Genomic DNA, 71,051 nt, shown 5'->3' on the forward strand with positions numbered 1-71,051 from the left:
GTATTGGATGATAATAGGGTGTGCGCACGGGTGAGTGTGACCTCAATAAAAACCGTCTAATCCATGCTCTTGTAGCATTGTAGTGGCGGTGGTGGTGATGTGCATGTATTTGTAAGAAAGAATGGACAGGAGGGAGAGAGAGAAAGAGAGAAGATGATGATGTTTTTTGGTGGTTCCCCTCCGTCTTTTTAGGATGTGAGTAGTCAAAGATGCCACATGACCATAATTGTCTTTTTCTCTCAAATATTTTAGGAAAGGATGTATATATATAATAATAATAATATTATTATTATTATTATTATTATTATTATGTAAAATTAGTGACATTTGGTTTCCCCTTACTCTCCTAAGTCAACATTATTATTATTATTTTTTCCGGTGATTTAGTGTGTTTGTTAACACTTTTGATGTTGAATGGAAGTGATCCATCTTTAAAATTCAAATTTTAAAAATTTTATTTTTATTCATTTCGTTTCAGATTTCAAACTTCAAAAGTGAAATTCAAAAATTTTAAACTAACAATTGGGAATATTAGATGAAATTTCTAAAGTTTGATTCTAATTTTCGGACTTCAGGTTTTAAAAGTGTTATTAAATATAGTTTTAACTATGAAATTTTGATTTTGTAATTTAAGTATTTAAAGAATATTTAAAAAAAAAAAAAAATTCATGGTTAAATCATCAAGAAAATGCAACCTAGACTTACAATCTAAGGGGTAAATCTAATTTTGTATTTTGCAAGGGGTAAATCTAATATCATTAAATTTACAAGGAGTGTTTCTAAAATACCTTATTATTATTATTATTATTATTATTATTATTAAGGAGGAGAGGAAATAAGCTAGGTACGTCTGCATGTAATTGTCTTGTTTCAATCGCCTAGAAATAAAAAAAAAAACAAAAAAGACTGTAAATTACGGAGGTGGAAGTGGAACACTTGGATGAATATAACTCACCCATTAGGGATGCAAATCAATCAATCCCTTTCAGTCTGGATTCTGGATTCTGGAATGGCAATCCAGGCGAATAAGAAAGGTACAAATCTTGAATATTTTTCTTGCGTTCCGCATCCCATTCTCTCATCCATGACAACTATGCATAAAATCGATGGGGATCCGTATAAAATAATAAAAAAAATTTCTTTGACAAGTGGATTTTTTAATTTTTAATTTTTAATTTTTTACTTTTATTTATTTTAGAATTTGTGTTTATTGTCTACCCCTACGTTTTATTGAAATTAAATAATTATTTTTATTATTATAGTAATCACCCTTTCTTATTTCATAATCTTTTATGAATCCGGCTAACCATACCAAAGTAGTTACAATTTAACTTACTAAGGGTCCTTGGGCTCACCTTGTGGCATGAAAAACATGTACAAGACAAAATTCTATGAACTTTTTGAACAATTTTTATTTCTAAAAATTAATTTTAAGTTTAAGAGTAATGTAGAAGTTCAGTAGCTATCCATTTTCAAAACCTTGGATCAAACTCAAAAGAAATGTTTTTTGTTTTTTTGGATCTGAGTTTTTCAATGAAATTTAGAAGAAAACGACCCTTATCATCTACATCAGTATCGTCCTCCACCTTTCCCCCAACATGATTATTTTGGTAAATTCACAATGCCATACGCATGGATCGATGGAAATTTGGGGTCTCCAAAATCGCACTCTTCTGTAAGAAAAGAATTGTTAGTTCTGATCCATTTCATGATGTTAATATACAAGAAAGGACTCTAACCATGACTCTAATTGGTAATTTTACACAAATCTTTTTCAATTCCCATAATACCCATTAGATTCTTGATTACTTAGTAGGGGCATTGGTGGCAACTAATAGTTCATTGAGGGTAAGACAAGTCAATCATAAAATCCAACAAGAAGAATCCTTCCCATCCACAAGTAGGATTGTTACACAGAAAGCAAAACTGGATCTTAGAAATCAAAAACAATGCACCAAAATGAAGTAACCCCAAGTGACTAAAGAGAGAATATTTAAATCCTTCAAGTGGGAAACAAGAAACATAAATTCTATTTTAGATTAGATAGTAGTACTGACAAAGGGAGAAATATCAGACAGCCAAATAAAGAATCATCCACATCATTGCTCACTTGTTGTAATCGTCGGACAAGTTGGTACAATGGAAACTAAGACTTCTCCCTAGGACCAAAAATTGGGGTACCTCACATTGACATTAACTTTGGGCCATTTGTTGTCTCTTTCCTTAAAAGCAAGTTCCTATGTCTCTCCATTCATATCAATTGATTTTGAGTTGGACCACCAAACTTATCATGGTATTAGAGCGGGCATTTCTCTCCTCCACATCATCCAGTTCATATCTCTATGTGCTTTGCCCCAATTTGGGTCATAAGAGGGGAGGGATTGAGTTTTAGTCCCACATCGAACACTCATTGTCTTGTCTCTCTCCTTATAAGCAAGCTCCAAGCTCCTAGGCCTCTCCACTCATAGCCAGAGAGGGGGGGGGGGGGGGGGATTGAGTTTTAGTCCTACATCGGACACTCATTGCTCTCCTTATAAGCAAGCTCCTAGGCGTCTCCACTCATAGCCAATTGGTTTTGAGTTAGACCATCAAACTTATCATGGTATTAGAGCGGGCATTTCTTTCCTTCGTGTCATCCAGTTCATATCTCCATGTGCTTTGGTCTAGTTTGGACTACATAGGGGAGGGGGGGGGGTGTTAAGTTTTAGTCCTACATCGGACACTCATTGCCTTGTCTCTCTCCTTATAAGCTCTTGGACCTCTCCACTCATTGCCAATTGATTTTGGGTTGGACCTCCAAACTTATCAATCAGGCATTCCCATCCCAGAAGCTAATTCTGCATCCAGTTATTTGTGTCCTCAGAAAACATATCTCTACACAAACTATACAGACCAATATTTGTTTCATTATGGTATTGAATCTGAAACTTATATGTTGCTACACAAAACATATGTAATGAGAGAAGGGGTCTAGTATTTGTACATGAAGCAATTATAGGTTGGCCAGGCGGGGTTTTATTCTTAACATATAGAACGACGAAAATGCCTTTTCATATGGATGGATTTGTTGTCGCTCTGATGATATACTTGATGTTGATGTTCTTACTAAATCCATGTTCTTTTGATTCTTAATGAGGCCCTGGTTTTACAGTCCATTAGATATGATTTATTGTGTTTAAACTTGTATATATATATACTAAAGTTTGTCCCAGACATCTTTTTTGGGGTAAAAGAGAAAATATAATAGAAGTGTATTATTGAATAAAGGGGTAAAAGAGGAAAGATAGTAAAATTGAAGGGATATTATTGGCAGGAGGAGAGAAGGAGGAGGAAAGACAATAAAGTTGTAGAGGAAAGTTCATAAAATTGGATAGTGTAAACCCCACTCAATTGTAGGCATGTCAATGGATAGTTGAAAATCCGAATCCGATTCGTATTTGGATATTAGTTTAAGATTCAAATATATTTCGGATAGGGATTTATATTTTGATACATCTGATCCGATTTAATAAATTATATAAGTAGGTGGCATGTGCAAATCGACATATAATATAAGGATCTTTTTATAATTTAAAAGAATTTGGAGGATACTATAGAAATTATCATAATTTCTTTTTGAGATTTCATCATCATCAGAAGCAGAAGGGTTAGGGTTTGTGCCATCAGTGACCTTGCACCAACGATGAAGACTTAAGGATGTCGATCATCCTCTCTAGTTACAGTGATTCAGGTACACCCTCTCTCTCTCTCTCTCTCTCTCTCACACACACACACACACACATCAAAGAAACCCTTGATTTTTTTTATCAAAATTTCTCATCTTCAACCTTTTCCTTTAACCTATTCAACCTTGAACAGGGTTGAAGAAGAGAGGGTATTTTGATCTTCAAAATTAATGGTTGAAGAGGAGAGGGTTTTTTGATACACCTTGAACGGGGAAGATGAGTTCATGAAGTTTTTAAAGAAATCGGAATTGAAAATTATTGGGAGAAAATTTTGAAATTTTAGCACCTTAAATGGGTGCACTTAGCACTAATGACACGAGTATGGAGTCAAACTATACCTGCTCCTTAAATCATATTGTCATGTTGGGCCAAAGCGCACCTAAGGCATCTTGTAAGCCACCAATGTGGGTGGGTTGTGCCTTGTGAGTTGTGACAAATGTTTCAAAAACTGAACTAATGAAACACATTTGTTTCCCCAAATCTTCAAAGTTAAAAACATTTTAAAGATTTACCCGAAAAATCATTGGTTGAATTCAGACAGTTGAACCACCAGCCAAAATAACCACTTAAACAGCAAAGATGGGCATGGTGGAATGAAGAGGACAAAGGCCATCGGATTCTTCCAACTTGATTGAGAGAAATGGCACATATTTGTATATGAAATGTGCTTAAATGTAAATCACAAGAAATGAAGAAATCGTTTGTCTTTCCAAGTACTGAATCTTGGATCTCTGCAGTTTCATCGTCTCTACGTTTTCTACCAAATCAATTGTGGCACAAGTAGAGGAAAACAATAAAGATGCAACGTTATGATCATAGTAGTAGAGACAGATTCATTATATTAAAAAAAAACAATAAAAATATGGCTGCGAAAAGGCCTGCCATTTGTTTAACCAAATCCCATGATTCAATATGCCAGTTGCATTTCCCTCTTCATTTCTACTATTACATAAGGAACGAACAGGAAAGAAAAAAATACGAAGCAACAATAAAATTGGTAACATAAAATTCCAAACCAGAATACTGTCAGATTAAAACCCACATTGAAAATCTTGAAAAAAGCAGGCATCGCTTGCCCCTTCTTCAATTCTTTCAACAGCTTATCAATCTACTCGAGCAATGTAGATCATGTGGGGTCCACATCCTTTTAGAAAAAAAATTACTTTACACACTATACAGGTTAAAAAAAAAAAAAAGCGGGGAGAAATGATTGCCCATTTCCAAGATGATGAAGCTTGGAATTTAAGATTAATGGCTTAATGCTCATGTTTGGCACGCGATTTTAGAATTCCTGGAAGAGGGGATGAAATGGGAGGCCTACCAGTGGCATTCGACCTCAAGGGATGTGTTACATGGGTTTGACACACACCAATCATGCTGGAACCCTCACCTCCGTTTGCAGTAGAATCATGGGTGACATCACCACCTTGTGGTGTTCCACAAAGTTTCATTGCCTTCAGAACGTAATTGTCGTCATGTAGCTCAAAAGGGGTGCTGCAATTAGGTTTGCAGATAATATCTAAGTCAGTCAAAGAGTATACAAACAGCAATAGTTTGAGAAATCTAACGCTGCTTGTCGACTAGAAAGTTAGGTCTGATCCCACAAATTATGTTATGTGGATGCCGGATGAAGTTCAATGCAAATGGGAAGCATCAGTTATATTTTAAGGGATCTTTAATCGGCTTTGGCCCCCAGGGGTCTTCTTTTTTCTCAAGTGAGTTGGGATTATGCTTGTGCTCGGTAGGTCTTCTCAACCTCCTTCAAGCTTCCCTTCTTGATTGTATTTATTTTCTTAGTCAATGAAATATTTTTTACTTATTAAAAAAAAGGAGGGCAGCATCATTCCGCCCAATACATCAGTAAGTATGAAAACAAAACCGTATCAACAGAAGAAGCATTTGATTAACTTACCTATTGAAGTCAAAATGCACCAGCTGCATATCTTCAGATATTTCCACCTCAACAGTTGCATGTGGACGTGTCTAGGGTTCAAAAAAGCCAAAAAGGAAGCAAAGAAACAGAAATAAAATTTGAATTACTACTCAAGCTTCAAAATCATCATGAATGCCATAAAAAAATTGTAACATGACACACCTCAAGGGAAAAGAAAACAAAAGCATTAATATGCCAAACACAACTATGGATACATTTCCATACTGTACTGTCTAATTGAAGCAGGACACGATAACAGAAGACGTGACTCTAGATAGAGTAGAATTGATAGCTGACCCCAAATCTTTGGGATAATACATTTCCATACGGTACTGTCGAATTGTAACAGGACATGATAACAGAAGACGTTACTCTAGATAGAGTGGAATTGATAGCTGACCCCAAATCTTTGGGATAAGGCTCTGAGGATGATAAATCAGTCATTCATCCTAAAGCGAGACTTCTATTCCTATCCACTTTTTAACGTAAATTTCATATCAACACAACTTGGACTGATCTCTTAACATGGTATTGGACTAAGGCTTGAGTTAAAGATGGTTCAATATAGAGAGGTATGGATATGTATAATTGTATGTTGGCCAGTGTCCTTGTGTAAGATTCAAATATTGGTCAATAGGTAACCCATCTTGGTGACCAAGTCAGTTACATGCGGAAGGAGACGGGGAAGCAGCTAATTCAAGGAAGTGTTCCTAGAAAACATATAAATAAAACAATCCCATGCCGATGGAAGGAATAAATAATAATGATGATGCGGATGATGGCATTTTTTTTTCTTTGAAAAGATGTGGTCAGCAGGTTTGTGATGTGGATATTGCAGGACAGGGTGCATGCAATGTGTAGAAATTCCACTCCTACTTGCACCATATGAAGTCAAAATGGGTGATAGATGACTGCCAAAAAGAGAGCCTTAAGGAGTGAGGTTCCTAAAATGTATATAGAGTTTGGTGCGGCCAGTAAGGACTTCCATCTTATTTCAACTCAGTAAATGATGACAAGTGGCAGGGATGGAACACTTAACGGGAGTAAGAGTTGTACAGATGTTAATCTGAATTCATGTGAATGTGGAAACTTGATTGGAACACAAGCCAAGTGATGCCACACTTGCAGGCGGGACAAACAAGACCTCTCTGAATAGGAACAACCCTTGCGATGTTAATCTGAATTCATATGAATGTAGAAACTCGATTGGAACACAAGCCAAGGGATGCCAACACTTGCAGCCGGGACAAACAAGACCTCTCTGAATAGGAACAATCCTTGCCTTTTTCTTTGACGATCATGATGATTGAAAATTCTTGATGCAGGAGATGATGATGGAAACCAGGAGGAAGAAGAAGGATCTGAGATCCTGTATAAAGATCGCCCTCACGTGTGGGTGAGGGAAAAAAATGACACTCCTTAGTTTTTTTTCTCTAGCAAGTTTTCCTTGAGCTTGAGTTAACAAATTTTACTCAATTTTTCCAAATGAAGATGAAAGAAATTCAGAAACACACTGGTGCTTAGAGAAAAAAGGACTATGAAAAGTGAATGAGAAGAATAGAACTTGGAGAACTAATTGCCAGTGTAGAACAGGAGGAAATATGTCCAATTGCTTCAAAAGAGTGGGAGAAATGCGGAACTAAAAAGGTCCATGTGGAGGAGGCTACTTGGAAGTGAAAACCATAAGTTCTACTACGGCTAAATAAGAGACAAAAATGCCAACTTCTTTCAAAGGCTAACAAAATGCTATAGAAGGAACAACCTCATCTATAGGCTTGAGGAGAATGTTCATTTTTGGATAAAGAAGAGGATAGTAAAAGAAACAGTAGTGGATTTAATTTTACTCAGATATTGCGTTCACTCTGTGCCACCTGGACAGCCTTGAGTTTGACCAAACTTGCCCCGGAATCCAATGTTTGATGAGAAAGACAAGTGAAGAAGGTGTAGAGATGGAAGCTATTGGAAACCTTGAAAGAAACAAAGCCTCGTGCTCCAATGGTTTCACTATTACTTTCCACAAGCCCTATTACAATATTATAAACATGGAAAACGATCTAATGCAATGTTCTTGGCCATTGTTCAGAAAATGGATGAGATTGACAATCACAGGGATTATACCTACTTATAAGCATCACTTTATTCAACCCCTTTTTGGACTGAAAAAACAGGTAGTAATACAAAACAACCAAGCAGCTATACCTGAACCAGAATAAATGGTAAAGCCACACCACCTTTGGGTGCATTTCCTGAGTCATATAATTGCTCATTCCGTTGTATAAGGTTTTGAAGACCTATGAACTTCAATGAAGGTAAGGAGAAGTTAGTGAACGGTCACTGATTATCATAGAACAGTGTTAACTAAAAGAAGAAAATCCTCAAAATATTTCTTACAAATCATACCATGTTATGAACACAGATATATCAAAAGTAATTATCAAATAGAGAATATAAATAGGAAATCTTACTTGTTCCCCCAGTTCTTTTAAATAGGCAGCTTTCTTCTCAACCCTGTTTCTCAATCCAAGATGTTCTGCCTGCAATAATTAGATTTATGGAAGAGGAACACTTCATATTAGGGCTACAACATCTACCACAAACAAACAAACACACAAAAAAACAAAAAAAATCAAATTTTGGGCAAAATTTCAAGAAGCACGGTTCACTCAAACCTTTAGCTCTTCAATATCATTCAAGCCAGTGTGAGGCAAACCCTTCCATTGTATGTCTTTTTTATCTTTAGATATAATATCCATTGCCATGAGAACATTCAGTGCATCATACACTCTCCGCCTTATATTTTTCTCATCATATTGTTGCTGAAAAGAAACCAAAAACCCATGGCACTGTCTTACGTTTCCAAAAGATAAGATGACTACATGTACATAGATTAGCAGTCCTTCATTGGCCTACTTTGGAAATGTTACCTGGTCTGGAGATGCCAGACTATTGCTAGGATCTGTAAATTCAGCTACAAGTTCGTCTGCGACCTGAGAAAAACTTCTACTGACGTTATAAGCCACTAACACACTGAAAACAAAATTGCAAGAACTTGCACATTGATCAATGTAAAAGTTGATACACAAATAAGATAAGACGATGATGTATAACATAAAATTGCTTCACCTGGAATAGAAGCACTGATCTAAGCATTCCATAACTTAGAAAAATGACAGAGATAATGCTCTAGCATGCTAAATATAGAAAATTAAGAAGAATACAAGATAAGCCTTGGTGAAGCCACTGACCTCATTGTAAGTGGTTCTACCCTTGCTTTCCACTTTTTCGCAGACTACAAATAATTATAAACATGGTAGAGACATGAAATCGGTAAGAAAAGGCTCAATAAAAACTAATCAGACTGCAAATAAAATAGTCTTAGAGTAACGGATGTTACACTCTACCACAACAACTACTATCCACTGCAAGATCTTTTCAGTTTACAGATGAAGCATCCTAAGGATTTTCCTACAGAATCCAGCTCTACCTTAAAACTTACATCTTAAAAATATAATGAATTAAATGAAATGGAAAAACAAACTAAACACATGCAAACATATAGCACAAAGAGAAGAAAAAAAAAACAAACCTTTTATGCTGAATTGGCGCAATCCCCTACCACTCTTATCACCTCCTACAGGCCGTTGTTGGCCTCTCTTTTTCTTCTTTCCACTGTTTAGAAATCAAGAATTAGTTCACTGTAGAACATGGGTTTGAATGATAATGTGACATAATTAATGATACCCAACCTCAAGAACACGTTAATTATAATGATTTATGTCAAATATTGTTTAGCAAAACAAGACAAAACAAGCGAAAAATGACATTTTGATAGCTTAAAAAAACAACTCCCACGAATCCATGGAATTAACAGTCTTCACCACATAGAAATTTGATTATGAGGGCAATAGAACAGTACCTGCCATCACGGGCACATCAAACTCAAGAGGGTTTATTTCCCCATTAAAATAAAGAGTGTAAATTGTTAATCTATTTCAACAATTCTCACCATTATAACCAAGTTAAATCTCATGGGTTTTCCTAGAAACCATCTAAAACCCTAATAATAACAAATACCACTACAATCAACTTAAATTTGATGATCTCTACCTAAAATTTCAAGGAACTTAAATAAAATTAAATTAAAAACTCACCCAACTGCGGTTTGAGATCCAACATCGTCTCCCTGAATATGGAGGTGATTCAATCTTACAAAAGTGTTATCGCTCGCCACTGGTGTCGCCATTACTGACTCGCTTCGACTCGATGGAGACCCAACGCTTCCACTCGTTGACATCGATTGCCCAGAAAACGTCCCCCAAGACCTCGTAAGTCCTCCTCCCCTTGAAAAACTTGCAGATTTCTTCTCCTCATCTTCTTGATTCTTCCCCGAACTTACCATTTTTCAATCTTCCAAGAAAATTTAAAGTAAGAAAATCAAAATAAAAAAACAAGAACCCTTTTTGGATCAACGAGTAGGGATCTTGATGTTGGAAGAAAACCCTAGATCGAAACTATCCTTCTGATAACCTTGAAATCGAAGAACTATAAGTCTCTTGACATGAACAGAGGTTGAGGTGCATTATAGCTGCATGTCTACCACTGGAAGACTTGCAAATTCGCAAAGCTTTTCGTTACCGCGAAAATTTGCAAGTGCAGAAGGATTTCTTGGATTCGCGAGGGAGCGAAAAAGTTGCGTCGATTTACGATGCAAACGCCCACAAACATTTACGGGAATTTGCAGAGGGACAATCAAACATCCCCCATCCACATTTCTCTCTCTAATCTAAAGAAAGGTGAAATAGATGTTTGGACCTGAAACGGAATGGCGACGGGTTGGGAACTTGGGGATTTGGTTTCGGGTTTGGGTTCACCCGAACCTATTTTGTCCAATTGTTCGGGTTTTTTTTATACTCCGATTTAGTACCAAAATATGTAGAATCAGGATCAATTATTCAATTTACTTGATTCCTCATCTTTTGAAGCAAATATTAGCCAAAACCCACAAATGACTCTATCACTAAACATCACCGGAAGGCGAAGATGGGATTATATTCCTCGGGATTCCTCCACTTGGATCTAGAAGGAAGTTTATATTGATACCATCTCCAAACATGTACCACTGATGCCCTACTTCAATTGTTTTCACGACTCGAAAAAATCTTCCTTTTAAAGCTTTTATTGTAAATATTTCAAATATTTCAATTGACTTTCTTTTATTTTATCTCTTGGATTTCACTGTGTGTGCTAAGTTCTTTTTCCGAAGATCACCGAAATCAATTCAATCAGATCATCCTCATCATTTATTAAGGTCCATGGGCCTAACTCAACATCAAAACCATGGGCATAACTCATAAGGTGAGGGTTGTTTTCTCCTTACATACCACATGGATTAGGCTCCCACAAGTGATGTGGGACTATCATTTTTAACACCCTCCCTCACGTTGGACACCACGTGTAGAACTAGGAAAATGCTTTCACACAATTCAGAAATAGACGAGCCCAGCTCTGAAACCATATTAAGGTCTATGGGCTTAACTCAACCTCAAAACCATGGTCATAAGGTGATGGTTGTTTTCTCCTTATATAGTGCATGGATTGGACTCCCACAGGCGATCTGAGACTATCGTTCTAACACAACCAACCAACACCCCGCCCCTTCTCTCATTTATAAAAAAAAAAAAAAAAAAAAAAAAAAAAAAAACGAAGGATGCAACTAATTAATTGCACAAGTAGGATTACGGGATCAAATAGACTTTAACATATATGTTTAGGAATTCTCCCTTGTGTGAGTCCAATCTCATGGTACTATTTTGAAGAAATGCCATCAATTGTAGGTTCTAATAACCATCAAGGGTTGGTAAGATAGTCAATTACTACGCCTCTGGAAGTGGAGGTCTTGAGTTCAAATCCTCCCTTAGAGGTCACCCTTAGGCTATACTTGGATTGAGAGAAGTGGAGAGAAGAGAAACTCATTAAGAGAAGAAAAGAGAAGGGAAGAGAAGAGAAACTCAATTTTTCTCCACCATGTTTGGATTGATAGGAGAGAACTTGGGACAACTTTAGAATTTTAAAATATCTTAAAAGAAATCTAGGGGTAGAGTTAGAATTATAAAATATTTTAAAAGGATTTCTCCCCATTTCGCTCCTCTTCTCTCCACTTTTGGAGAAAGAAAGTTCACATTTTTTCTCCTCTTCTCTCTAATTCTTTTCTCTTCTCTCCACACTTAACAATCCAAACAGGGGAAATAGAGAGAAACTCATTTATTTTCTTTTCTCTTCTCTCCATTTCTCTCAATCCAAACACAGCCTTAGGGATTTATCCTAGAAATTACCTAGTGCCAGTGGGGTTTTCTTTTGTATACATGTTCTATTCATCGGGGGCCAAAGAGTGTAGATTGTCTTGTGAGGAGGGGGGGAGAACTACTACTCTTTCTGGGCTAAGACTTCATATATATAGGTCCCATTCCATCGTGTGTTCTTGTTATGACCCATCTTACTGAGAGTATTCTCTACACGAACCATACGATCCATCACCCATAATCTAAAACGTCATAATGTAAATTTAATTCTTACAATCTAAGTTGAGTCATCCATGACATTGTATATATGTCACAATATACAACCACCATATCTTACTCTCACAATGCAGTAAAAGATGGATGAAGAACAAAAGAAAGAGACTCACAGAAAGATCGCGTGGTTTGGGGTAACATGTGAAGGAATCTGAAATATCGTATACGACAATGGTTACAGGAATAGCAACAAGATCCCATTGTCGGTCTCAAGTTTTATTGACTGATGTCTTCTAATGCATGAGAAAAAAAAGATAATTAATGCAATTTATGATCTATATATAAAACAATGTAAATTATGATAATTACTGATACTAAGCTCAGAATTTATGTATAAAATTATGAATTATGATCTCTAAAATGTAATTTAGGTGAATTAGGCCAACCTCATATCCTTAAATGTTTCATAGGCATTTTTGCTTTTCTTACCATAGATGAATTGGTAGAAATATCTTAAACAAGAACCTTTTTATATTTTGTATCTTTTGATTGTAATGTCGGCAAAGAAGATCAGAAATCCAGCTAGCAAAAAATATACGTTGCAGCGCCATTACCTGCATGCGAACCGTGTGTCTTTCAATCTCTAAGTCCTCCTTTAAACGCTTCTCTCCTCATACTACATCCCGACACCTAACCCCTCAACGTAGCTAAGTCTTCATTGCTCCTCCAAACTACTTCACCTTATTTAAAGCGAAATCGGTACACCCTTAGAAGTAGTTCAGTTGCACACACCTAATGAACTATTAATGCTGAGCCATTGTACATATCCCTCTATAGGGTCGAGTCATTATCCCTTCTTCTTGGGCTCTAAATGGAGGCTCTTCTTCATTTTCATTTTACTACTACTAGTGAAGTCACAGGCAATGAGAAATCTAATCCTCGAAGAGCCCAAGGCGGGGAAGACACATGGTGTAACAGTCAGTTTAGTGTTTCTAAGGAACAAAATTCGAAACCTAGTGATTGTAATTCTTCGAATTGCAATTAATTTATGTGCTGTGATGTCAATAATGTTGTTCATCGAACGAGTTTACATGGCGATTGTCATCGTTTTGGTAAAATTGATGGGGAGGAAGAGATATACCAAGTATAAATTAGAAGCCATGAAAGAAGATCTAGAGGTTAACAACACTTATCCCATGGTGTTGGTGCAAATACCTATGTACAATGAAAAGGAGGTATTATAACACCTTATCACAATAATAAAGAGATCAATCACGATATTGTGTACTTATACACACCTTATTATATTACATCCCATCTCTTATACTTTATTAAACGGCTAGAAAGTATTAGGATCAGATGGTTATTATGGTTCAATCAATGTAATCTTCACTAGTCAAATATCACAAGGATGCTTTGATTTCCATATATAGGTTTTACACAAAAAATAATGATTTAATTAATGTTTTGCAAGATTTTATTCTTAAATTTTAATTTCTCAAACTTTAGGATAATTAGACATGCTTGCACATTGCAAAGAACAATTAGTAATTGAAGTGAAAAGGGATTACATTTCTTTGGTTTCAAAGAATTTTTTGTTGTTGTTGTTGTAAAATTTAATCTTTTTCTGCTTACCCGGTTTTTTAGATAATTATAATATAAGGTTTTCAAGCTTAATTATGTCATGCCACACGCATGCGGGCGCCCACACACACACATACAAAGATTTTGTATGAGCTGTTATCTCTATAAATATGTCATGGTGTCTTGGGTTCTACATATGGACTTTGTTTAACCACCTATCTTCTTTTAATACACATAAGTTCACTTCGTCATCTATTTCAGGTTTACAAGCTTTCAATTGGAGCTGTATGCAGCCTTTCATGGCCCTCAGACAGGTTGATAGTCCAAGTCCTCGACGACTCTACCAACCCCATCTTACGGGTAAGGATCCAAATCAGCTAAAGCCTTATTCAGAGGAGACCCGAACCGATTTAAGGTTTGAATTATGATAACTTTGTGTCCTTGGTAATGTAGGAATTGGTGGAGTTGGAGTGCAAAAGGTGGATAAACAAAGGCGTTAACGTTAAGTATGTTACAAGGAACAATAGGAATGGTTACAAGGCCGGAGCTCTTCGTGAAGGATTACAGAAGATGTATGTTGAGGATTGCGAGTTCGTAGTGATCTTCGATGCGGATTTCCAGCCCGAACCCGATTACCTATGGAGGACTATACCTTATCTTCTTGAGAATCCGGAACTTGGTTTGGTTCAGGCTAGATGGAGGTTTGGTAAGGATCCATGCATATATAGAATGTTTACTTCATGTTCATTATACTAAGATAGAACTTATAGTCGTGATAATCTGATGTCCCCCTATGCTCCCATCATAGAACCGTTGATCATTTGCCTCGGGATACATAAGAAAAGGATTTATTGTTCTATGTATCCCGAGGTAAATTATCTACGTTTCTACCATGGGGACATATGTCAGAGGGGGCGTCAGAAAACTATTATTCTAGAAGTTAAATCTTAAAATTCATAAAACTCGAGTAATTCAAATATCCATCGAGTCAACTTGATGACTCACATGATTATTTCTTTCTATATCACACATGACTTGACTCTAGAAAGAGTGGAATCGAGGAACGTGATTCGTTTAGCCTAATTCCATTGATTTGTATTTTATTAAAAAATAACTATCTTATAAATATGAATCGTGATAATTTGACACACTTTTTTTTTTTTTTTTTTTTGAGACGTTCTCTTATGTCCCGTCATAGAATTGTTGATCATTAGCCTCGGGATACACATGAAAAATATTTGTGGTTCTATAACTGTTAGGTCCGGGAGCGTATAGGAGTCTTTAGAAAAAAGGAGCGTCAAATTATCATTAGTTTATAAATATTTGAAAATTTTAAGATTTTTAGAATTTTTGATTCCGTAAAAAGAATGTTAAATATAAGAATTAAGTCAGCCGAGATTATAAATGACTCAACAAGTTTCCAAAATCAGCTCGACTGAGCTTCAGAGTCAACTCGAGTTAATTTAAATGATTTTCAGTACTAGATCAACTCAATAAATGGACTCATAAAATTAACTCGGATGAGTCTCAGCCACATGCATTGTACATGGCTTCAGGATGTCGTTCTTTTGTCTTATCTTGTTTCCCTCTTTATTTTTCCGTTACGAATGAAAGGCAAGTGGGTCGGGTCGGGTCGGGTTGACATGTTAACCCACAGATCCTATGAGCTGGGTCCAGTTCCAACTTTAAACTTCATAGTATTTCGGGTCAGTTAAGTAAATTATACCCGTATTTTTCTATCCAGAAGTTTATGTATATCGGAAAGGTCGAGCTAGATGTGTCCAAATCCAAATCAGATACTTGGGTCGGGTCATAAATGGTAAATCTTGACCTCTCCTGATGAAATATTACTATACACCCCCTCAAATAAAATCTAATAATATGATTTCAAGTGTCATTAATATGAAATTAGTAAATTGAGTGTATAACAGAGATAAGGATGATAAGATAGAGTAGACAAGTGAAAAGGTGAGGAAAGATAAAACTAGAAATAAATGTAAAGATGTAGGAGTGATTCCATTAAGTAATAAGTTAAGCGAATATCAATTGAGAATTAAGATGTTTTGGACATTTTTTTTAAGTAATAGGGATATCTAAACTTACGTTCGACTGGTGAGATCAGGTGAGCTACGGCCTGGACCAAGGCATATGGATCCCTCCCTTGGGCACGTGCAATGCTTGCACATCACACACACCAGGTAAGTGAGGGTACACCCTTGCAGGTGGCCTTGAGGAGCCACTACTCATATTGGGTAGCAAACACAACGTATGGACTCTCGTCGCTTATTGTATTTGAAATTTCCATTGAGCCAACCCCTCAGGGTTACCTAGTGGACATGTTCATGTGAAGACTTATTACAATTTAGAAGAGATACTCACGTTGAAGGTCTTAAAAGAATAAGATGAAGACCATGAAAATTTTGGATGGAGATAGTAAAAATAGATAATAAATCACTTTCAATAACAAAATACTGAACTTAGGATTGAATGCAATGGAGGAACAAGATTCATTTTAATAACCCCAAATCTTTAAGATATAAGGCTTTGTTGTTGTTGTTTGTTATTTTCTTGAACTCGATTCTTTTTCAGTGAATGCGGATGAGTGTATGATGACCCGACTTCAAGAAATGTCGCTCGACTATCACTTTAGTGTGGAGCAAGAAGTAGGTTCTTCAACATGTTCATTTTTCGGGTTTAATGGTAAACTATGCAAGGCTTCCCTTGAACAAGATTTGGCATTTATATTTAGAGTCAAGATTTTCTAACTCGAAAATTTTCACTCAATCTGCACATGGCTGACGTGGCAAGGGCAATGAAGCATAGATCTTTTTTCTTTGGGATACACAAGGATAAGATCAACGGTTCTGTGCCCTTGCCACGTCAGCCAAGTACATAGACCGAGTGAAAATTTTCGAGTCAGAAAATCATTAGCGTTATATTTAACAAAGTATTTGAGTAAAACATATTGTATTAAACTGAATATGAATTCATCATCTTGTGATAATTCAGATATATTGTATAAATTGATTCACCATTTTATATTCTCATAAATAAAGATTATTGGTAATTTTGAGGTACCCTCCCATGACAGTTAGAGATAGACAGTTTCTAAACTGATGACAATATGACATACCTGCCAATGACTTCAGTCTTTCATGAGAGATTAATTAGAACTTTGGTAATATTTTCTAGTTAAAATGCTTTTGATCGATATGGTTTGTTACGAATAATATTTGCAGGGACAGCAGGAGTGTGGAGAATTCAAGCTGTTGTCGATGCAGGCGGATGGAAAGACCGAACAACCGTAGAAGACATGGATCTTGCAGTGAGAGCTAGTCTTAAGGGTTGGAAATTTGTCTTTGTGGGAGACTTGTCTGTGAGTTTCTTCTTCGTATATGTCTAATCTCTCTTTTTTTTTGCATAGTTTTTCATTAATACAAATTTTATTTAAGGTGAAAAACGAGCTTCCGAGCACGTTCAAAGCTTATCGATTTCAACAACATCGTTGGTCATGTGGTCCTGCTAATCTTTTCAAGAAAATGACCAAGGAAATATTACTCTCCGAGGCAAGTAAGCTCGATTATTTGTCCTATAATAATTAATAAAGGCGAATGCCAAATTAGAATTTGATTAAAAATTAGCAAGAGAGATTAATATGAGACGGTCGAACTTACGTTTTTTTTTTTTTTTGGGTAATGCAGAAGGTATCAATCTGGAAGAAATTTCATGTGATCTACTGTTTCTTCTTTGTAAGGAAGATTGTAGCTCACTGGGTGACCTTCTTCTTCTACTGTATAATCATCCCAGCAAGTGTTTTGGTTCCAGAAATAAATCTACCCAAACCTGTTGCCATCTATATTCCAGCCACAATTACCATTCTCAATGCCATCTGCACTCCAAGGTAAGAGAATGTCAAGCATTGACAATGAACGATTTTATGTTCCTTAGCTTGCTTTAGGGCACAAATATTTGGGTCTAGATCATTTTTTTTTTATACCAGATTAATGGTTAGTAATTAGTGTGTCAAGGCAGATTTTGAACCCAAGACTCACAAACCTTGCCAACTTAACAAACTGGCACCTTCGAAACAACTAGTTTCGATGGTGTTATAACTGAGACATCTGTTGGTGTGCATAGGTCTCTCCATTTATTAGTGTTTTGGATTCTGTTCGAGAATGTGATGTCGATGCATCGGAGTAAAGCAGCAATCATCGGGCTCCTTGAAGCTAGCCGCGTAAACGAATGGGTTGTCACTGAAAAGCATGGGAACAGCATGAATCAAAAGAACACCAAACCACAAAGGAAACGATGTGGATTGTGTGGTCTTGAAAGTCGACATGCAGCAAAATCCCGCATCCGTGAAAGGTACATTCAACATGCCTCATCAATTTTAGGTGTGAAGATCTCAAGGTTACCAAAACCCAATTATTTGATTTCAACTCTTTATACCAAATTGATAATGAGGTCAACCCATTGAACCGATTATCTAGATTTGTAGGTTTTGATCTTTGTTTTTATTTTTTTAATGAAAAAACCAGGATCCACATTATGGAACTAGCGATGGGGATGTTTCTGGTGTACTGTGCGATTTACGATATTCTGGTTGGCCATGACCACTTCTTCATATATCTGTTACTGCAAGCTGGAGCTTTCTTTATAATGGGATTTGGGTATATGGGGACGTTTGTTTCCAACTAAAGGTGAATGGGACCTCTTAATCCAAACCATCATCTTCAAGATGTCAATGTAAGTGCACCAAAGTACTTACACAAGACACAACCTATTGTGCCCGACCGGGCTAACCCTTGGGTTAAAGCCCCTGGGAATCCCGGCCCACATAAAATTGAACCCATTTCCCTCCACATAGTTTATGTCTAGTATGTAAAAGGAAACTAGAATGTATTTTAAGTTTGTTTGTTTTTCATTTTTTTGTTTTTTTTGTTTTTTTTGTTTTTGTTTGGGATCGATGGTACATGTTTTAAGGTAGCTTGTGATTTGGAATAAATCAGTGTCATTTGTAATGTAAATACGTACCAGTACCACATATTGGAAGACAGGCCAATTGGCAGTGTAAATATTCAAGTTGTCGCAATAATGACCAATATAAATATTCCGGTTGAAGTTCCTAAACGTCGATGGCCACAATGAAAACATAAATGAACTATCTCAATGAACTGAATGCTAGGGAACCTGTATGTCTCGGACCATCTCTGTCATTCGTTGTTCGACACTAAAAGTTTTTAAAATAATGCAAATTTTCCCAAAACGCATCAAAGAAGCAACAATTACCATGAATTCTGAAGCCCCTATTGCAATAAATAAATATAAAAAGCTCATACAAAATCAATAAAGACCAAACTGATCTCACTCCAGTTCATCAAGTTTAACCTCGTATTGTTCACCGGTTGAGAGGATTTTTACACCAACCATACCTTTTTGCCACTCAGAATTTCCAACCAAGATCAGCCTTCCTGCATTGATCCGTGCAGCACGTTTGAACACCCTGTTCAGTGGGAAAAGAAAAGGAAATAAAAGACAACACAAAACAAAGGACCAGATAACAGGGGAAACTATTTGGTTGGTCAAGATCAACGTAAATCTTAAAACATCTGAATTAAAAGAAAAGGAAATAAAAGACAACATAAAACAAAGGACCAGATAACAGGGGAAACTCTATTTGGTTGGTCAAGATCAACGTAAATCTTAAAACATCTGAATTAAATAGGATGGAGTTATGCATGTATACCACTTAAGGGGTTTGTTTTCCAAGACAAGGTCGACGCTTTGGCCTTTTTGTCTGAGAATGGTCGCGACCATTGCAGCTGCCCCTTGGAGCTCTTGGTCCAATGGGCAAACTATATTCTCTACTTGTGGACTCAGCTCAGGTAGAAGCCCCTTTTCCTTGAGCAACTGAAACAAAGCCATACGCCATCAACATTTATCAAGCAGAAACTGAATTTAGAATAGAATAATGATTTTCTGAAACCCCCTCTGACATACGCCCCTGAAGTGACGTGCTATAACCATAGATTCTTTTTCCTCAGGATACACAACTGCACATATTTATGGGGAGGTACAGTTGTGTAGCCCGAGGGGGGAAATCTATAGTTCTAGCCCATGCCACGTTGGGGGGCTTTTGTGAGAGGGGGCGTCGGAATATCACGACTCATTTAGAATAAACTGCGGAAATTTAAAACTGAAGACAACAAGGTCACGTATGGAAGCTTAGAAGTTTCTTTCCTCAAAAAGAAATTTCTTTTGTTGTGAAAATCCCAAAACATTAGAAAATTCTTTTTAAAGTACTTCAAAGAAATAAAAATTCCACAATTTTTTTTTTTAGGCTTCCATACAGGGCCTAATATATTAAAATTTAAATCAATGACAGTATTCACTCTATCTTGAAAAAATTTCAGCCATTAATGGAAGAACAGGTATGAGGTGTCATATTCTTACTTCAAGTATGACAGCATCTCCGAAACCAAAGCCACAAGCAGGAATATCATCACCTCCAAATGTAGAGAGGAGCCGATCATATCGCCCACCACCACAAATGGCTCGTAACTTCCCTTCTCTGTCAAATCCCTGGACAAATAAAATTATATTGTTACGAAGGAATTGAAAAAAGAGTGGATGCTCTCCTCCTTCCTTCCCTATAATCATTTTTTTCTGAATGTTACAATAACTTTTACAAACAGAATTATATCTTTGGTCAACCATGACCACAGTTATAGATTTCTGGCCCTCAAGATCTAACCTCAAAGACAATTCCAGTGTAATAGGCGAGACCCCTGACAACAGATGCATCAAATTGAATCCATTCAGAATAACCAAATTTTTCAGCTAGTGAAAATAACAGTTTCAAATCAGCAACAGAATCTCCTGCAGCTCCAAGAATCTCTGCATATGCACAAGTATAAGATAAAGCTTCAGATTTTTCCATATTCATGACCTGTGTTTCTTGAAATAAGTTGTGTCGTGTTTCCCATACCAATGTCTATGTTGGTATGCGTAAATGGGAATCTTAACAATCACTACTCGATTACTTCAAAAGAAAATTTCAGGCAACTTGAAAAAAAAAAAAAGTTGAACATTATGAAGAAAGTATATCAGGAAGGCCCTTCTTCGTATAGGCATTGTAGTGGAAAGAGCGTGCCCAACTTCTAGGCATTAAACAAAAAGATTTGTGTAAGGCCTCTTTATTTATCTAAAGTTCTCTAACTGATTTATTTTATAGATTTTATCTTTAATTGCTAGTAGCCAAAAATAAAACAGTACGTCACATTTATAGCTTCTCTATTAAGGATTTATAACAGCAAACCTTCTAACTGGGACAATGACTTGACAGACAGAACTTGAAGTAATTCCCCCATAGCTTCTTCTGATATTCCAACTGATCTTAACTCTCTCTTCATTTCATCCAAGGGAATCTTTTCCATCTGTTTCCAGGTCAATAATACACCAAAAAAAAAATGGAGAAGTACTAGTTAACTGAAACGGTAACTAAAGAAGTAACCGAGGAATTTGAGATATGATGAGATAGAGTGAGACAATGCATTTTTACAACATTAAAGACAATCCATTACTTGAAATCTAGAAAAGACTCGTAAAAAAATTATAAGATTGGGCAACTTATATGGGCATTCTTTCCTTGTATTAGAGTTTATACAAGGGGGATGACCATGAATTTTTCTCCGTTAATATTTACAAGTAGCAAAAGAGTCAAGACCATTGGGTAGAAAGTCAGCTATCTAAAAGACCCTTTTTTTTCCAATTTGCATATCTGTTTAAACATGCGACCTCCAGGGTATGAAAGTCAGTCCAATTGTAGTTAGCAGATCAATTACAAACTCGGAACTACAAATTGAATATTTATACCATGATCCACAAACCGGTAAGCTTGAATCCCATATCACATTAATCAACCTTATCTCCAAAAAAATAAGAAGCTAGGTCCAGGACATGTTGGAGCATATTTCTGAGAATAGATATACCAAGAAGGGATGAGTTGGACCAGTCAAAATGTGGTTCAACCAACTCATATACAGACTAGGGAGTGCTCCAAATAGATTCAACAAGCTTCTTAAAATGGGAAACAACATTGTAAAAATGGTCGACCTCATTTTGTCTTTGGAACCATCAAATCGTGTAAAGAATTATCAAAGATTAGAGAAGCCAATCAAGATTGGAACCAAGGCATCCGAAAAGACAACCAGACCCTTTCAATCCAAACTAGTGCCAGTGACAATTCCCCAATAATACTGGGGGTGAATAGAACAGCAAAACGAAAATGATGGGTTTCAACTTAAGAAAAAAAAAATGCCTCTAGAAGGAGAAACTAAACTCCTATCTAGTGAAAATCCTTTGTTTGGCACAAACCATAAGAATTGAATAAACTGACCTTGTCAATGATAATGCAAACTTTGCCAAATAAATTTTCTGGTACAGAGTAGAACTTCAATACTTCTTGTAAAACCTGTGGAAAAAAATAAGAGAAAAAAGAGCAAATAGCTCAAAAATAGCAAAAGATAATTTATAAAATCTTTCTACTATTCATGACTAGTGTTGCATTTTAAATGCAAAGTATAAAACCATGACATAACCCATCAGAAGAAGAAAAAAGCACCACTGAAAGAAAAACGATACAACAGCACACACCCTACTCAAAATAGTGGAGTATCAGTAATATGATCAGCTACAACCAATAGGAGATCAGGGTATGCACCAGAATGCACTTCTCAACACAGTTTGGAAAACAAGCCAATTTTTCAATGCATGATACTTGAAGCCCCTCGTCAACAGTCAAAATCACAGGATCTTGACTAAGAGTTTCCCACTACGAGAGAATCCACAATTAAATACTGAAAGTATATGCATTAAGAGCTCAGAAAAACTCTAAAACAAATAGTATAGTTCATAAAGCAATTTACACTGCATAAAAGGAAACACACGTAATGGATATTGACTAATCCTTTATTTTTTCCAGGGGGAGAAGCATCAGGTCCTTGGTGGTTAGTTAACACTATGGATCACATTACAGATATGGATAGTATGTTCCAAGGCACTAACAGAAGGTGATTTTTTCACTACAGAAGCTTTTAGGCATACTTCGTATGTTGGGAAAGTCTATATTAGTTCCAATTTTTTTTCTTGTCAATATATTTCCCTTATGATGATACAAAAGAATACTGGTTCTGAATCTAGATTTCATTTAGAAAAGAATAGTGCTGAATAAACATGCAGAGTAAAATTACACTCCTTGAAACCCCGAGGGGTTGGCTCAATGGCAATTTCGGACCGATAAGCAGTTAATTCCCATAGGTCGTGAGTTTGATACCCAGTATGAGCATTAATTCCTCAGGGGCCACCCGCGAGGGCACACACTCACTTACCTGGTGCGTGGGAGGTGTGGGTGTTGCACATGCCCAGGGACTAGTCCTTGGACAAGACCATGCTCTATGAACTGGGCAAAAGCCCAGATACAGGCCAGGTCCACTGTCTACAGAGATACCTATCAAAAACAAATTACACTCCTTGATACAGTAATATCTCAAATTTCTCCAAGCTGTTATAAGCATTGGTACTGCAGTTTTTCCTCGTATTGAAAGGAGAAAACTCCTACAGGTAAAGCATCTAATCAAAGCTTTCATGAGTTATATTAGAGCCTTGTTCAATCAAACTATCAGCACATCAGCTATTATTGGAATGGAATTTAGAATCTTAGAGAGGATTAAGTCAACTTTAAGCAGGACCAAGAGTTAGAACTGTTTTGTCATACATAATTTTTTTATAGGCATTTTGACATACATAATTCAACCATAGTGATTCACTTTGCTCAAGAACTCATCGAGTGATTATTCTCCAGAAGCAAAACATATTTGAATTCTAGCCACAGTATGCCAAGCTAATATAATAATTCAGAAAGTAAAATTTAAGACCAATAAAAGGTATACAATTTTATGAAAAATCTCTTTTTGTTCATATTGAATGTCAAAAGGAAGATCCTCTTATACCTTTCGGCTAGAAACCTTAAAGCCCACATCTGATGCTGTGATCCCAAGTCGCTTAAAAAATGTGACGATAGAAGAAATAAGCTCCGCCTCAGCCTACAACAGATAGGACAAACAAATAAAAGAAGGAATAACTGTGATAAAATATATGGAACTATAATAAAATATATTTGCAAGGCCATGATTGATATACTTTAACCAATTTGAATAAGCGTGATGTAAAGCTAGTCCTACAATACTATATATGCACTATAATCACTAGAACACTTTTCAAGGACTAGGGAAAGAAAATATATATTTGGAAAAGAACAAAGAGACAAAAAAAAAGGAGCAGGAAAAGGAGTATAAGGAGAGAAGAAAAGAGACAGAGCATAGTACACTAGTCAACTCCCTCTCTTCTACTCTTTTTCATACACATGTAACCCACAATTCCGGTATCAACCAGAGTTATAGAAAGAAAAGTGACATTTATTTCCTGCAACAAAAATTATATATAAATTAGCACATTCTCCATATGATTCAGTGCTCCCCAAATCCAGTTACAAAGTTGGAGACCACTTTGATAGTAGTAGTAGTAGTAATAATAATAGTCATAACAACAATAACAATAATAATAATGAAGAACAGCAACAACAATAACAATACATATGAAGACTCAATCAAGCACATTAGATTTCAGAGGAAAAAAGCACAGCAAAATCATCTTGACAATTTGCAGCACATGGAAGGTTGGGCAGAACATACTGTCACTTCAGGAACACCAAATATATCCATATTCCACTGATAGTGCTCACGACGCCGTCCCCTTGTCATCCGCTCATAACGCCAGCACTGTCCTATGGCAAACCATTTCAATGGAAGGGAGATGGATTTTCTGGACAGAAAAAAAATGGAGATCAAATTCTGGATATCCGATCTCTACCTGGATACAAAAATCAGAAAGTAATAATATAAGGTTTTAGCAGTTGAATCAGTAAAGGAGACTATCTGTGCAGTATAAATCTGTATTCAAGACAAAAAATCAATGATTTGCAACAGAATCAGAATTTTAGTACCCCTTTTGTATCACAAGCCTTGCCAAAGAAGGAGTAAGCTCGGGCCTCAAGGCAACACGGTGATTTCCCCGATCCTCAAAATTGTATAACTGGAAAATGAACAGGAAAAAAGTTATCGGGTCAGATAATATAAGAAAGAGCTTAGTAATTTTAATGCTTGCAATTTTAAAGGACGCAAAATTCTAAGGTGTCACAATTCTTAAAATCCAAATTTGTGCTTGTTCAAGCTTTGATTTTATTTCTTTTTTAAGTTAGAGCAGGTGATACAGCACAAGTAGTAGTTCATGTGCAACGGTGATACTTCATTGATTAGTAACCAAATTCAGAAAAGACAGAAAGCTTTGACATTGTTTAAGAGAGTTTTTATTTCCAATATCAGAAATCACTTGCACCTGATCCAAACCCATAAGTAATGCAAAGTCCATCTGGCTACATGTCACATGGAAACGATATATATTGCCTCCATAAGGTCACAATTCCCAAAGCCAGACCAATACTTCACAAGGTTTGAAAAGAATCAAACCTATGATCTCTCTCCACTAAACCTATATCAATAACTAATGTTCCTTAATCTTCATTAATTTTGCTCCCAGTATATGGTGTTGAAACAGAAAGACGAAGGCTTAGTCTCATGTTAATCCCACATTGAAGGACTAGGACAAAACAGGAGCATATAATTATAAAAACCAAATTAAAACATCACCACAGGTAGAGCTGTAAACGGTACATATATGTATATAAGGGTAAATTTGTTTTACGCACTACAAAAGGTTAATTTGTTTAATTTGTTCAATGGGTAAATTTGAGTTAGGTTGTTTGATCAGTAACTCACACAGATTTATCTTGAGCAAGTAAAATAACAAAATCCACAAACACAATCAACAAGAGAAATCTACCAGACAAGACACTGTCTATTTTGTAAGTAAAGTGCAAGCCAAAACTTAAAAGTTACATTTTTTTTTTTAAATTGAAAATTTAAAAGTTTAAATCTGTATGGTGAAACATGAAAAATGCAAATTATTATTTTATGTTTTTTTAAAAAGGTATTTGATATTACAATTGGACACTTTAACAAGTTTGGATTATAAAGATTCTATCTTTTCAAACTCATCCTCAAATAGAGGGGACGCAGATAACACAATCTACAATAACGTTCAATCCAATAAAAAAGATCAAAAAATAAATAAATGAGACTCCTTTTTTACTCTTCTATTAAAATAAGCGCACCTGGTCTTTAATTTCCTCCCCAGCTTTCCTAACAAAGAGTGATTCAGATTCGAGCACTGGAAAATCGACCTCTTCGAACCCAAACAACCGAGAAACCTTCAAGAACCAAATGATTGACAACCAATAAAACAAAAATGGAAACACGTACACAAACAAACGAATCGAATGTTACCTCTCTGAAATTCTGAAAGAGCCAGGTTCGGAGGCGCATATCTTCAGGAGGGAAATCTCTGGTTCCTTTCGGAGGATTGACATCGATCTTCTGTGAGATTTCGATAACGGGAGGTGAAGATAGAGCTCCGGACCTGCCTCCACCTCCATTGTCAGATGAATTCAAGCTTACCGATTGAACAGATGATGAAGAGTGGTTTCTAGGGTTTTGTGAGATAGAGAATTGTGGAATGAGGAATCTGCGATTTCGATTAGGGTTTAGGATTTGAGATAAATATTTGAGAGAGAAGTTTACGCGGGAGTGGAGAATATTGGAGGGTTTGAAGTAGAAGTTGAGACGCGGGTGAAGGATAAGGTGGGTGGCGCTTGCAGGCATTGTGAATTGGTGAGCAGTGATCACCTCTATCTCTCTCTCATACAAAATTAAGTATGTTCATGGGCCGAGCTAAGTTGGGCTTGGACCTTATTAGAAAAGCCCAGCAATAACTATGGCAACTAGTTGGATTTGGTCCATCTAAAGGAGAGATGCATCACTGATCAAATAATTTTTTTTGTACAAAAAAATCAATTCAAGATTTCACAGAATCTCAGATTGTTTAATCATAGGACGTCGTATTTTTGAAAATTACGATGCAGCAATACACACAACATCTTGCAATTGGTCAATTTGAATACTGTGAAATCCTAAATTGAGTTTTACGTGCAAAAAAAATATCTTATGATCCAAAGAACGAGTAGTGGTTAGGTCATTAGTAACCAATATACAATTTTGTTTTTTTCTTTTTGGGTTGAAAAATAATGGATTTTGGTTTTGGTTTTAGCTTACATTTGAAGACCATTGCATCTAATACAGATCCGCCCGTATGTGATGGTTTCAAATGTTAACTCATTTTCTAACCTTTGAATCCTCTCAAATTTTATTTACATGGATTTCATTCTCCATACCTCATCAATGCAAAGGGTTCCTATACAATCTTAAATTCGATTTAGGTGGGAATCAGAGTCACATTACTTGCTACTCAATCTCATTTGTACGATTACTAATTATTTTGGTTTCGGTATCCTATTTTAATTGGGGTCCCATTCTAGTTTGGTTGGGACTCACAACGAACATCGAACCACAATGGTTAAAGATTTTGATTTGACATGAAAGAAGGTTAAGGTCTTACTTGTTGATAAGTAAATATCTTAATTGAATTACAATTAGGAACTATAAGTAGGACTTGGTAATAATTAATAGTGAATGTGCATGAAAGAATTTATTTATTTATTTATATTTTAGAGTTACTATTGGCAATCCAACTTTTACTTATTACACTCAATTTTCTAAATAATTTACCACAACCCAATTAAAAATTAAAACACCCTCTTCAAATATTACAAAGGTTTTGCTCAAATTATAATTAATCTCAACATCACAACACTTCAAAGATCAAACAATTTCATTAGTTGTTTACAATTATGATTAGGCTCATATAAAATCCTTAACGACCCCCCCCCCCCCACACACACACACAAATCTATTGGCACACCGACTTTTACTTATTATCAACTATTCACTAATTTTCTTTATCTTTAATTAGGGTGTAATAAGTAAAAGTGGGGTGCCAATACCAGCTCTATTGTTTTTATATTTTTCTTATTTAATCCTGTAGTTTTCAAAAAAATTCATTATTTCATTTATTTTTAGGTATATAATTTGATACTATTTATACAAATAATTCTTACTTTTTAACAAAATTGAAAAAAAAAAAAAAAATACAACCGAATTCAGTATGAAAGTAGAGTCTCAAAATGCATTTGGGGCCGTCTCTTGTGCCTTTTGGCCACTAAAAAAAGTGTTTTAGAATAAAAGTTGAAAACGAGCTAAAAGCAAAAAACTATCCAAATAGATTTTGCATCCAACATTTGTTAAAAAGAGACTTAAAAGTTATTATTTTTTGTGGGCGAGGGTGATCTTACCTTTTAATTAAATTACTAACATTCCCACTAAAGTGTATCAATGAAGAAGAAATTTAAGCCTTGTTAGCAATCTGTTGTTTTATTTTTTATTTTTTATTTTTTAAATAATTTTTTTTGCAATAAAAGTTTTATTTATAAACAAATTTTTTATGAATATTATAATATTTGGCAAAAAACGAGAATAATCTTAGTTACCAACGAAACTCCAATCTCTCCAATCAGTTGGATTTGTCAATCTCTCCATCGTCTCCACCGGAGACCCATTTATACAGCTCTCCCTCTCTCTCTTTGTCTCTCCGACAAATCGATTAAATAAAATATTAAAAACAGATTTAAAGCAATGAAAAAGTAGATCTGAAATCAAATTGATCTTTGTAACTTTGTATAAAAGAAATGAAATTGAATCAATCTTTTCAACTTTTTAGAATTTTGTTTTATTGGTTCATTTTGTTTAATATTTTTCTTTATCTTAACTGTTGCCTCTTTTTTAGTTTATTATGTCTGTTGTATTTTTTATGATTGCTTGAGATCCAAGTTATAATTTTTTTTAATTTAGTATAAATGTTTCTAATTGTTCAAATGTTTCCAAGGAATTATACAATTAAGAATTTTACCAAAATATTATAAATTTTTTATTGGATTTTCAGTTTTATAATTAAATCATCATAATTATTTGCTCAATTGCCTAAGTGGAGGAGGAATTAATTATTTTTTGGATTCTAAATTCTATTATACGTATGTCATATATTCTAGATTCTAGAGTCATAGCTTACATAATTGAAAATTTCCTAACTTGAAAACCATTGAATTATGATAATTAAACTAGTGTACAGGTTGACTTCCTTTTGAATTATTCCAAATTATTTATTTTCAATTTTTCTTTGTTTTTATACAGAGCATATAAAACACATTGTATATTTTCGTTTAGTGAATGTCTGACCAAAATTTTTTATTGCAATTTTGGACTCCGAACATAGAATAAAGCTTGAATTTCCACTTATTGAATTTTTGTCGTATAACCTATTGGAGATTAGTTAAGCGGGTAAGAAGCGACTAGGTATGCACCTCAGATCATGACTTTGAATCTCTATATGCCCCTCCATAGAAATGTGATTACTTAACAGTCGTAACATGTGACAGGTTGGGATGTTGCGTGCAGCCCAAGAAGATTCGTCTCACCAAAGGTAGGGACACTCCCCGAGCTAACAACAAAAAATTGTTAGTATTTCGAAAAGTGATTGATTTAACTAATAGTAGCCAAATTCTTCTTTCAATCACTTAGTAAGTAGTTATCAAATTGATGAGGTAATCCTATTCGTTTCTTCTTTCTAGATCACCACCACATACAACTCATGTAAGTAAAAACTGTCAAATTGGTGATATATACACCCATTATAAGAGTCCACACCAATCTCTACCGTCGAAGTTAACAAAACTAATAATATCTTTGTGGAGAAGTTGTTTTTGTGTTGTCTTGGCTCAGATTTAGGTGGGTTGTATCATTTATAGCACAAATATATTGAAGCCTTGACCTAGTCAAAGGCTTTGGTTTTTCGATTTTCTTGTGATAGACATGTTCCTTGACCCCACCAATCCCTATCAATCCAAGTTAACAAAACCAGTAATGCCTTCGAAGAGAAGTTGTTTTGTTTGTCTTGCCTCAATTTTGGTCGTTGTCAAGGGGTAGAGTCATGATTTTATTATAGTGGGGCAAACTATAGTTAATGATATAGTTGAAGAGCTTGAAGATGAATGGTTTTGGGGGAGAAATTCAAAGGTTTTTGTTTGGAAGTTGAAGAAAATGATATTTAGGTCTTTTCCAATTAGTCTATGATAGAAGGCTTAGTCAAGAGGCAATGTCATCTTCAAAAATTGAAGGGGTGGGCAAAAATTGGAGAGTGGTGAGGAGGTGGGGGCAAATATGGAGGGAGTTGAGGGACTAACTCCACCCCTGATTGTGGTATCATTGATAACACAAATATATTGAATCCTTGACCTAGTCAAAGGCGTTGGGCTTTAAATTTTCTTGTGATAGACATGCTGCTTCACCCCCCCCATCGACCAATAATCTTGATTTCTTTTTATGCAAATTTTGAACTTGTTACAACAAACGATTAATAGTGATAGAAGATTCCCACTAAAATCATAGATATTAGGAATCGTACAAATATAAAAAAAACCTAGAAGAACTTTGTTCAAGTTTAATATCTCAAAATTTTATAATCTTCAACATTAAAGTCTCAAGAATAAGAAAGGATTTTAGGGAGTTGAAGATGATGCATTTTTGCAAGAAACTCAAAAACATCATTTTTACACACCCCAAAATTTACATAACTTTTAAAACTTTTTCGAATTGAATCTCCTTCAAATAATTAAAGAATGCAAACTTTTTTACTATGTTTCTTAAGAGTGAATAATGGTTCGTTAAGTCATTTTTCATTAGTTTGGGAAGAAACCAATGGACACATGTTGTCAAGTTGCAAAACTTGTAGGATATCTCTAATATACATCGAACCGTGGGGCCTAAATCATCAAATTTGTTTTTGAAATTGAGTGGGGTCCTTACAAGGATGCAAAAATGGGGTTATCTGTATTATCAATCAAAATGGCAGGAATTAAATTATCAATTTTTCCCCTGAAAAGTTGGATAGAGATTGAATGTAAGGATCTTTAAGTCATTTTCTCTGAGTCCTGGTAACAAAGTTCAAATTCAGTAATTATCCGATATGTGTACAATTCATTTAAGTTTAGATAAGTTTGAAAAAAATATATCATTTAAGTTTAGATAAGTTTGAAAAAAAAAAATATTTAACAATGAGAAAATTTTCAATATATATATATATGACGTTTTCAAATTTCTTAACAAAACACATCATCTTTCATCCTCTATTTCGGCCTTTAGATTTTAATGTTAAAGAAAATAAAAATTTGAGGATGAAAGCTAAGCATTTAACATATTAATTGATAAATCATCAACTACTTCATTGGTTTATCGATTTAATCGGATAATCCCTAATTTGGAGAATTCTACAAATTTATGAAAAAGTTTGAAGAATTTTGAGTTTGATGAAAACCGAAGCCTAGAATTCATGTCAACAATTTGAAAAGGACAAGAGTCTCTCTAATATCAATCAAAATGTGGGGAACTAAATCGTATTTATTTATTTTATATAAAAAATAATAATAACAATAAAGTTCAATGGGACTTAGTAAGGGATGTATGTAGTCAATTTGAAAAAATAAAATGGGGGTATATCTGGTAGTGAAACACTTTCCTTACTAATAAGATTTTAAGTTTCATTAAGGGTCGTTTTACTCAAATGGATTAACACATGTGTAACCTAATACCACAACCTTCTTAATTTCATCGAAAAACTCAAGTAATTACAAAAAAAGCTTGATCCAAGACTTATAAAATGAACGGTTATTAAACTTTCACCTAATCCCAAACTTAAAATTATAATTCAATTGTGAATGTGAAAATTGTTTAATTCAAAGTTCATAAAATTCTATCATCTATAACCCTAAAGTAAGGACATAGGGGTCTATATTAATTTCTTTTTCAAAAAGTTGAGTGGGGCTGTAGCACCGACTGGTTCCTACATGGCTTCGCCCTTCGCCATGACCCATGTTTGACCAAATTTGATCCATTCACCATTGTCATCTCTCTCTCTCTCTCTCTCCCTCTCTCCTGTATGGGGCATATAGTTTTAAATCTCAAAAATTCAAGTCAAGCCAAGTGGAGGACAGGTCAAACAAAATAATGTTAAATTTAAAAAATTTCTACTGTCAAATCAACTTTAACTAACACCATCCGAAGATGGGTGTTATTTTACATATAAATTGGGGTGGCATTAACAAAAATTGGTTTGGAAAAAAAAAATACTCTACACATAAATATCGTGTATAATGGCTTTAAAAACTTGATTTTGGGTCTCGTCTCATCCATGCCAAATACCAAATCATCTTAAATAAATTTTTCAATATATTTGAGATGTCTCATTTAAAAATGAGAAAAATGAATGTGAAATTTTAAATTTCGTTTAAAAATTTGATTTATTTGTCCATCTCGTCCATGCCTAATATCGAGATGACTTCTGTGATACGTCTTGGTCTCGGTGTCAGAAGAATTTTAAACGATGTTGTGTATGTCAAAATAATTCGATCGAGTTTCCACCCAACTCGATGCATCTTCGACCTGACCCAGTTAAATTTACGAGTTGAGTTGATTTTTTACTGATTGGACACGATGGTTATGTGTAACCCGTGTTCTCAGAGGGGTAATTTGGTAAAATTGAAGCCGACGTCAGGACGTGTTGATCCACTTTCGAAAAACACGTACAAAGCGGGTCCTCTTTCGAAGAATTGACATCGTGGTTTCACCACTACTTCCGAGAAATATGACTTCGTGTGGTTTCTCAAACAGACTTTAAAGTCCAATTCGGCGGCACAGAATCATCATCACCGTTAATCATACCGACATAACATCATCCATAACATAACATCATGTATGTATATATGTGTATGTGACATACACTCTACTATTCAACACATCAAACCCTACATCTACCGCCACTCTTGCCTATTTATTCCACACTTGGGCACCTAATCCGCCTCTCTAAAATCCAAATCGTTCGCAAAGTTGACGAGTTGAATCCAAACGATGGGAGAGGTGAGTTCTTCGTTTTCCTAATTAATCGGGAATAATCAAGAATTTCTAACGTTTGTTGTTCTTTTGGCTTTTGGAATTGTGAATTAATCGGCGATTTGTTTTGTGCTTGTTGCAGAAGCAGAACAAGGAGAACAAGAATGGAGGAGAGAAGAAGAAAGAGGAGAAGAAAGGCGATGGTGGAAAGAAAGATGAAGGGAAGAACACTGTGGTTTTGAAGGTCGCCATGCATTGTGATGGTTGTGCGAAGAAAGTTCTTCGATCGATCAAGCATTTTGAAGGTAGATCAGATCAAACGATTCTATTAGAGAAGTGTTCAAAATCACTTCTGTTTCTCATTCGTTTTGAACTATTAAACATGTAATCAAAAAATGTTTCGTTGTTGTTTTGTTTTTTCCTTGATTTGATCGCCCAAAACGATTTAATTCTCGGTTTTTTTAGATTTAATCGAATAAACAGGTGTTTTTTTTTTTATATATAGAAAATTTTATTATTTTTCTGTATTTCTCCGTACGATAGCCTCCAACTGTTTCCTGATTCGTTTGTTGTTCTGTGATTGTTGAAGGCGTGGAGGATGTGAAGAGAGACATCGCTACTAACAAGATCACTGTGTTAGGGAAAGTCGATCCGTCGAAGCTTCGAGAGAGTGTGGAGAACAAGTCGAAGAATAAGGTAGAACTCATCTCTCCCCTGCCTAAGAAAGACAAAGACGGTGCAGAAGTCAAGAAAACGGAAGAAAAAACGGAGAAGAAAACAGAGGAGAAGAAAACCAAAGAGGTGATCCACTAATTTGCGCCAAATCTGTTAAGTTTAAAGTCTCACTAACATGCGCCTTGATCCTTTTAGAAATTTACTCTTTTAACAATTCTGTTAAGTTTAACGACGTTTAGGTTTCCCGCCAGATCGTTAGATTCGGAATCGTTTGAGTTTCCTTTCTAGGTTATAGTTACAGTACAGTAGAGCGCCCGGCGCATGCTAGCAAGACTTACATTTAAAATTATTAAGTTTTGGCTGAAATCAATGTGTATTTTAGCTAAAAAGTCTGTTTTTTGTCGTTTCGATTCCTTTACAGCTTCCAGTGACGACTGTAGTATTGAAGATCCGTTTGCATTGCGAAGGATGCATAAAGAAAATTCGCAGAATTATATCCAAAGCCAAAGGTCAAATTAATTAATTAAGACTTTTAATTTTGTTTTTTTTTTTTAAATTCAAAGTTAGTTTTCTAAATTAACATTAAGTACTGTTTGTTGCAGGAGTTCAAGAAGTGAAAATTGACCCACTGAAGGATCTAGTAACAGTGAAGGGGGCTATGGACCTGAAAGAGCTTCTACCTTACTTGACAGAGAAGTTGAACAAAAACGTAGAAATCGTTCCTCCTAAGAAAGATGATGGTGGGGGTGGAGAGAAGAAGGACAAAAGCGGTGGGGGTGGAGAGAAGAAAGAGAAAGAGAAAGAGAAAGGTACTGGTGGTGGGGGTGAAAAGAAAACCGGGGAAGTAAAAATTGAGGACATCAACAACTACAATGTAAACGGGTATGGGTACGGACTCGGACACGGACACGAGCATGTGTACGGACACGGACACGAGCATGGGTACGTGGGGTATGCACATCCACCTCAGATGTTCAGCGATGAGAATCCGAATGCTTGCTCTGTTATGTAAAAGGTGAGAATAAAATAATAATAATGTAAATAAAGAGAATTACATGGATAATAGTGACGAGAGAGAGAGAGAGATTAGAGGAACCGTCCATCCGGTCGGACCGGACTGGGCCGGGCAGTTGATGTTGTAGTGGTGTAGTTGTTTAATTTAATTCTCTAATTTCTTGTTGGTTGAATCAGTTTTGGCTTTATTTTGTAATAATGATGATTGGAAGTAATCAATTTTCTTTGGGCTTTCACTTATGCTTTTATTAGTGTATTTTTTTAAACACATTTAACTTACTTTTTAAAAAGAGATTGCTATTGCCATATCAACTTTTACTAATGCCACACCAATTGTGTGGAGTTCTTTTGCATTTTATATATGAACTGGTGCGGCAATATTAACTCTCCTTTCAAATTGATTTGGGAATTTGAGTCAGGAATTTTCAGTATCCCAAAATACAAAAAATGTAGTCATGTCGGGTGGAATTATAGTTGTGATAATCTTCCTTCCTCATGTGTCATCCTCAAAATACTTTCTTGACGTGGCAAGTGTTAGAATCACAGAATTTATGCTTTGAGGTACACGTCTATGTAAAATCTATGGGCAGTGACATGTATGTGGTTGATGTGGCTAGTTCACTAAATCATAGATCGGTTCCTTGTTTATCCCAAAGAAAGAGATCAATTGCTTTTGCATTTGTCACGTGAACTGCTTACATGATAGTGCGTCATTTTATCACAAACTCAGATAGATAATATTAAAGAATAATGATTTTGATGCCCCCTCTGACATATTCTCCTTGACATGAATATCCCGAGGAAAAATCTATGATTCTAACCCATGTCATGTCAGAGAGCATTTGTCAAACGGGACGTCAAAAAATCTAGACTCAATATCAAATATTTTTTAAGTCATGATTTTCTAACTCCCTTTGATAAATTGCCACCCCTAATTCTCCTTACGTGGTTGTGAATAGAATCATAAATTTTCTCGAAATACACTAATATCTATAGTTTTGTGCACAGCTACGAGGGAAGAGTTTGTGATATCTTTGCATCAAATTTGTTTTCTTTCTAAAGTAATCTTGTAATGTGATCGTTTTTATAAACATGCCCTCATTGATTGGTTTTGATAAGTGATAACTATTAGAATGAAGTTTCCCCTGAAAACAATGATAAATTGTTACACACATGGCACACCATCCTCTTATGAGACTCATTATGTTCAAAATCATCAAAAAGAAAAGATGTTGATTTTACATTTACACCTTGGCATTAAAAAACAATGATTTGATGTCACATGGATCTAAAGGACAAAATTCCACGATGTTCAAAAGAAAAAAAAAATTAAACTTTAAAAAAAACATCAAATTTTTATTTTAAAATTGGGATTTCAATAGCCCTATTTTTAAGACTTTGGATCATGCACCAAAAAAATGATTTTTATTTTTTGATCCTAATCTTTTCCATGAAATCTTGAGAGCTGGCCATTGCCAACCCAAGATGAGTCCTAATTCTTTTAGTGATTTACATATGAATTCGGGGTAGCATTAGCAAAAGCTGGTATGGCAATATAATCTCTCTTTAGTAATCCATTGAATATTTAAGCTAAACAACCTTTAGTAAGATTTGAAATCTTACTACACTATTGAGGAAAGTGTTTCTCATGCAATTATCTACTCTCACATAAATGTTACCGTACGAATCTTCCTACACGACATACTCTTGGTGAGCGTGCCAAGTGCTCACGTGACTCTTGGTCTCCCATCTCTACAGTCACCTTCCTCTCTTGACTCTGAAGTTTCTTGGAAAAGCAGCTAAGAATTGCTGGATAATAATTACCGTCCATCTACAATTTGTACAAAAAAAATTTAATATAGGCCACACAGCCTTTTATGATTATTAGTTAAGTAGGTACATCGTACACTACGTGTCATTAACACGTGTGGAAAAAGCGATATTATGTACTGTCGTTAGTTACCAACATGATCAGGATGAGATTGCGCATGGGTCCACACGGTTTAGAAATGGAATCTACTGTGGGACCCACTTCAAACGTACAGGTGGCGCTATTTTAACGATGGACCCCACGATTTCAACTCATCATCATCTTTCACTCCACTTATAAGAAGAAAGAAGAGAAAAATAAAAAGAAAGCAAGGGCCACGATTAACACTTTCAGGCATAATTTTTTGTTTTGTCTGGATTATAAAAAGGGTGTTGTTAACGTGTGCCCTAAGGGCACTCATTAAAATGCAATAAGTACACTTTGGAAATAAGCATTGAGGGTATTTTAATAAAAAAATAATTTTTTAAAGGAGTTTTCGACAAAATCCAAATTTCTAAGTGTATTTATCCCTATTAAAAAGATTAATGATGAATGGACACGATAAATCATTCATAGAATGTACACGATTAACATATATTTTTTTCAATCTTTAGTCATGTCTGCTTGCCACATCAATCGTGTATGATTAGCGTGCAATCATCACGATTCTTTTAAAAAAGCAAAAGGACCACTTAAAAATTTGAACAATTAAATGTTTTTTCATTAGCTTCTAATGCTTTAATGTAAATCAATGAAATATGTTAAAACAAATTTGATAAAAATATCAAGATTCAATGATCCGACTTCATGATATCTGCTTTAGATTAATAATTATAAGAGTGAATTACACTTTGACCCTTTGTAATTTGGCATAATGTTTTGATAATTGCAATTACCTCCTCTTTCATTGACAATGTTAAAATTCAAAAATTATTTTACTATTTTACCCACTCATTTTATATTTTCTTTTTTCTTAAAAATTAAATTTTAAAAAAATATTTAAAAGCGCACCCGTCTAAGCATTCAGAGTCTTGGGCGTGAACCCATCTTTTCCAAGGATATTTTTGTTTATAAATAATTAAAAAGGTAAAATGATCTTTATAAAAATAAAAAAATATTTTTTTAACTGTTTGCATTGACGGCAAGTAGATGGAAGGGGTATAAGTGAACTCCTTAGATAAAGTATAAGGGAGTTGAGTGCAATTGTCCAAACATTATAGAGTCAATATGAAATTATGCCAAACAATAAGGGGTCGAAGTGTAATTTACCCTAATTATAATTGCTACTTTAATAACTATAAAAGAATGTTTTATTTGAAAATATTAGAGATTTCTAACTTGAATTTATCATTAATGGCGGAACCAGTCTCCTCCTTTACATTTGTGAAAAAGAAATTGCTTACAGAAATATGGAATCCACCAATCACATGTATCCATGTGTATTGAATGACAATCCTAATTTATAAAAAATGCCCTATTAATTATAAAAATACCCTTATATGCTAGATGTGACAAGCACTCAAGAGTCTGTGAGCACTTGTGAGGAAAAAAAAAAAAACAACAACAACATTTGTGGGTAGTAAGCCATTATTCAGATTCCTTTAATTAAAGTTATTAACAAGAAAAAATCTAAAACAAAAAAATATCCTAGAAAAATATGTAAATGATGGAATAATACCCAAAAGTAAAAATAAAAAATAAAAAAAATTTATTCATGGTAAAATGAATTATGAAGATCACCACAATTCCATTAAAAAGTGGGCCATGTATCATGATTTCGATTCTAGAGCCCCTAATTTCTACTAGTGTTTAGGTCTTCTGTTTCTTGGACTTTGGTGATCCAAGTGTTCCATGAATTCTTCTGCAACTTATCCTCCATCATCAACTCAATAAAAATTTGTATTAAATAATTGCTTTTGTCGTTCATGAATTCGTATAATTTTTTGAAAGTATCTCGTCGTATTATATTTTGTCCTACCTATATCCTTCTTTTAGGATTGCAATATGTGATCATTTCGAGACTATTTATGAATTATTTTCTACACAAAGAGGCACATATTAGTCTATAGCTACGATGTCTTTGATTCATCCAATATTTAGATCACATCTTGCTTGATTTGCATTATTGTTTACTCGACCATAAAGGGAAATGATTATCACAGTTGTTTTTACCTTTATATCCCCACATTCGATTTATTAAGATGATTTGCGTTGGATAGGTTAGGGATTTCACATTCCCAATTCCAAAATGGTAGATGAGGATTTTTTCAGGATATAATCATTTGGCAAGATCTCGGTCTCTGAAAAAAAATTTCATTCTTACAATCATCATCAAAGTCTTATCCCTAGGATTTAGAGTTGGCTTGATTATAATTACTATTAGGAGAATTTTTTTTACTTTAACTCTCCATCTAGTGTAACCCTCCTCTTTTATTCAGATTTGAGATCGATAATATGAAGGAAATAGTAATTATAAACTGGGGTAGATATAAACTTGATACCTAAATTCCAAACAGGCCTCTAGGGCAACATCCAAGAAGATTGACTTGAAGTCAACAGCAAATTTTACAGGGTAGGGTACATGAATGGGCAAAGCTAGAGCTTGAAAGAGGTTCAAAAACACTTCTTGCAAAGAAAAATAAACCACATCTAAGACTTTTTAATACACAAACAAAAGTAAAGTTGGAAGGTGAGGTCCACTTTGATTGGAAAGTAGGGATAAGTTTTATGATTCTAAAATATTTACAAGACAAGGGAACACATAATAATGTTGATAAAGAAATTAGAATTGTCATGATTGCATCATTACACGTGTACATAACTATATAGTTTGTAGGTACCCACTTTTCTTTTTCTATAATCAAGTAATCTAAATACATGTAAGTTAGCTTTAGTCGGGGGGGGGGGGTTTGAGACTTCTATTTAATGAGAAAAAAGAAAAAGGAAAAAGTCGTGATAATTGTACACTCTTTGACGTGGCAGTGCATAGAATTATAGATATTTTTCTTCGAGATACATAAGGAAAAAGATTTGTGGTTCTGTTCACATGCCATATTAGAGAGTGTACAAAGAACGTCAGTTTATCAGTATTCAAAAAGAAAAGTAAGACCCTTTTCTTGAGTATAAAAAAAAAATAATGGGTAAATATTTAAATCTTTTATAAATGTCATTCATTTTGGAAAGGGAAGGGAGTTTTTGAAGGCAAGAACAATCTATAGGACCTATGTTACCTGGTTTGTCGGTTCATTTGGTTCGAATTGAGTTGGTGATTTGTTGTTCGCCACTTTAGAATGAGCCCTGTTCATAAAATTAGTTTGCTAGCTTACCAAGCACCTCAAGATTCCCTTATGGGTTCAATTGATAGCCCTATTAATGAAAGTAGGCTCTAATAATTAAATAGTGTCATTTTCTTTTGTTCACGGGGTTTCTTTTAATTTTATGAAGTTTCTTTAGTTCTTGGGTTATCTGACAATTTACTTATTTAGTAAGGTATGTTGAAATTTAACAACATTAAATTTTTGAACGAGCATGGGAAGTTTAAAAAATAATTCAAATGCCATTTGATTCACTCTAAATACTTTAAACTAGAATGAAGATGTTTGTCGAGCAAGACAAAGATTGACCACCCTCTTACACAAAGATGAAAGGGAATTCAATTGTCTTGTTGATCAAGCGGTGTTTATTTCTTCCATTTTTGAGGTTTCTTTCAATTTTCAAATTTTGATTGAATCATTCGTTAATGGATACCTATCTAATAAGAAAACTCATGCAAAGCTTTTTGAATCATATTTGACATTCTCTCTCTCTCTCCACATAGTATCTCAAACAACGTATTTTAAAGACTAAAGATAATCTGGCACTCTTTTTTCAGACCCTTCCCCTCCCCCTAGCTTGGCAGCTACTGAAAAATAAATATTTTTTTTGTGTATCTCAAAACAAAAGGATCTACGATTCTATGATGGGAGTGTAAATGGGACATTTGAAAAAAGAGCGTTAGATTATCACGACTCTATTTTAAATAGGTAGGAAGCAAGCGCCTCACATAACAAATCATGCAAAACCCTATATACTAATAGATAAATCATAGGTAACTCCATTGGTCACTAAAACAATTATTAGGTTTGACAATTTTTCATAGTTAATTATTTGACTTTGTTTTTTTTTTTTTAATGAGAATAATAATTTAATTTTCACATTCAAGAATTTTAACTATAGTGACGTGTCAGCTTGTTGGTGCTTCATATAATTTTTTATTTTGAAAAATCCTGATGTGACTTTGTTTTTCACTGTAACTTTTACGGCGTCGATGTGATGTGATATTCATAGATTGTTTCCTCGAGATACTACTAAAAGTATCTACGGTTACATGTGCACCTCTACGACAGAAATGTGAGAATCGCAGAAAATCCTATTGTCACTCCAGCATTACTCTCTGTTTTTTAAGAATGACACGTGTCTCAACTTAACTTAACTTTCCATTATGTGTAGGGACCATAGCAACTTGGGACTATATTAATTAACAATTATATATTGGGACCATCTTAATATCTCACTAAATATCTTTTATACTATAGCAGCCACGTGTATCACTTTAGTGCCCCCAAAGTAAAGCAATGTTTCTATCCCATATCAGTCGCCCTCTCTGTTAACTCTATCATCGTCCATCATGATTACAATCAATCACCTGATGGACATTACTAGGGCCCACCTACTAAGATGGGATGAGATTACAAGTTTCCTGGAAATTTCGTTAATGGGAAAAGTTCAATTACATTTTTGGCAGAATAATAGGGTTTTATGGTTAAATGAATTGCTTATGATTTATCTATAAAATCTTTTTTATTTTTATTTTTTATAATTATTTATTTTCTTGTTATATCATCTTTAATTAATATTTATATTATAATAATTTTTACTTATCAAATTATAATCATTACGTATCATTTTTTTAATATTTAATTATATTATTTTATTTCTTTTACATATACATATGAGACAATTGTAAATAGTTGGCCGACATATATTCTTTTATGGCAAATTTCTTTAATATGTGAGTAGCAATTCTAAACATGGCCCGCAAATAGGACTCGATAACAACTTGATGTTAATCGATTTAGTTTGAGTTCAATTGTTTTCGAGTCATAATTAATCGTGTCGACCCGTCTAATCTAATTATCAAATTGTCTGTGTCCGAGTTTCGAACATCAACCTATTTAACTAGTATGTCGTGTTGATCCATGTATAACACAAAATGTACATAATCAACTTAAATCATGAAACACAATAGCTCACATAACCATAGATCCTTTTCACTTGTATCTCGAGGAAAAGCATATGTGATTTTGTACAAATACACATCAGCAATGTGTGAATTGATGTCACTTAGCATTATCCTTTCCGTATTAGGTGGATGAGGTGGGATTTTCGTTGCCAAGAAATTATCTAAGAAATTAAAGAGAGATACTATTGTCACACCAATTTTTACTAACGCCCCACCAACTGTGTGATAGGAATTGGTGTGATATTAGTAAAAGTTAGTGTGGCAATAGCAGCTCTTAAAATAAATTCAAATGTAAAACGTCATATATATATATATATATATATATCAGCGTGGGAAATGAGCATTTAATGTCATGGATGTATGATTATGTCATGCATGCAGGAATGATCATTATCATGTTTTAGAACACATGATATGGTATTTGAGGGTGGACGCTAGTTTGTCTAGCAGGACAGTTACTAGCCCGACACGATGGGTACTGATGGCCCCACAACCATGTGTCGATGTGACTGTGTTTGAATGCTAGGCGTCGTTTTGTTTTTGTGTCGTCTGGCAGTGTTTTTCGTCAAATATCTAAATGACTAAAATATCCTTTTCAAAATTATATTTTTCCTAAACAGGACATCACCCCCCACCCACGTTTTTGGTCAATATTTGAGGTACACTTTTGTTTTCAAACTGATAACCTTTCCCTTGACCTTGACCTTGACCTTGGTCTATTTTAATAAATCAATAAAATGATCTAAATAGCCCCATCTTCGATCTTATATACAAAATTTCTCGATTTTTCCTCTCAAAATTGTCGTCTTCAACATCTAATGTAAAAGAGTCGTGATATTCTGAGACCCCCATCATAGAACCGTAGATAATTTATCTCGGGATACACAAGAAAATAAATCTTTTTCTTGTGTATCCCAAGGAAAATTATCTACCATTCTATGATGGAGGGTGTATGTCAGAGGAGCATTAAAAATCATTATTCTATGCAAAATTATTTACGATCGTATTAAATCTTAAGATTCTGTCATTTATCAACTTTCAAACCTCAATAACAAAATATCAAATTAATTAGTTCGAGTAGTAATTCAAAGACATTAGACATGAGTATTGAAAATAAGATATTAAAAAAAAAAATGTTTCAAAATTTAGTAACTTTAAAATAGCAATTAAGGTGATGGTTTTGTGTATTTTCCACCAAAAGATTCTCTCCTGGGCCCAATTTAGCTTGCATTAAAAGGAGCTCCCATTGAACTCGGCTTCCAATGGGTCTATAATGTCAAAATGAGAAACATGAGTGCCCCTTTTTTCAAAATGGGGATGAAAGAAAGGCCACAGAATCCTCTTAGAATTAAAGTGGTGGAAAAAAAAAAGCTACTATTTCCATACCAATTGTGTGCAATTTTTTGGTGATTTAAGTAGGAATTGATGTGGCATTAATAAATGTTGGTGTGGCAATAGCAGCTCTAAAAAAAACATCATTACTGGTACATTTGTATTGATTGATTATATTTCCATTTTTGAGTTTGGATATAAATTGGGATTGTGTGGGGGAAAAAAAAAAACTTTTCCGAGTGTTTGGTTGCAGCAATTAACCGACTCTCAACATGCATCGTAAGTATGTTTTACGAAAATGACCAAGTATTTTGTAATTATTACGGAGTCAGCCATGTTTTTAGTTCAACAAGTTTCTAATTCGACACAAAAAGTTGGTTCAAATGAGTTTTATCATCGAATCATCTCAAAATTCAATCAAGTTTAGTGCCAACTTGGCCAAATTTTTTAGATGACTACACCAGTTTCTAAAAATTATAAGTTGTGTAGGAGATCTTGTGAGCATAAAAGGTTTGAAACTTTAAAGAAAAAAAAAATCCAAATTATTCATGAAGTATGAATTTTCCTTTCTGCTGCTTCATCCAAAGTCACATTTTATCTTAAAAATACTCAAATACACTCAACTGACATTGAATACCCCCGCACCTTTAACCGTACCACCAATAGAATACAAGACATTTGCACAACAAATGTGTCCAGTTCGAACAAAACAGGCTCCCAAGTCCTAATGGTCCTAAAACACTATGACTATTCGAAATGAGCTACTTGTCGAGAAGAGAGCTCAACCAACAAGACCAAAGACTCCCCAATGCTTTGTCGTTGAATCTTAGAAAGATTCTGCATCCAAGATACATGCTTGGATCCTTGTTAGAAAGTCACACAAATGAGATTGTCAATTCTATCGATTGTTAGACTGTCAAAAGATCTCATCAGAACCACATTTTTCCACTATTGATGGGTATTTATTGGTTCGTTGTCATTGTTTTCATCGTTGGTGCCTAGTCATTTTCGATGACAAAGCCATTGTTGTTTGGACCGCTGATGAGCTCTTCTAAGACTTTAAGGGTAAGAATAGTGAGAATGATTTGGACATGTTCATCGAAGGTTGATTATAGTCCCAGATAGAAAATTAGAAGATATATTTAAGTAAGAATGTCATAAAAAAAAGAAGACCCAAATAGTGAAGATAATGAGAGAAGCTATGAACTCGACAAGTCTTGGATTTGGACCAAGTGGAATGAAGGAACAAGGTTCGATTAGCTACCCAAATACTCAGATATAAATAAAAAATTATATTAAAAAAAAAGAAGATCCTTTACGAATTTACATAAAAAGAACAGAAAATAAATACATTATACTCATTAGGACAGAAATTTAACACTTGAATTAAATAAATAAAAAAGATATTGTTCCACAAGTAAATTGAAGGAACATGACTCGTTCTGGGATAATATTTTGATTATGATGTTGAGGGAACGATCATTTACAAATACTAACAAGATCATGTCTTCATTTCTTCTCCATAATGCTTAACTTCATAATTCATGTTGTCTTCTTCTATTTGCAAAATAACTAAATCATTCACCATACATTCCTGTCTTCAAAGGTGCCAGAGCTACCTTCCCAGAAACAACACTTGATACTTAAATACCCATTCCAATCTTTTACTCTTTGAATACAAATACTTTTCCTATCAAACACTCAAAATACCTTATCTACGAACTGCTGAAGACAGCAGTAATGACAAGTCGAAACTTTTAGTATGAAATTCATGTGTCAACAACTACATCAACTGTCCGATGAAGGAGCTCAAGAAGATTTCCGGCTTTTCGCTTAGCGCGATCAGTGCCATTCTCTGACAATTCCTTTAGTGTCTCTTCCACCCCAAACTCCCTCGCAGTTTTCAAATGCTGCACATCACCCGTGCACAGTGACCACAACACAGCCACAGCATTCTCACGGTTACGGGGTGATGCAGTCCTCATCACCTCCACTAAAATGGGTATCGGCTCGGCTTGACCAATTGCCAACTTCCCTTCTTGATGGCTCGCAAGAATGGCCAATATTGCAAGCGCCTCATCCACCATTCCACCAGCAGCATCCACCAAAAGCCTCATCAATGGCACCACAATCCCAGCCCTTACGGCCCGTACCTTATTGCCCTGATAGATCGAAAGGTTAAAAATGGCCGTGGCCGCATCCTTCTTGCCTCGGGGGCTACCAAGGCAGAGTAGATCAATAAGTGCCGGGATAGCTCCGGCTGCCCCAATTGCCACCTTGTTCTCGTCTACAACCGACAAACTGAAAAGGGTCGCGGCTGCATTTTCCCTCGCTTCCATGCTCCCATTTTTGAGAACATTGACTATGTCGGGTATAGCTCCCGCGTTAACTATACTTCTTTTGTTAGTCTCATTAATGGAAAGATTGAGAAGGGCTGTAACTGCGTGTTCCTGCGTCCTAGTGTCAGCAGAGGAGAGTAGTTCGACAAGTAAGGGAATGGCTCCGGCTTCTGCTATACATATTCTGTTCTCTCCATTTCTCTTGGCTAGCAGTCGAAGCTCACCTGTCGCTGCTCTCTGCTCTTCTGTGTTCCCGTTCAATAATTTTTGTAATAAGGTAGCAATAGTTGACCGATCACAGTCTGAAGGACAACTTCCTCCTGACTTCAAATTTCTACAATTCCCCTGTTTTTGAGGTAGTTCAACACCGTTGCTCTCGCACCACTGAGAAATTAGACTCTTCAATACGTAGTTGGGTGTGAGGGCTGTGTGTACTAGAGTCTGTTGTGTCTTGGGACATGTCCTATGCCCACCATCAAGCCATTTCTGAATGCAGGATCGCTCGTACGTCTGCAAAAGTAAGCACCGTTGTGATTAGAGAGTGATGAGCATGTAAGATACAGGGCTGCAACTGGGACGGGCCAAACCCGAAACGAATGGGTACAACCCAACCTTGGGTCAGGTTTGGGCACACAAGCTCGGGTTTGGGCAAAAAAAAAACCAAATCCAATCAGGTTGGATTCAGGCATAGACATTGGATTTGCCCAAACCCGAACTTAATATGGTTATAATTTAAAAATATTTTTAAATATCTTTGTTTCTTTCTCGTTCACATTTCAAACTTTAGTAAATCATCATCATCTTATTTAGGATAAATAATTGTAAATTTTATATTTTTTTTTACATACCACTTATCTTTATATAAACCATTATTATTACTAAATTATCTAGCATTAATGAGAAATGAGACAATCCGACTTGGGTTGGGCTTGGGTTGATCATTTTATGCTCGAGGCCAGGTTGGGGACTGGTTGGTTTTTGTCAAGTGTGGGTTGGGCACAGGTTGATCCCCAACTCGGCCCAACCCTGCCGAGTTGCAACCCTAGTAAGATAACAGTGTCAAGGCAGTGGTTGATTCAAACCTGTCCAGTAGAGACGATGACAGGATCTTTCATCAATTCAAGAGATATGGGGCACCTGAAATCATCTGGGATTACAGGAGATCGGTGTTTCACAAACTTCTTTTCGGTTTCCGAATTGTCCGTGTCTGGGTTTTCAGTGAGTACAGAATCCTTAAGCTTCTTAAGCAAGGCTGACATCTCTTCAACGCAGTTCCCCGGATCCCCACCACAGGAGATAACCATGTCGTGAAGAGCAAGTGACTCTTTCATCAGATCTTTAATGGTCCTGAGTTGAAGCTTTTCTGAAAGTCTTCTTAGTATGCCTTCATCAGGGTCTCTCTCTTTCTGTGCCATGGACAAATCCATGTACAATTGTACATCAGGTGGGTCCATTCTTTCTTTTGCCCTTCTGAACTGAGCATGCACAAGTTCAACCTTGAAAGTACAAAACAAAAGAATTAGTCTTCAGCACTATAAAGTTCCATCAACACACAGTTTAATTCTATTTCTAGGCCCAGTTTGATTAAAAGATATTGCTGATAAAGAAATTGAACGGACTAAACACAGATTTAGTATCAAAGCAATGTGAAGTGGGAGTTATACTAGAAAAATGAGTAAAACTCTAAAAGGGAGTATTGGTCACCACTGGACAAGACCAATGAATTGTTGCAAGGATACCTGTTCTTGAACTTCTTCTGATATATCGAGTTTATCATAGGAAATCCCATTCAATGATTTCTCAATTTGTTCGGTCACCTCATGGAATTTTTTTGCAAAATCTTCCCATCGTAGAGCCTGCAACATGCGAGATCCTTGGTTAAAAAGATTTGTTTTTTTCCAATCACTTCATCTGATCATAAACTAATACACAAATACTGAGAGAGATTATTTGAATTGAACTTTAGTTTTAACAGTGTGTTGAGATAGACTAAATAAAAGTAAAAACTTACAGAGGTAGGCAGGACCAATTGTCCAAGTACTAGTTTTGCTTACAATGATTTAAATTTCATGATAGTAGAATTTATGGAAAATGGTCTGCATGCACTTCTCGATTAATGAAGGCAAATATGGATAGCTGACAGGATATTAGTTAGAACTTAGAATTTTAGATATAGACCATGTAGCAAGGGCACTCCACTTTCTAAGAATTTTCCATGTTAGACACTGACATATAGCTTTGAACATTATAACGTTTGGTTTGAATCCGGATCTAAAGCTTCCGCAGCATTTACAATGCAAACGCCTTTTCTTGGGAGATTCAAAATAAGCACCTTCAAAACTTAAGATCTTTTCTTTTTTATGACAACGGGGGTGTCCGGACCCGTAGGTCTAACTAAGGGGCAAGGCAACTGGCCTCTTAGAGCACCATATCTCGCCCAAAACCCCCAGGTACATGCAACTTAAGATCTTATTAGATTTTTATTCTCAGATTTTGTAAGTAGCAAAGAAGAAAAAGTTAAACCGAGAATCTCTCATTGGCTGAAATAATAATAAAAAAATTGCCTATAAGGATGAGCTCTTAAATAAGAAGGATGAAAACCAATCTTCTTCACTAAAAAAACAAAGGAGAATAGTACAAGAAAAAACACCCAGGGTTTTAATCCCAAACCCAAAGCCCAAAAATCCTTGCACACACCGTTCCCTTTCTTTCTAAATCCTAGAAAAAGAAAACCCCTTGTAGTTTTGACAAAACATGTCTATCTCTCCAAAAATAGAAAAAACTCAAAAGAAAATATTACATAATTCCCTTTTTAGTAACCCTAAAAGGGAAATAGGATTCAAGACAATTGCACAACAGATATGACTTTAGATAGAATTGAACAGAGAAACAACATTCTTTCAGCTTACCCCAAATATATATGGGATAAGACTTCAAAGACGAAGAGACTACAGAAATGATTTCACATCTCATATAAAAGGACTGATTGGTAAAGGGTGGTGTAAGAATTGGTTGGTCTTTCAGCATTGTTTCTAAACTTCTGTCGCGGCGGCCTTATTTAGGATAAAGCATAGTTGATGAAGAAAAAAATACATGAAAATTTCTCTCTGCATCAAATCATAGTTAATTATACCATAAAAGGAAGGGAGTCCAGATATTAATTATTAGTGCAGTAATGATTTTCATGGGTAACCTGAGATCGAACCTGCAACCTAATTATCGTAATTCCACCTAATTAAGCTTTGGGAGATTCTGAATTATTTAGTACTGTTTGAAAATTCAAACGATTCAACCTAAAATATTAAACTTTTTTTTTTAGGTCCATCTGGGAATCTGGGACTAAACCCAATCTCAGACTTCATGGTGTTGGAGCTCAAGACCCAAATTTTCTTCGGTGGCTAAGATTACATAGAATCATCCAAAGGGATCAAAAATCCGCTCTTGTATGTCGATTTTATTCATAAATTCATAAAATAAAATGAAAATCCATGATATAGTAACTAAAATTGAATCCAATTACACATCAAAATCTCTAAAACAAAAGAAAATTTAAAACTTGGTTAGAAAGAAGAGTAAGAAACATCACCTGATTGAGCTTGCTCCCTTCGTTGACCGATCGAAGAAGCTCTTTAGCTGATTCCAAGGCAAATCTCAACGAAACCAGAGCTTGAACCTCTTCTTCACCAAGACCCTCTTCCCTATCCTTCAATTCTTCAAAAAGAGGGCTCAAAAGCTTCACCCTCCTCAGGAGATTACTGTAAAGCTTCTTCGATGTATTTTGACACTCAGAAAACCCTGAAATCTCCTTCACAGTCTCAAAAAGTTGATCTACAACCTCTTTCGATTCCTCCATTGGAACCATTAAGGGCAATAACAATCCAACACAAATTCAAATAATTAAAAAAAGAAAAGAAAAGAGAGATAGAGAGAGAGAGAGAGACCTGCGTTTTACAAATCACAATTAGCAGAAGAAATCCAAATAAGAAATCGATTCAATTAAGAAGAAGAGCTAGAAAATTAGAAATTCAAGAACCGCCATGAAAGGACGTAGAAGAAGTTTTGTTAGAAATTAAGGAACTTTGAATACGAGCGAAGAAATTCAGTAAAAAATAGTTTTAAAAAATCGAAAAATAAAAATAAAAAAATTGATGGAAACCTTAAAAAAAAAAAAAATACTTTCCAGATTCAGAACGAAGACCGAGTTTTCGAGGACATTGGAGATTTTAATTTTTCAATTCAAATAGTTTCTTGACCAAAATACCCATCTACTCATTGTTATCATCCTAGTCGAGTAATAAATAATCGTCTTTGTTCAACAAGGGTATTATGGGAATTTAACTAAAAAGAGAACGCTTGGTGTGCTTTAGTCATGAACTACGTAATAACTGCGGTAACTGGTAAAACAGGTTAGTTAAATAGTTTGTTAATAAGTCGCTTTGCGTAACGCGCAATGGCTGCGTGGCTCGGCTCCGCTAAGCTACGTGACGCTAATGAGTAACGAAATAAAAAATTCCCGATCCAGTGATACGGGCAGTTTGTTAACTAATTGCCTACCATGAGCCATGTCGGTCAACCGCTTTGCCCACTCTTACGCTAATAATCCAACGTTGACATCATGCGTTGTTAGTGTCTTACTTAGACATGTCTTTTTTTTTTTTTTTTTTTTTTTTTTTTTTTTTTTTTTTAAGATTTGTAATTTTCTGACGCCCCCTCTGACATATAATCCTTGACGTGGCATGGGTTAAAATCACAAATCTTTTTTCTCATGATACACAATTGCACATCTTTATAAATATTACAATTGTGTATCCCAAGGAAAAGACCTATGATTTAGACACATGCCACGTCGGGCGTTAAAAAATCATTAATCTTTTGAAATTTATGTATCTTGAGATCTATGTAACTCATTAAAATTTTAAAAACACTTTTCTTACTAATTTTGTAAGAATTCAAATCTTACTAAGGATCGTTGGGTCCATTTAGATTATCACATTGGCAATCCAACACCACAACCCTCTAGATTTTATGGAAAACTCAAATTAAAAAATATTGTTTTAAATTTTGTCAAAAGTGTTGAAAATAGATGGCTATCAAACTCTCAAATTTAAAAGTAAAGTTCAATAGTGAAAAATAACTTTAAAAAAAAAAAAAAGTTAAAAATCAAACATCTTAAAAATTGTGTCCTCTACATCCCTGTGACATCGGATCTTTTTTTTAAATTCCACAAAGTGAGCTGGCGACTTAATAATATTTTAAATCTAACTAAGTTAGTCAAGCTAGTCTAACTCTTTAAGTTTTACACAAATTTGTTTAACAATAATTGATTAGTTCTCTTCTTTCATTAAGCTTGTTTTTATTTATAATTTTCTTCCACGCTCATCTTTTAGTAAGTTTTATTATTTTTATAGTTATTTTAAAAGGTTTAATAGCATGAAAAAAAAAAATTCTATGCGTAAATGCACATTTTTTATAGGTAATTTTTTTTTCTTTTAAAAAGGTTATCAAGGAGATTTATATGCAAAAAGTCAAATAGAAAAAGAAGAAAAAAGTCAATATATTTCATACAAACATAATCCTATCTAAACAAAAGGTCCTCGAAACCTCCCCTCAACTGCTTGCTATTTTTCTTTCCAAATAATCCGACATACTCCGAAAGGAGTTAAAAAATCATAAAATCCATATTCATGATGAAAACATTGTAATTTGTCAAATGTGAAATACATAAATAACAGGTAACACACCAAACACATACGAAATAAAGATATAAAATGGGATCGTGATGATGTCAAAATGAACAATGGACTAACAAGTGATTGGTCAACTCTCCACTTGCTTTACATAATCAAATATTATTCATTTAACTAAACCTAAATCCTTGAGATAAAACTTTGATGATGATTTTTGTCATTGTAATTAATTTTATAGTTAGAATCTTCAACATTATCATTAACCTTTTTTTTATCAACTACCATAATTTCTATAACATGGATGTAGGGACAAAGTTAATAAGGAGTCTGGGGGGTAATTGCCCCGGTAGAATTTTGAGATAATCTTGTATTTTCAAGTAATTACATGCCCTATTTGCTCCTATTCCCTCACCTCTCTCCTTGTTTTCCCCTACCCCCTCACCTCCCTCTAAGTTCCCAGCCCCTTTCAGTTTTTGAAAATAACGTTGCTTCCTTATTGAATCTTCACTCATAGACTAATAGGAATTTCAATTAGGGCTGTCAACGGATGTTAATTGGTTCGGATATAGCAATATTCAAATCCGACGGATGCTCTAAAACTCTATCCAAATTCGAATTCGATTATGTTATCGGATATTGGATAATATTCGATCAGAATTCGAATTATTTGTATATATATATAATTAATCAAATAAAATAATATATATTATATATTATTTCGAATCGGATTCAAAATGTTAATATCTGAATTCGTATCCGATAAGGATTCGAATATATAAAATTATCCGAATTCGAATCCAATATCCAAAATTTTCAGATAGTATCTGATTTTTCAAATTTGAATTTAAATCAGATTCAAATTTTCAACTATCCATTGACACCCTTAATTTCAATAAAAAAAAATCTTTGAATTTCTCTTCAAAATCATTCTTCTTCAAGTTCTTCAATGGTACCATTAACTATAATTTGTCCCGACTACAATAAAATCTTGGCTCTGCCCCTGTATAGATGTACTAAACACATCTTGCTACTATTTGATGGGAAAATTTTGAATCTTAAAACACCATGAATATAGCAAAATATTTCTCTTCAGAGTTTTATTTAGAAATTTAAATTTGATAGGTAAAAAAACAATTATAAAAAAAAAAAAAAAATTGATGATCATGTTAGGGCATTGTAAATGCAAGTGGACTAGTAGTGGAGGACAGCATGATTCATGTTAAAGGTGTAGGCAACGTCAAGTAGACCAAAATACAAACACGCTCTCATGATGCTGGGTGCACGCGTGCTTCCACCCACATGTAACTCTTTGACTCTTCTCTCTTTCCCTTTGACCTAAATGAACAAATAAATTTTGGTTACTTTTTCATTGTAAAGTAGTTTGGCGGTCCTGATCGATGGACTTTCGGTGGGCCCAAGATCCCAACAACTGATTTCTAATTTCTATAGTTATGAGCTGACGTCACATATTCGTCCACGTTACGCTTTCTTATTGGACATGAGACATTTACGTCAGCTTGAAAACAACAGTAGGACAGCAACTTCGCTAGCCGACCATTCCCAACACGACACGCGGTTGTTTAGAACGAACTTTTGCTTAGTTGACTCGTATTTTAATGGGCCCAGCTTAGCCAACCTAAGAATCTGGCTCGGCTATACAGCTTAGGAGTTGGAAATGTGAGAAAGGAATATTGGGGCTGCTAGTTAGGGTTGTCGATGGATCGGATCAGGATTGATATCCGATCCATTCTAATCTGATAACTTTGGGTTTGGATCAAGGATTTGGGTTCGGATGAAGACCTAATCTAATAATATATATTTGTTTTTTGTTCTTTTTCAGAAAAATATTGAATTGAATTTCTTACGACAATGGCCTCAACACTGCATTGACATGGCGGTGTGCACAGAAGCATGAATGTTTTTTTATTAGAATCTCGAAGAAAAATTCTATGATTTTGTGCTTATTGCCTAGTCAGCATAGTGTTGAGCACAATGTTGCATGAAGTCAATTTAAAATGACTTTTTTTTTTCTTTTTTAAGTAAACGAGTTGTTGGTTAATAACTAATAGATGGCATGTCTTTTAACTCTGGTTCGTATTGTCAAATATCAACACTTACAAACTTTAACCAACGTAGCAAGTTGGCACTTTGTATATAACGTATACCTATACTCTATATGTCAAATTGGTTTGGTTTTGATCCAATTTAGATGTTATCGGATTGGATTTGGATCCATACGTAGAGATCCAATTAAAAATTGACCCATAGTGCCCGATCTTACAAATATAATTATTATTTTTTATCCAATTTAGTTCTTTATGATAGATCCCAAATCTAGTGAAAAAATATATAATTATTTTTTGTAGGTAAGGTCCATAAATAAAAATATTGGATTTCTTGATCATGATGAAAATCAGAGTAAACGTTGTTGTTTAACCATTTGTTATGTCTATATGTGTATCTTACCTATTAAGGTCCAGCAAAATGTTGTGCCACCAACCCTATCTAAAAGTTGGTGGCCTATCTTTATAGAAGGAAAATAGTGGCTTTAATTTTTGGGGTCTCGTGATGATATTTTTCGAGATTGTTGTTTAACAAAAATAAATGATTGATCTCACGACTTGAGTTCAAAACCCGTTGAGCCCACCTTCCCAACATAGTAACGAAAAATGGCATTTTAAAAATTAAAAATTAAATAAAAAAGAGGTTTACGATAATAAAAAACATGTTTTGAAACTCAAATTGTATTTGTTTAACAAATGCGTCTGGTTGTTAATCCCTTGCATGCCTAGAAAAAAAAGATACAAATGAATGTTGTGGGAAAATCGAATTAATACAATCATAGGTTAATGCAATTCAAGTCTGATAAGAAGAGCTCATCATAACGAATTGGGAGAGATTGACGCTTGAAGAAGTCTTGAACCTCAATTTTTTATTTTTTATTTCTTTTCTGTCAAGGACTTTTTCCTAATTGTGCTCACAGGACCCAAGATCAACCAATCACATAAGCCCCGTGTATATTGACACATTCTCAAATTTATGAAATTACCCTTATTAGGTTGTTCGTGTCACGCAATGGAGAGCCTATGAGCAAAAAAAAAAGTCTCTGAACCCACATATACAAATGATGAAAGATAATCGTTTTCCCTCACAACAAGATTTTCACCCTCTACACCACTATAATTTGACCAAGAAATCCAGAGGGCGTGGCTCAATGGCAATTTTGAATCCAATAAGTGATGAGAGTCTGTGGGTTGTGTATTCGATACCCAGTATGAGCAATATTTCCTCGAGACCACCTGCAAAGGCAATCCCTCATTTATCTAGTGCGTGCGATGTGCAGGCGTTGCACGTGCCGAGGGAGGGTCCCATATGACTTGGTTCCGGGCCCATCTCATCTGACCCCCCTAGTTGGACGTAAGATCAGACACCCCGTTATCGGGAAAAAAAAATTGTTGTTTGTTTTTTACCCACCTTCATTAGTTGGAAGGGTCATCAAATTCCTTTTGATTGCATGGAAACCAAATAAATGGATTTATTTGAACCTCTCTCTTTCAATTGTGTGTGAATTGACCAAGTCAAAATTTAAAGGCTCACTTGAACCATAACAATACATGGACTAGGCAAATTGATAACGAGGAAAATGTGGAAGAAATCAATAGCCACCCACTACATGATTAGATTTGATAATTCGTCCAATCGGTTTTGGATTGACCATGTCCCAATTTCATAATGTGCGAGGAAATATATAAAAGTATATTATATATTTTTGGCAAATTTACCAAAATATGCACAATATATCGATTATTTACCAAAACGGATCACTATACATCTTATTTATCAAAACAGTAATTTATCATTTTAGTAAATATTTTATTTTATCAAAATGATAAAAATAATAATTTTCATATTTTTATTATCAAAAATACCTTTTTTATCAGAATGATCTTTCTAACATGAGATAAGAATGTATTTTACACAATGTCAGAAGGAGTCTTCTGATATGAGATTAAAATATATTTTATACAGTATTATAAGGATCCTTCCGAAAAAAATACTATTTTCGATAGCAAAAATATGAAAATTACTATTAGATATATATAATCAATACTTGGGCTTGGTTGGTGTAGAACCTCAAAGTCCTTAACCTACCAATCGAACCCAAGGTCAGGTCTCTGACACTTAACCCAAACCCACTTGGGTTAATGTCGAGTTGTAAGTTTAAATATAATTGACTAACCTATAATTATCAATAATATTCATAGGATCTAGTAATAATTTCCCTAATCTTCACCACCATTTCACAAAATTAATATTTTAAACAAATTAGATAAATTCAGGGGATTTTTTTTAAGGGAAGTTATGTGAAAATAAGCATAAAAGATAGTATTTATCAAATAATTTTCTTATATATGTTATAACAATAATTATTATCATAAATAAAATTATAATATAAGTTATAGGGCTGAGCCACCCAACAGGTCAAGCTTTCAAGCCCAAATTCGAGCCTAAACATGAATCGGTCCTAGCCCAACCTTTATAGTATAGGCTTACTAACACTACCCACAAACATATTATGTTCCTCATTCAATTATCTTCAAATTCATGTCAACAAAAGATTTTTTATTTTGTTCATCGACTCGTATAAGCATCCATCGAGACCAAGTTGACTTGTCCGAGCCATCTTGTCTCAGATGAGACAAACCCTCTTAATATGGTTTCAATTGAACGTTTTATAAAGGATAATTGTATTTATATAAGAACCGTGATAATATGATGCTCCCCTCTGACAAACGCCTCCATCACATAACCGTATATCATTTGACTTGGGATTATGGTTCTGCGTAGCCCGAGGCAATGATCTACGGTTTTGTGATAGGGGTGTCATATTATCACAACTCTTTCTATAATGATTATTTTTTATGTTATGAGGTTGACTTAGTAGTTGCTTGATGACGAAATATCATTTTAAATAAAATAAAATAAAATAATAAATTCTTAAAAAAAATATAGAATTGGTCAACTCAACTGAGATATTGAAAATCTCAATTGTGATAATTCAGATCTCAAACAAAATCATCGTGATGCGAGATTTATAGTAGATATATTGGCCAGACAATATATTATACCCTCATCTCTGTCTCCTACGAACCGGGTTCATGCTTGACTAGCGAACCCCGACCACGAACCCTAATTTGAACCAAGGGAACACACAAATCAGGTTACATAGGGATGACCTCTCCTTACAAGGGAGGAGAGGAAGTTTTATGGGCCAAGGCCCATGAATATGGTCTTTTTCATGTTGTGATATATGTTGCAAGAAATGAGTTTTTTTTTTTGGAAGGTTTAATATTCATTAATACAAAAGACGCAAACATGATATTACATTTTGGCTTTTCTATTATGGAGTATCCTCCTAATCTTAAATTCGATATTTGCATAGAAGGCACTCAAGTGCTTTGTTAGCAATTCAGAATACGACAAAAATTCGATTCATGAAAAATTCGAGTTTGTTTCGATTTTGGATTGCAAAAATCCGGTCTAAAATTCAGTAAAAGTTCAATAAATGAAAAATATGCAGCATATGTGTATTATCCGTCTCATTTCAAAATTTTGATAACCAAAAATTCAATAATATGATGGTGATGTTAACATTGATATTGGTGATGATGAAATTAGTGATGTTAATGGTGATGCTAAAAGTGATTGATATATTGGTGATGGTAATAATGAAAGTGGTGATAATGAAGGCATTGAGGTTATTGTTCTAATGGTTTATAAAAGAAGACCAAAGTCAAAGGACAAATCATCAATTTAAAAAATTAAGGTGTAATCACAAATAAATCTAGAGGGACATGACGTTATTTTTTTAAATATAAAAGAGACATTTTTAACATAAAAAGGTGGATTCCTCCAAAATTTTGAAGTAGGGCCCGCTTCAAAGTCGACTAATGTTACATATCGCAACTTATAAGTTTACACTTTGCAACCTACAATAAGTTACAATAGCATTTTTTTTTTTTTTTTTGCACCAAATTTTATAAAAATTTGTAAAAAATGTGCTTATTCTTTTTTAACTTAAAATGCGTGAATTATTCAGAATAGTTTAATCATCTGGAGAATAATACTTTCATTGAAGAAAAAAAAACAAAAAATTCATGAATTTTTCATTGATTGGCATGGATCTTTGTTTTGATTAAAGTGTATCTCAAGGTTTGAATTCACTTATAGGGGTGCAACTTGGTTTGGTACAAATCGAGAACCAAACCAATAGCTTTGGGTTGGTTTTGTTCGATTCGGAACAAGTTGCGATTCGGTTTAATAGACCTGATTAATTTGGTTTGATTCTTGATTCAAGGTTTGTGTAGAACCAAACTTTCGTGTAATAAATAAATATATATTAATTTATTAATAATGATTTTAGGAATTAGGATATGGGTTAATGACTTATTTTTAATAGATAAATTAATGATCTTTTTAGGCATAGATTAATGATTTATTATAAGAAACTTTATATTTATTATATGTTAGTTTTTGTTTTTAAATAAAATTAAAAGTATGCTACTTCCGAGAAAGTTTATAAAATATTAGTAACTCATAGAACCGAACAACACCAAATCAAACTTAGTTTGGCTTAGGTTGGTTTGGTTCTATTAGCATTTCGGTTCGACTCTGATTCTTATTAAGTGGAACCGACTTATGTTGGCTCAGTTTTAATTTAGCCCCAAACCGAGCCAATCCGACCCAAGTTGCTCCCTACTTTGTTATTGTATTACACCACACAAACTCATGAGAAGAAAAGAAAAAAAATTCAATCCATTGATGATTATTTTCAAGCTCGCATCTTTGTCATATCGATTGTAATCTTTGTGGTTTGTTATCGTACTTGTGAAGTCTTATTCCATGGGATTGTAATCTTTGTGGGGGGTTTTATAAGTACTTGCGATCATGTTTCAAGCAAGAGAATACTTATTTTGGAAATCACATATTTGACGAAGATACTTAGTAATCCAACAATTGTTTTCTCTAGATCTTAAAATTCTCTAACATGGTCTGGAAATAACTTTTTTTCTCCATCATTCAAATAGTAAAGTTTTAGACTTCCACATTCAATAATTTTTATGTAAGAAATTAATCATAATGTTGTTCATTTGTGTTATTTTGCTTTCAATTTCTTTAATTTTCCATTTTATGTTCATCACGGAGTCCATTAATTTGTAAAGGAAAGGTGTTTGATTTCCCTACAATTGACATATAATAAGCACTAAACACCGATTGGATTTGCTTCTCAGGTCATGATTTCGAATCTCTATATGCCCCTCCATAAAAAAGGTTGCTATTTAACTGCTGTATATGTGTCCAGTGAGATGATATATGTGGCCCACCAAAGCTATAAAAATAAAAATAAAAACACTCGAGATAGAATCTAAGAGACAAATTGAATTCTAAAACTCACCAAACCATAGCCAACTTCAAACAACAAGCATTGTTGGAACAAAGATGAAAGATAGAGAGAGATCAAAAACACCTTCACATTGTTATTGTATTGCCATCCTAATATGATAACGTGCATCAAAGACCCACCATTCTAAAATAGGCGAAAAAAATGGACTCATCAACAAGAATTCCGAAATCAGCAATAGTGCATCCACATGCAATTGTCCCACCCTCTGATATCCCCCAACTTCTACTCTCTCTCTCTATAAATGACACCATTAAGGGCCCAAAGAGATCTCACTTAAAGTGTGTTCTTCATTTGTCGATATGGTTAAAAATAATGGGAAAGAGAGGAAAGGAGGTATGGTGATGCTTGGGTTTATCAAAAAGAGATTGATGCGGCGTTTCTTGTCGTCAAAAATATTAGGTATCGACGAGGATGAAGAGGTGGTTCCAACAGCAAAAGTTCCAGAAGATGTGAAGGAAGGACAGTTTGTGGTTTTTGCAGTGAATGGAGGTGAACAAAAGAGATTTGTGGTTGAATTGTCTTATTTGAGTCACCCAGAGTTCCTGAGGTTGTTAGAGCAAGCCGAGGAGGAGTTTGGATTCGAACACAAGGGAGCACTTAGTGTACCATGTCGACCTGATGATCTTCAGAGGATTCTTGGAGATTAGAGGAGATAGGGAAAGGGTAATGGTGGGTTTGAGAGTGGGAAGAAAGATCTGCATAGCTAGGGGATTGTAATATTGTGATTCTATTGAAATGTTACAAAATCTCTCTCTCTCTCTCTCTGAACTAATGGTCTACAATTCAACTTACAAACAGGGGTTAGAAGTTTCAGAATTAGCTGATTTTTTGTGAGGATGACAACTGAACGTTGTGGATCGTATACATGAAGTGAGGCAAGGGAGTAGGGTTGAAACCCCACTCCCATACCTCAAATCTTGTCACAACCTTCATTCGGCCATTTCGTCCCCTCTCATCTCCTCTTCTAACAAAACTAAGTTCTTCTCCTTTGTTTGCTTGGTACACTACAAATCATTTGCAATGCAAATGGTTTGCATTGAATGACTTACTATTACCTGGTAACCACTGGGAAATCTCTTGCGGATCTTTTTTTTGTGATTTGTTGATCTTTACAATAAAAATTTTCATTGTGACTTTACAAATCGTTTCATTGTGATTTTGAAAATGATTTGTGATACTTTTTGTGCTGCAAATCATTTGTTGAAATTTCTTAAGAATTTAAGTGATCCTAGCAAATCATTAGCATTGTGTAACCAACCACTAGTAAAATTGATTTCAAAAAATTATTTGCATTTGCAAATGATTTGCAGCATACAAAGCAGGGTCTCAATTACATTGAGATGTGGAAATGAGGTTTCAAATGATCTTCTTTGGGTGTGATCGAAAAAGAAAATAATAGAAAACAACAATTTTTAATCCAAATAAACTAAGCAAATCTAATCCAATCACCAGATTAGACAAAGAAAAATACAGTTTAATATTCATGTAGTAAATATTCGTCTTGGTTAAAGAAATAAGTACCAAAATGGGTACATGGCCCTTTCGATAAATACTTCAAAATGGTTGCTGAATCACTATTTTCGATAAAATACTGTTGGTTTGGTAAAACACCTTTTATTTGTTTCCCCAAATATACGATAAGTATTTCAAAAAAATTGCTGAACCACTAATTTGGTAATAGACATGACCAGTTAGGTACAACACCGTTTTGTTTGTTTCCCAATATATATTACCATGTGATAATATGGAAGAAGTATGAAAGACTTTCTCGTAAACTTTTTACCCTCTTTTGTCTGTATCTCATCTTGTCTGACCACTTTCAGTTCAACTACTGAATCTTAAGCGGACACATAAATCGTTTCAGTTCGACATAGTTATAAGGAATCTTATGTGTCTCCAGGTCTGTCGATGGTTAAGGTTTGGATCGGATAAATCTAAAACCAATCTGATAAGAATCAGATTGGATCTATGGATCCGAAACTGATAGAAACTTATTCGATCAGGTCCTTAATAGATTGTGCTCTCTTCAGATCTCAAATTTGTATCCAACTCCAATTTGATGATTATTGTTGGATCCAAATTTATTAAATTCAAGAAGCCAATCACAACTAGTTAAGGAAACACCCCTTACACATTGATTGATTAAGTAAAGAAAAAAAAACTTATTTCACCTTGGAATCCCTACCCTACAAAGCGAAATTCTCTAAACCAAATACGAAAAGGTCTACAAACAATGATAAGGGGGGAAAAAACAGAGCTAATGTAATCTAAAATAAAAAAGCGCGTTAAAACAGCATCATATAAATCTGCATGGGGAGCAACCAACCTCCAAAAGCCTCTAATTTGAAGGGAAATTCTTAAACCTCGGTGAGAGTGCTGACCAGACGAGATCCTTTTTTCTAACAGATGCTTAACATTTCAGCTTCATATCCTTTTCTGAGGGAAATACTTTGCCGCGATGGTTAAAGATCATGAAGTCCAGATTTTCTGGTAAAGAGACTATCCTGCATTTCAAAACTCACAAATCCTGCCATCAGTGATCCAAAATGCCTATTATCAATAGAAACAAATGCCTCTACAATAGAAATATAGCTAAATACATCATTAAAAATGATAAAAGGGAATCTCAGAAGCGATTACCTTGATTTTCTTTTAGATCAATAAGAAAGGTGTACTTACTTCATAGATCATAAACATTCAAGATGTTTCGTTTCCACTATTGTCCTCGCACTTGGATATTTTCTCATATTAGACTGATCTATTTAAAAAGACAAGATGCCCCCCAATATATTGTAGTACCACAAATTCTATGATTCTAAGTATATGACATCATTTCTAGTTTTAAAGCCGAAAGCCCTTGCCTGCCTGTTCTTGTCTTGCAAAATCCGTAATTTACAATCATTATAGTTAAACAAAAATATCAACTTGATAGTTAAGTTCTCTCAAAAAGTGTTTCTTTTTCCACAGTAGTTGCAATCCATGCTCAACAAATATAACTCCTCGTCTTGTATATTCTGAGCAAACACTTGGTCCATGATGCAATTTAGTTGGGTTTCCATGCGATGGAGAGTGGAGAGTTCATATAGGGTGATTGGGTTAGTTTGGTTTTCCTGTGCAAGAAGTTGATGCACTATGGATGCTGTTACTCTTCATGTTCAGAAATTAGCTATTCTTCTTGAGTTTGTATGTCACATACTACTCTTCCTCCTGACTTGATCGATTATCATGACACGGTAGTGGCAAGCATTCTACATGAATCCATGAAACTTGGTGCATTCAAGCATGCTTTAGCACAGCATACAAAAACTAACTCCCAAGTCATCAAACACTTTTATTGGAAGTTCTATCCATTTTTGGGAAAACTCGAGCACACCAGAATATGGTGTCATTGAGCCATTGACATACGAAAAGAACATGGTTAGGTCAAAACGGTTTGATAAAGTGAAATCCAGCTCAGAAGATTCTTCTGAAAGAATGAAGCTTAGAATTCTTGCGAAACAATATAGTAAAGATTGTGATCTATAACATTTTTTTTTATGGGTATTGTGATCTATAACTTAAAAAGACATTTGGTCCAATTCAAGTCGGATGCACCTTGGCAATCGTTTATGACTAAAGTTTCAACTAAACCTGCCTGATACTAAAAATGCATTTCTTCGTGAAGAGCAAAAGTAAGGTGTATGTTAGAACCTAAAATGTTTCAAGATCCTTCGCATCCCTCATTTGTTCCAACTCGAAGAATGAAACAAACAAACTTATGTAACTCGTGGTTTTCATCATGAGAAGCTCAGCGCTTCACAATAGAGTACTTTAAGCTATTAGATTTGTGCATTTTTTGGCTAAGACCAGCCATACAATATTGAGTTAAATGTTGGGTGGTCAAGAAGTATCATGTTACTGGATTGAACATAGAATATATCAAGATATTAAAATGGATGAGAGGAAATAGTAGGAAATATAAAAACAGAAATTAACACATTTTAGAAAATGTTAGATTAGCTCCAATAGGAGATAAACTAAGAGAAAGGCGATTGAGGTGATTTGGACACGTCAAACAAAGGCCGATTACAACCCTAGTTAGAAGGAATATACAAGTTGAAGGTTCTCTAAAATCAAAATGAAGGCCCAAAAGAACATGGGGATAGAGATGGTAAAAACAGATATGAACTCACCTTTAGTAAATATTTTGCCCATCACCAAAAAAAAAAGGGTATGAACTCGCTTGCAAGTTGCAACAACAAAAGACACTCAACAGAATTGAATACAAGAACAAAATTTGTTTAGTTAACCCCGAATCTTTAGAACAAGGCTTCGATGATGATGACTCAAGTTTAACAGTTAGAAAATAATATGTTAACCATAGTGTGAAAGAGAAAGTTGTAGAAAAGCAAAAAAAAAAAAAAAAACAGACTTTTAGTCGCTCCATCAATATTCTACTTTTCTTCCCGGACATCATTGGGTTCTTTCCTATAAGGCTACAACTACATGGGGATTTCGCCAAATACATGACAACAAATTTCGGAAAAACTGCAAATCAAAAGCAGCCTAAGGGTTTTGATTTTGCAAGTATGATGCCCTTCATGTCTCAAAATAGCTAAAATCTAAAGGAACTCTTGAAATAAAATTTGTGGAACAAAAAAAATGGCAATCCAAGCAGACTTCAAAAACATAAAAGAACTTCCTTTTAGCAGGATCAAAAACTAGAAAATTTCAAAAAAATCAAGTAATATAATTCAAGGATTGGAGAAAAATAAACCTGTTCTCTTCGGAATCGGGCCGAATCGAAAGAAACTTCCCTGGCACGCTTAGTGCCGCCCACATACATAAAACCAATCCAAGAAGCAATTCAACAACTACCTGTAATTTCAAAACCCTAGAAGTTTAAACTCCTCAGATCCATAAAATTAACCTAAGAAAGAAGAAGTAAAGTAGAATTGATTGTTAATTTTACATTCATGGGAGGGCCAGAAAACTCTTCCTCGAGGATCTTCAGTAAGCCTCTATCTGCAACAAAATTGAAATCGAAGTCAGTTAAAAGAGGATTAAATGGAAGAAACAACAGAGAATTCTGATTCAGGGTTCATAATTCGAAACCCTAATTCCTTCATGAACAAGGAAATTACATTGTATGGTAGAGTAAGCAGCCTGAGCGAGTGCTAGAAGCCCACAAAAGCCGATCAAGAACCCTAAATCCATCTCTCTTTCACTGAAACCTCCTTTGTGATTCTCGCTTCCTGGAGAGAGAGAGAAACCAGTTTTACATTCCCCTTGTAGTCTTGTTTTGTTCGCAGAGGATACCGAGTTGTCTTGGACGAGTTAACTCGTCTCAAACGAGATAAAACAATTAACTCGGTATAAAATTATTTTCATATAAATAAGAGACGGTTCATACATATTAGCTCATTCCGAAACTTCTAATCCCATCAAAAATGATTTACAAAATATTATTATCATAAATTTTATCACAATTATTGTCCCACGAACCACTTCCAATAAGTAATTATAATCTCAGATGAGATAAATCGATTCACCCGGTATATAATCATTTTCATATAAAATATATATATATATGAATAAATAATTATAATTTTTTTTATAAAATAAAATATATTAGAAGATACTTAATCATAAAATTATATTTTATTCAAATAATAAATATTTAAATTTAACTATATATATATATATGTATATCATTTTCATTAAAATATAAAAAATCCTAATTATTGACTTGAACAGGTTTTTTGACTTTGGATGATATCATCCAAGTCATATTGTTTGTCTAGTGAGATTTTGCACATGTGAGACACAATATCTATCCATCTCGAACGAGATTTAAAACCATGCTGAATAGAGGTGTTAGTGGGTCAGTTCTACCTATAATTGGAACTGAAATCTAAACAACACATGAAAAATGATTTAGGAGAAAACACATGATCTCAATCGTGCAAACATTAAATCCAACGGTTAGGATTTGTACGTATCCGAATAACACAATTCTCAAGGATGACTGTTTCGATGATAAATCTCAATCGTCAGATTTTATGCATCATTCTTCATGAGTAAATGGATCCCAACCCTTACTTTAAATGTAATATTTAACTTCTAATTCCTCGATCGAAAGTTAATCTCAATAATGAATACTTTAAGCAAATCAAATTTTTGATAATAAAATCGTAGAATATTATGGTATAGACCATTTTGTTATTGAAATTGAAAACTTCACATTTTATTTATATTTTAATTTTTTAGTACACTTAAATTTACTTCGAGAGAACTTTTTGTTAGTATTTAATTAGACTACTAACATTTACTATAAATAAAATAAATTTACTAGTTGGGTATCATTGAATACTCGTTGAATAACCAAATGGGACTTAATTCTTATTGGATCTTTAAGATAGCTACCAATCGGACCCAAAAATGATCGTGTCCATAATGGTAGATCCAAAGCTGACTGACCGATTTTTGGGTGATCGGGCAATCCTTTGAAACAAACTGAAACTGAATTCTTTATATTTTGAATGATAAATTACAATAACCTTAATGTGGCTTTATATAGAAAATATGAAAAATCCTAACAGATGAGATTAGATAATCATAATCAGATCTTATCTTAATAAATCCTACCCTAATTTCTAATATGATATGGTGTATCACAATACATCTTATTAATGTGCTTCATACTCTATCATGGCACTTTAGAGCTATTTGATGCCATTATTTAATATAAAAAAGGATCCAATCATGGTTTTAAATATTGTTCGAGGTCTAGAGGAGTATATCTAAGTCATACTTTTTTATTGAGAACTAATTGTCATCCCAAACCTTTATTATAACACCCGATTTAATAAAATTGTGGAAGGATAAAATCCACTCATCTAGACTGTTCATGTCACACCAATAAATGTGTATCCCGAGACATAAACATGGTGTGTTTGGATGAGATTCTATTTAATCTAGAAAGAATCTTGATATGGGATGATTATTTCCCTTAATTATTATATTTAGATAATGATGAGATTGATAGCTATAATCTAATTTTGGATTAGGTTTTATTTTCTAGATTTAGGATTTTTATCTATTTAAAGGATAAAAAATCATTACTGATATTAAAAAATGATAAAAAACCATTGTATGTGGGAACGAAAAACAAAACAGATACAGGAAAGAGATATCTTAGGGTTATCGTATAAAAAAGGATGTAGAATGTCTCATGAAATTATGGATATAAACACATTTGTTGATTAACGTAAAATGATCTCGAGGTGGATGCAAAAAAAATTGCATTCACACAAAAAAAAAAATTGATGGGTGAGGATATTTATTTTATTTTTTGTGATGGGGGTATCTAAACTTACGTCCGACTAGTAGGACCGGGCAGGGGTGGAGCCAAGATTTTCTTGTAATGGGGGCAAACTATGATTAATTGTATAGTTGAATAACTTGGAGATGAATGATTTTAAGGAGTTCAGAGAATTTTTATTAGAAATTGAAGAAAGTGATATTTAGGTCATTTTCAATTAGTATATGAGAAGGCCCGGTTAAGAGACAATGTCATCAACAAAAAATTAAAGGGAGTGGAGGTGGAGGCAGGGCGAGGGTAATTAGAGGGAGGTGAGGATGTGGGGTCAAATGGGGAGAGAGGTGAGGTAGTGGGGATAAATGGGGTATGTAATTAGTTGAAAATATGGGGGTACTCAAAGTTCTGTGGGGGCAATTGCCCCCACGAGCTCTTTTTTAACTCTGCCCTGAGATCGAACGGGGGTGATGAAATTCATAATCTCCTACAATAAAACTCATACCAACCAGTTCTTATCTCTTAGATATTTCTTATTAGGTTTAGAGAGAATGAAATTATGTTAGTCCAGCTAACCAATCATTTTACTGATTGATTTGATTGGTATTATTCTCAACCTAAGTTATAGTTAGCGAGGCTATTCTCGTACTTTCCCAACTTTGTCTTGGTCAAGACGGTTAGAGTGGAGATTTATAGCCCCATCTTAGCCGTATAGCTATACCTCCACCATCTTAGTTTCACTGCACTGCAATAAAATGGAGAATACTCATCAAAAACCTCATGTCATCCTTATTTCCTACCCTCTACAAGGCCCTGTAATCCCAGCCGTCCATCTTGCCATCAAACTTGCATCTAAGGGCTTCAAAATAACTTTCATCAACACTCAATCGATGCACCATCAGATATCCAAAGCCCAACATGATTCCGGCGATGACATATTTGCCGGTGCACGTAAGTCAGGTCTAGACATCCAATATGGTACTGTTAGCGATGGTCTCCCCCTCGAGTTTGACCGGTCACTCAACCATGACCAATTCATGGCCTCCATATTCCATGTCTTCTCGGCTCATGTTGAAAAACTTGTCCATGAGATCATACAATCAGACCCATCGATTACTACTTTGATTGCGGATACATTCTTCGTGTGGCCATCGATGATCGCAAAGAAGTTCGGGCTTTTCTATGTTTCTTTTTGGACCGAACCCGCCTTAGTTTTTACACTCTACTACCATATGGACCTTCTAAGACAAAATGGTCATTTTGGTTTCAATGGTATGAAATTCATTCATTCGATTTTGCCCAAAGTTATATTTTCCTTTTATGATTATTTTTAAATTGAATTATTAAATTTTGTGATCAGACAATCGCGAGGACCCCATAGACTACGTACCAGGAGTTCCAACGATCGAACCAACGGATTTGATGTCGTACCTCCAAGCTATTGACACATCAACAATAGTGCATCAAATAATCTTCAAAGCCTTCGAGAGTGCAAAGGAAGCCGATTTCGTTCTATGTAACACAACTCAAGAGCTCGAAGAGGAGACGATTTCAGCTCTAGACGATGAGAAACCATTTTACGCAATTGGACCTATTTTCCCAACCGATTTTAATAAGAGTGTTGTGTCTACTAGCTTATGGGCTGAGTCTGATTGCACCAAATGGTTAGACACCAAGCCCAATGGTTCAGTCTTATATGTCTCATTTGGTAGCTATGCTCATGTTACCAAAGATGATATTGTGGAAATTGCTAATGGTTTATTACTTAGCAAAGTTAATTTTGTTTGGGTACTTCGGCCGGACATAGTTAGCTCCGACAATGTCGATCCATTGCCAGATGGATTTTTACAAGAGTGTGGGGATAGAGGGATGATTGTACAATGGTGTTGTCAGATTCAGGTGTTGTCAAGTCCGGCCATCGGAGGATTTCTGACCCACTGTGGCTGGAATTCGATATTAGAGAGTATTTGGTGCGGGGTACCGATGTTGTGCTTCCCATTGTTAACCGATCAATTCACCAATCGAAAATTAGTGGTTGATGATTGGTCAATTGGGATCAATATCAGTGGTAGGAATTCAGTCACTAGGAACGAGGTTTCGGAGAGGATCAACCGTGTGATGAAGGGAAAGTTAAGAGATGAGTTTGTGATGAAAATCAAAGAGATGAAAAAGTCTCTTCAAAATGCATTATCAGCCGAAGGATCTTCGGAGAGAAATCTTGATCGGTTTATTGAAGATCTAACGGCCCAGATTAACAAGAAGTGTGAGCCCGATTGAATGCAGCCCAAAGCTGCTACCACCAATCATACTTAGCAAAGATGATGTAAAGATCGTTGTTGCTGTCGGCTCGCTTTGTTTTATTATAGTACGTTTCTATGATATAATTATAGACATTTGATTGTATACATATGAGGGCTACTTTAATAATGGTAGATCGTGCGACTTTTGTTCTTGATGTGGTCTTCTGTGGGCCCAGTGATACTTTTTCTAATTATAAGGACTGAATAAAAATTAAGATTGATTTTTTAATCTTGATTGAATATAAATTAATTAATTTCAATTTTGTCTGTTTGATGTTGTTTGGAGGTTTCGTCATGGATCAAAACACCATTGAATAATGGAGCTATAAGTGGGTCCTACCAATCAATATGGACTATATTCGTGGATAGAGATTAACGAAATAAGATATATCCAAATGGAAACATAAACAGGTGGCCCACCAATTCAATGCACTTGAACGGTATAGGGGTGGGCCGGGCTTGGGCCATGTAGAAGGTAGATGATTCTTGCTATGGCCCATCAAAAAGTCGATTAGATTCGAATAGACCACCAAGTAGGGTTGTCAATGGATTGGATCAGACCTGAAATCTGATCCGATAACTTTGATGTTGTGGATTCCATTAAGGACCCAATCCAATAATGTTTCGATCCGATATTTTATTGGATCAGATTTGGATCAATCATGCCCCGATCCAATTTGACCTGATCCAATAATAAACTATATCATATATATGCTGAGATGTATGGAGTTTATTTAGATTTTGTACATAAAATCGGATTCAAACCGATCTGGACCCAATCTAATTGTTAATGTATTGGATCTGGACCTTAATACCTACCGAATTACGATCTGATTCTTGTTGGATCAGTCCCAGATCCGATTCTTATTGGATCGGTACTAAATCAACCTGGGATCATATTGAGTTCCGATAAAACCCGATTCGATAAGGGTCCGATCCGATTCGTTTTGGATCAGTCTCGGATCCGATCCTTATTAGATCGGTATTAAATCAACCTGGTTCTGATCCCGATCCATTGACAGCCCTAAAAGTGGTAATTGGGTTCGTAAGATTTTGATTTTTAATTGTCAAAATTAAATTATGAAAAATAATTTTCCAAATTCAAAAATTGATCGTCTGTGTCATAGTTTAGAAATTTGTCGAATCAACTCAAAACTCAATCGAGACAACTTGGCTTCATTGGATTGGATTTCAAGCTGATTCGACTACAAAACTCAATGGAACCAACTCTCCAAGTCAACTCACAAAATTGACCTAGTTGAAATGAGTTTTAAAACTATGGTATATTTTGGCCCAAACATATGGCCATATATGTATGTTCGATTTTGTTTGATTTTGATCGATCTCTATCAATCGAAATATATATAAATACGAAAGAGATAGCTTTACATTGCATTTTGGCTTTCTATTTTGGAGTAATATCCTCCTAATCATAAATTAAAGTGTATATTTAAAATTTATTAAATTTGATATTTGCATATAAGGCACTCGATTGTGGATTTTCAGATTGATTGGCATGTATCTTTATTTTGATAAAAGTGAATCGTGAGATTTGAATTCACTTATTTATAGTTGTGAAATTCTCCAAAAATTTTCCAAAAAATATAAAATCCTTTGAATTAAGGACTAACCGATTAGATTGACAAATTAACTAGTGATATATCAATCAATAATGGACTTCACCTCTCAAAATTTTATTTTCTTCAACATTCAAACGTCAATAACAATATAGAGTTTTTAAGAGATTGAATGTGATGGATTTTGGTGAAAATTAAAAAATATTTCCCAAAAATTTCATGATTTTTTTGTAAACATTTCCCGAATTTATTTGAATTAACCAAATATGACTGAAATCGAAATTGGTTTGAGTATGAACCCATCCTGGTCAACCCAAACTAGGTTGGCGAAACCAACTCGGACAAGTTAAGTCAACTTGACTAGATCTGGGTGGGTTGATATGGTCATGATATTTTTTTCCTAATTTGTCTTTTTTTTTTTTTTCTTTTTTATTGTTCCATTTTCTTTAGAAAATCAAGAACAATTTGTTCTACATCACTATGTTTGGGTTTTGATTTAAAAATGTAACTCTGTTTTGGTCCACACTTATATCTATTTATAAGGGTATAAAGAAAAAAAAATACAATTTATAATTTTCTACTTGGGATATAGTTTCCTTAAAGATTAATGCTGGGATGACCTTAGTGGGGGACACTTTGACGTGGTAGAGCGTGCATGCCCGTAGATTCGTTCTCCGAGATACGAGTAGGAGAAAGTAAGGAGTTGATTACTACCCATGTTCTCCTCTCTATTATGATGGGAGAAAATATTTTATACATTGAGGTAGTTGTACGCTACCCATGTACGATTGTTGAAAGACAAAACATCAAGATTTTAGGTGGCATGGTTTTAAAACTTGTTTTGACGTCTCGTCTCATCTACAAACGAGACCAAGTCATCTTGGACGAGTTTGAGTCGTCTTCAGGGGCGGAGCCAGGATTTTCTTGCAGTGGGGGCAAACTATGGTTAGTTGTATAGTTGAAGAACTTGAAGATGAATGGTTTTAAGGAGAAATTCAGAGGTTTTTTATTAGAAGCGAAGAAAAGGATATTTAAATCATTTCCAATTAATATATAAGATGGCCAGTCAAGAGGCAATGTCATCAACACAAAATTGAAGGGGGGAGGGAGGTGAGGGCGTGGGGGCAAATGGGGAGAGAGGTGAGGGAGTGGGGACAAATGGGGCATGTAATTAGTTGAAAATATAGTGGGGGCAATTGCCCCTCTCAGCTCCTTACTCGCCCTGCCCTTGATTGTCTTGTTCAACAATGAGACAAATGAATCATGGTTTTAAATCTCGTCCGATACATTTGACTTGTCTATTCGTCTTATTGGTGAATGGTACTGAGATATATCAAACAAGTCGACTCGGTCTTGGACGAGATTTAAAACCATGGAGACTGGTATCGTTGATCATTGAAAAACATGTTTGGATCTTTGAATTTTTAATATTCTAGAGTGTTCATCGGATTTC

General features: G+C 34.8%; 8 protein-coding genes across 9 annotated transcripts; 4 read left to right on the forward strand and 4 right to left on the reverse strand.

The window, feature by feature from the left end:
• Window positions 1–4,532: 4,532 nt before the first annotated feature.
• Window positions 4,533–10,447, reverse strand: LOC147399758 (transcription factor-like protein DPB). The gene is made up of 9 exons (XM_086445230.1): window positions 9,810–10,447; window positions 9,245–9,327; window positions 8,904–8,947; window positions 8,583–8,645; window positions 8,328–8,474; window positions 8,124–8,192; window positions 7,858–7,956; window positions 5,638–5,708; window positions 4,533–5,219 (listed from the first exon to the last, which is right to left on the reverse strand). Exons 1-9 carry the CDS (start codon window positions 10,055–10,057, stop codon window positions 4,982–4,984), a joined length of 1,062 nt encoding a protein of 353 aa, XP_086301356.1. The 5' UTR covers window positions 10,058–10,447; the 3' UTR covers window positions 4,533–4,981.
• Window positions 10,448–12,931: 2,484 nt separating this feature from the next.
• LOC147399759 (glucomannan 4-beta-mannosyltransferase 1-like) lies at window positions 12,932–18,875 on the forward strand. 2 transcript variants are annotated; one of them, XM_086445231.1, is made up of 9 exons: window positions 12,932–13,405; window positions 14,016–14,114; window positions 14,208–14,460; window positions 16,344–16,454; window positions 16,994–17,130; window positions 17,207–17,320; window positions 17,456–17,655; window positions 17,892–18,119; window positions 18,293–18,875. In XM_086445231.1, exons 1-9 carry the CDS (start codon window positions 12,977–12,979, stop codon window positions 18,450–18,452), a joined length of 1,731 nt encoding a protein of 576 aa, XP_086301357.1. In that variant the 5' UTR covers window positions 12,932–12,976; the 3' UTR covers window positions 18,453–18,875. The 2 variants fall into 2 exon arrangements, with proteins under 2 accessions (XP_086301357.1, XP_086301359.1); XM_086445233.1 differs by lacking the exon at window positions 16,344–16,454.
• Window positions 18,876–19,039: 164 nt separating this feature from the next.
• On the reverse strand, window positions 19,040–26,626 carry HRS1 (Histidyl-tRNA synthetase 1). Its single transcript, XM_086445234.1, has 11 exons — window positions 26,216–26,626; window positions 26,044–26,139; window positions 24,817–24,905; window positions 24,506–24,635; window positions 23,765–23,857; window positions 22,153–22,227; window positions 21,073–21,190; window positions 20,509–20,651; window positions 20,208–20,336; window positions 19,501–19,664; window positions 19,040–19,257 (listed from the first exon to the last, which is right to left on the reverse strand). Exons 1-11 carry the CDS (start codon window positions 26,588–26,590, stop codon window positions 19,119–19,121), a joined length of 1,551 nt encoding a protein of 516 aa, XP_086301360.1. The 5' UTR covers window positions 26,591–26,626; the 3' UTR covers window positions 19,040–19,118.
• A 6,031-nt stretch (window positions 26,627–32,657) lies between these two features.
• On the forward strand, window positions 32,658–34,750 carry LOC147399761 (heavy metal-associated isoprenylated plant protein 3-like). Its single transcript, XM_086445235.1, has 5 exons — window positions 32,658–32,848; window positions 32,964–33,126; window positions 33,411–33,622; window positions 33,918–34,005; window positions 34,099–34,750. The coding sequence occupies exons 1-5, from the start codon at window positions 32,840–32,842 to the stop codon at window positions 34,506–34,508; spliced, it is 882 nt and encodes a 293-aa protein (XP_086301361.1). The 5' UTR covers window positions 32,658–32,839; the 3' UTR covers window positions 34,509–34,750.
• A 9,544-nt stretch (window positions 34,751–44,294) lies between these two features.
• On the reverse strand, window positions 44,295–49,455 carry LOC147399762 (U-box domain-containing protein 14-like). The gene is made up of 4 exons (XM_086445236.1): window positions 48,859–49,455; window positions 47,012–47,128; window positions 46,355–46,768; window positions 44,295–45,782 (listed from the first exon to the last, which is right to left on the reverse strand). Exons 1-4 carry the CDS (start codon window positions 49,132–49,134, stop codon window positions 44,703–44,705), a joined length of 1,887 nt encoding a protein of 628 aa, XP_086301362.1. The 5' UTR covers window positions 49,135–49,455; the 3' UTR covers window positions 44,295–44,702.
• A 9,268-nt stretch (window positions 49,456–58,723) lies between these two features.
• LOC147399763 (auxin-induced protein X15-like) lies at window positions 58,724–59,071 on the forward strand. The gene has a single exon (XM_086446548.1). The coding sequence runs from the start codon at window positions 58,724–58,726 to the stop codon at window positions 59,069–59,071; it is 348 nt and encodes a 115-aa protein (XP_086302674.1).
• A 1,491-nt stretch (window positions 59,072–60,562) lies between these two features.
• LOC147399764 (membrane magnesium transporter-like) lies at window positions 60,563–63,705 on the reverse strand. The gene is made up of 4 exons (XM_086445237.1): window positions 63,548–63,705; window positions 63,376–63,428; window positions 63,181–63,281; window positions 60,563–60,928 (listed from the first exon to the last, which is right to left on the reverse strand). The coding sequence occupies exons 1-4, from the start codon at window positions 63,618–63,620 to the stop codon at window positions 60,835–60,837; spliced, it is 321 nt and encodes a 106-aa protein (XP_086301363.1). The 5' UTR covers window positions 63,621–63,705; the 3' UTR covers window positions 60,563–60,834.
• A 2,713-nt stretch (window positions 63,706–66,418) lies between these two features.
• LOC147399765 (UDP-Glycosyltransferase superfamily protein) lies at window positions 66,419–68,174 on the forward strand. The gene is made up of 2 exons (XM_086445238.1): window positions 66,419–66,993; window positions 67,082–68,174. Exons 1-2 carry the CDS (start codon window positions 66,477–66,479, stop codon window positions 67,996–67,998), a joined length of 1,434 nt encoding a protein of 477 aa, XP_086301364.1. The 5' UTR covers window positions 66,419–66,476; the 3' UTR covers window positions 67,999–68,174.
• The last annotated feature ends 2,877 nt before the right edge of the window (window positions 68,175–71,051 follow it).

Source organism: Akebia trifoliata, chromosome 6 (genome assembly GCF_017979445.1).
Source record: "Akebia trifoliata isolate Shusen 1 chromosome 6, ASM1797944v1, whole genome shotgun sequence".
In the NCBI taxonomy this organism is placed as follows: Eukaryota; Viridiplantae; Streptophyta; class Magnoliopsida; order Ranunculales; family Lardizabalaceae; genus Akebia; species Akebia trifoliata.

Coding starts and splice junctions, on each gene's coding strand:
- LOC147399762 (XM_086445236.1), bottom strand. CDS start 49,134: ATGGTTCCAATGGAGGAATCGAAAGAGGTTGTAGATCAACTTTTTGAG. Junction 46,769..47,011: donor CAGAAGAAGTTCAAGAACAG/GTATCCTTGCAA, acceptor TGTACTTTCAAG/GTTGAACTTGTGCATGCTCA. Junction 45,783..46,354: donor TCATCGTCTCTACTGGACAG/GTTTGAATCAAC, acceptor TTACTTTTGCAG/ACGTACGAGCGATCCTGCAT.
- LOC147399758 (XM_086445230.1), bottom strand. CDS start 10,057: ATGGTAAGTTCGGGGAAGAATCAAGAAGATGAGGAGAAGAAATCTGCA. Junction 8,646..8,903: donor GTAGAACCACTTACAATGAG/GTCAGTGGCTTC, acceptor AGTTTTTCTCAG/GTCGCAGACGAACTTGTAGC. Junction 7,957..8,123: donor TAAAAGAACTGGGGGAACAA/GTAAGATTTCCT, acceptor CCTTCATTGAAG/TTCATAGGTCTTCAAAACCT.
- LOC147399761 (XM_086445235.1), top strand. Junction 33,127..33,410: donor ATCGATCAAGCATTTTGAAG/GTAGATCAGATC, acceptor TGATTGTTGAAG/GCGTGGAGGATGTGAAGAGA. Junction 34,006..34,098: donor AATTATATCCAAAGCCAAAG/GTCAAATTAATT, acceptor TGTTTGTTGCAG/GAGTTCAAGAAGTGAAAATT.
- LOC147399759 (XM_086445231.1), top strand. CDS start 12,977: ATGCTGAGCCATTGTACATATCCCTCTATAGGGTCGAGTCATTATCCC. Junction 14,115..14,207: donor CTACCAACCCCATCTTACGG/GTAAGGATCCAA, acceptor TTGGTAATGTAG/GAATTGGTGGAGTTGGAGTG. Junction 16,455..16,993: donor TTCATTTTTCGGGTTTAATG/GTAAACTATGCA, acceptor TAATATTTGCAG/GGACAGCAGGAGTGTGGAGA.
- HRS1 (XM_086445234.1), bottom strand. CDS start 26,590: ATGCCTGCAAGCGCCACCCACCTTATCCTTCACCCGCGTCTCAACTTC. Junction 22,228..23,764: donor TTAAGGTTTCTAGCCGAAAG/GTATAAGAGGAT, acceptor TTTTTTCCACAG/GTTTTACAAGAAGTATTGAA. Junction 20,652..21,072: donor GTCATTGTCCCAGTTAGAAG/GTTTGCTGTTAT, acceptor GTGCATATGCAG/AGATTCTTGGAGCTGCAGGA.
- LOC147399764 (XM_086445237.1), bottom strand. CDS start 63,620: ATGGATTTAGGGTTCTTGATCGGCTTTTGTGGGCTTCTAGCACTCGCT. Junction 63,429..63,547: donor TGCTTACTCTACCATACAAT/GTAATTTCCTTG, acceptor ATTTTGTTGCAG/ATAGAGGCTTACTGAAGATC. Junction 63,282..63,375: donor TTTCTGGCCCTCCCATGAAT/GTAAAATTAACA, acceptor TTGAAATTACAG/GTAGTTGTTGAATTGCTTCT.
- LOC147399763 (XM_086446548.1), top strand. CDS start 58,724: ATGGTTAAAAATAATGGGAAAGAGAGGAAAGGAGGTATGGTGATGCTT.
- LOC147399765 (XM_086445238.1), top strand. CDS start 66,477: ATGGAGAATACTCATCAAAAACCTCATGTCATCCTTATTTCCTACCCT. Junction 66,994..67,081: donor TGGTCATTTTGGTTTCAATG/GTATGAAATTCA, acceptor TTTTGTGATCAG/ACAATCGCGAGGACCCCATA.